At 38.2% G+C, this 57534-nt stretch overlaps 4 protein-coding genes and 1 long non-coding RNA gene across 6 annotated transcripts; 3 read left to right on the forward strand and 2 right to left on the reverse strand.

Moving 5' to 3' along the window:
* Positions 1-11185: 11185 nt before the first annotated feature.
* On the reverse strand, positions 11186-22919 carry LOC134752836 (metaxin-2). Of its 2 annotated transcripts, XM_063688594.1 has the most exons (9): positions 22770-22919; positions 21366-21472; positions 20415-20645; positions 19903-20079; positions 18730-18791; positions 17984-18134; positions 16360-16507; positions 15376-15697; positions 12884-13027 (listed from the first exon to the last, which is right to left on the reverse strand). In XM_063688594.1, the coding sequence occupies exons 1-9, from the start codon at positions 22813-22815 to the stop codon at positions 12994-12996; spliced, it is 1278 nt and encodes a 425-aa protein (XP_063544664.1). In that variant the 5' UTR covers positions 22816-22919; the 3' UTR covers positions 12884-12993. The 2 variants fall into 2 exon arrangements, with proteins under 2 accessions (XP_063544665.1, XP_063544664.1); XM_063688595.1 differs by lacking the exons at positions 12884-13027; positions 15376-15697; positions 16360-16507; positions 17984-18134 and adding an exon at positions 11186-11417.
* Positions 22920-25123: 2204 nt separating this feature from the next.
* Positions 25124-31185, forward strand: LOC134752880 (RNA-binding protein 8A). Its single transcript, XM_063688654.1, has 5 exons — positions 25124-25307; positions 25640-25742; positions 27383-27500; positions 28056-28169; positions 29069-31185. Exons 1-5 carry the CDS (start codon positions 25247-25249, stop codon positions 29171-29173), a joined length of 501 nt encoding a protein of 166 aa, XP_063544724.1. The 5' UTR covers positions 25124-25246; the 3' UTR covers positions 29174-31185.
* Positions 31186-32169: 984 nt separating this feature from the next.
* Positions 32170-35631, reverse strand: LOC134752865 (proteasome subunit beta type-4). Its single transcript, XM_063688633.1, has 5 exons — positions 35383-35631; positions 34835-35047; positions 34271-34406; positions 33091-33236; positions 32170-32354 (listed from the first exon to the last, which is right to left on the reverse strand). The coding sequence occupies exons 1-5, from the start codon at positions 35517-35519 to the stop codon at positions 32195-32197; spliced, it is 792 nt and encodes a 263-aa protein (XP_063544703.1). The 5' UTR covers positions 35520-35631; the 3' UTR covers positions 32170-32194.
* A 386-nt stretch (positions 35632-36017) lies between these two features.
* LOC134752888 (large ribosomal subunit protein uL14) lies at positions 36018-38739 on the forward strand. The gene is made up of 4 exons (XM_063688664.1): positions 36018-36142; positions 36334-36417; positions 36784-36911; positions 38518-38739. The coding sequence occupies exons 1-4, from the start codon at positions 36130-36132 to the stop codon at positions 38713-38715; spliced, it is 423 nt and encodes a 140-aa protein (XP_063544734.1). The 5' UTR covers positions 36018-36129; the 3' UTR covers positions 38716-38739.
* Positions 38740-42092: 3353 nt separating this feature from the next.
* On the forward strand, positions 42093-42504 carry LOC134752935 (uncharacterized). Its single transcript, XR_010128778.1, has 2 exons — positions 42093-42164; positions 42324-42504. It is a non-coding gene; the product is annotated as an uncharacterized LOC134752935 (long non-coding RNA).
* The last annotated feature ends 15030 nt before the right edge of the window (positions 42505-57534 follow it).

A 57534-nucleotide genomic window follows, 5' to 3' on the forward strand; every position in this document is an offset into this window, starting at 1 on the left:
AAAGCTTATCTTATCTTATCTTATAGTTTCGGGGGCCCTTACGGATACACTTCGACCCATAGGGATCTTTTGTGCAGTTACCCCCTAGGAAAGATCCGTCCGCTACTCAAGAGCCTTCCCCACCATCTCCATATGCCGGATGATGGACCTTATGGGTAGCTTTTTGAATTCCTTTGGTACCAGGTAGCCTGTTCCAAAGTCCTTCATTCTTTGTCTGGCGAGGGCGTGACATTCACACATAAGGTGTTCTATTGTCTCTTCCTCTTCGCCACACATACGACAATCGGTGTTATCAGCGTGCCCCATCTTGGCCAGGATTCCCTTGACCCCGTAATGGCCAGTAAACACCCCCGTTATTATTTGGAGTTGCCGTTTGCTAAGTTTCCAAAGCTTTTTGCTCCAACCAGAGTCTACCCCTTGTATAAAGAGCTTTGAGTGCTTTAGACCCGTCAGACTGTCCCATTCTTCCTGGTGTTTGGTCTTAGTAAGGTCTTTGATAGCCGTTGTGATGGTTCCCTGTGAGAGCCCCACGAATGGTTCGGGACCTATAAGGTTGTTTGCAGATCCGGCTCTGGCAAGTTCATCTGCATTTTCATTGCTCATGAATCCCTCGTGCCCTGGGGTCCACACCAGTTGCACTTTGTTTTGCCTTCCAAGCTTGTTCAGAGCTTGGATGCCATTGTATACCAGTCTAGAGTCCACTCTAGGCGCCTTAAGCGCTTTGAGTGCAGCTTGACTGTCGCTGAGAATATAGATATTCTTCCCTTGGGTTTGCCTAACTATATTCTCATGTGCTTATGCTACTACTAAAGTCATTTGCATAAATGCCTGCCCCAGTACCAGAATCTGTCTTGGACCCGTCTGTGTAACATTAAAATTCTTACGGAACACAAACTTGGGTTGCATCTTATCGCAGCCCATATTCGTAATCCTTTTCATGAAATTGTCACATTCCATGTTTGTGTGTTTAGTCTTTGGCTTGTTATCGCTCCAGAGGCCTGCAAAAGCGCGGGCAAAAGCTAGTATTTAATAACGTTCAATTAAATTTGTTTTGGTTTAATTTTGTTTGATGTTTTACAGTTGGTATTTCTCTCGCGTTGGTGTGGTGAAATTTTTTTTTAACCCTCGTGCCTTAAAACCACTTTTCGAACTACTCGCTACGCTCGTGGTTCAATTTTAGCACGAGCGGTAAAAAAACTACTTTTACCCCTTGTAAAGCAAATAATTATTTCCCGAAAAGCCGTCTTTTATCCTTTAAAACAAGCGGGTAAAAACACATTTTGTCAACTAGTGGGGAAAGTAATTTGACCTTGGATGGAGCGTGTTTAAGTAGCTTTTGACAGAAACCAAAACGTAAAACGCTCATAATAATGGTTCGTTCCATATTATTTATCATAAATAAATGGTTTGAGAATTTAATAAAAATACCAAATTTAGCTTTATTTAATGATTTTAAGTCATAAACCTTAATATTCCATAAGAAATACTTGTTTTTTATAATGATGTTGAATATAATTCTGAACGCACAGGTTGAGTCGATGCAATTTCAAAACGCATCGTCAGAAATGTCAATATTGTCAACAAACATTTTTTACTTTAAAACTTTTCTCACTGACTCCGTCCGACTGACGTAAAAATACACAACTAACTTCCAGAGTTTTCTGTTATAATATCGTAAAAAAATGAGTGATTCCAGTGATGAAGATGATCTAACGCCTGTGGATGTTGCATTTTCCTCGCTTAAGTGAGGGCAAACGTTTTGTGCTACACACGGGTGCAAAGCGGGTGGGGGAGGGGGGGCTTGTTATCTATGGGCCAATAGTTGGCTGAAAAAAAAAAAAAAAATCATTCCATTTCAAATGTATGTTACTTCTCGTATGTTAAAACACTCGCTCAGGATTCTATTTTAGAACCACTCGCTTCGCTCGTGGTTCAACTGATAGACTCCTTTCGCTTGCTCGCGTTTCAAATCGACGAATTTTGTAAAATTTAACACCAAAAAATTCGTTTTTACCACCAAAATAATGAATGATCACCAAAATAAGAACTATTTAATGAGAAATGATTCCCAAATTTGTACCATATATTTATCCTTTTAAAACAAATAACACCAAAATAATCATTTTTAACCAAAAAATTGTAAAGGATCACCAAACTTAGAACTCCATTTTAATGTGAAATTATAACCAATTTTTTTAAATCTTGTTATCCTATTAAAGCAAATGACTCCAAACTAATCATTGTAAACCCAAAAATAGTAAATGATTACCAAAATTGGACCTCCATTTTAATGTGAAATTATAACCAAATTTTTTAATTTTGCTATCCTATTAAAGCAAATTACTTGAAGTCGGTTAAAAATGTGCAAATATTTATAATCTTGTTATTAAATTAAATTAATTAATCAACTTCGTCACTTTTTTCTAGTAGCATTTCGTTTCTGTAAGGGTCGCAGTTCTAACCTAACCCACTTTTCTTGTAGCATTTCGTTTCTGTAAGGGTCGCAGTTCTAACCTAACCTAACCCACTTTTCTTGTAGCACTTCGTTTCTGTAAGGGTCGCTGTTCTAACCTAACCCACTTTTTTGTAGCATTTCGTTTCTGTAAGGGAAGCAGTTCTAACCTAACATAACCCAATTTTATAGTAGCATTTCGTTCCTGTAGGGGTCGCAGTTCTAACCTAACCTAACCCACTTTTCTTGTAGCACTTCGTTTCTGTAATGGTCGCAGTTCAAACCTAACCTAACCCACTTTTATAGTAGCATTTCGTTTCTGTAAGGGTCGCAGTTCTAACCTAACCTACTTATCTGGTAGCATTTCGTTTCTGTGACGATCGCAGTTCTAACCTAACCTTACCCACTTCTCTAGTAGCATTTCTTTTCTGTAAGCGGTGGAGCGTGACTGAATTGAGGATTGGGTCAGGCGAGCGCGGCGCGTGCGGTGTACGGGGGATTGAGCGGGAGGGGCTAGTAATTTTGGCATTATTTTACTTAATTTGGTAATATGTATACATTTTTTGGTAATCATAGTGGTTTATTTAAGTGAAAATATCGCATTAATTTGCTCTTCAAGATTTGGTGATCATTAATTATATTTAGTGATCATTCATGATTTTTGGTGTTTGAATACAATTTGAAGTGCAGTCGTGATTTAAACAGGTGGTAGTTATGTAATTTTAGACCTTATTTTTTTGGTGTTTAGTATTTTTTTTTGTGAAAGCGATTTCTTTAATTAGGGTACCCGAGTATTTTTTGGTGGTCATTATATTTGGTGCCAAATACAACTTTGCACCCTTGTATAACAAATAACTATTGCATGTATGTTTTCTTTTTCTTTATGTAAAATAGAATAGAATAGAATATTTTTTATTCGTAAACACACAGACAATAGACATACATTTAAAAAACATAGTGAAAATAAAGTGTCACGAAATGGTCCCATCTCAGCATGCTGCTGGCGACTTCCAGCGCTGATCTTCCGATGAGACCATCAGGTGAGAATCACGGAAGGTAACAGACAAAAAGAAAGCAACATAAAGAATGTACAAGGTTGTATTAAATAAATACCTATATTTTCTTTTGTTGATGAAAATACTAAGATATGTATGCTTATAAGATTTGAGAAGTTCCCTGGATTCCTCATGGATCCCATCATCAAAACTGAGTGACAAAAACGCGACCAACTAGGGACTATAAACAAAAAAAAAAAACCGTGAGGCACTGACGTATTAAATATATTAAACCGTCACTCACGTTTATAAAGTCGATGATTGCGAAGTTGATAATGTTGATTGAATCAGTGAGTGAGTGAGTGACCCAGTTTAATATATTAAAAAAAAAAACAAATAGGTTTGGAAATGACGGAGTTCTGAGGTAACATACATACAATAATTTTTAAGAAAGAAAAACCGACTTCAATGGGGGATGCCGCTGAAAGCATTCTTAGATTCCAGACAATGAAATGAAAAATACAGCATCTTTTGCCTAATTATGTAGAAAAGGAGGTAAACCGACCCACTTTTCTAGTAGCATTTCGGTTTTGTAAGGGTCGCAGTTCTAACCTAACCTAACCTACTTTTCTGGTAGCATTTCGTTTCTGTAAGGGTCACAGCTCTAACCTAACCTAACCTACTTTTCTGATAGCAGTTCTGTTCTGTGAGAATCGCAGTTCAAAAGCTACCCACCCACCTAACCCACTTTTCTCGTAGCATTTCCGGGTCCGGGTCTGGGCCCGGATCCGAGTCCAGGTCCGTGTCCGGCTGTCCGGGTCCAGGTTTGGGTCAGGTCGGTCCGGGTCCGGGTCCGAGTTGGGGTCCATGTTGAGACCCGGGTCCGGGTCCGAGTCCGGGTCCAAGATTGGGTTTGGGTCCATAAGGAGGAGAACAAATCGCCAAACGTGAACTATGTGTCATTGAAGAGTTCCATTCTGATCATCATCAGCAGTTCCACTTCGTCAAATGTCACTTTTTAAAATGTAAATGCTGGATTTGTTGATGAAAATACAAAAATCACTATATGTATGCCTTTCACATTTGAGGAGTTCCCTCGATTCCGCGTGGGTCTCATCATCAGAACTCGAGCTTGACAAAAATATGTCTTAAAAACCTAACTTGCTTAACAAACATAACGAAGAAGACAAATCGCCAAACGTGAACTATGCGTCATTGAAGAGTTCCGTTCTGATCATCATCAGCAGTTTCACTTCATCAAATGTCACTTTTTAAAATGGAAGTGCTGGATTTGTTTATAAAAATACAAAAATCACTATATGTATGCCTTTCACATTTGAGGAGTTCCCTCGATTCCTCATGGATCCCATCATCAGAACTCGAGCTTGACAAAAATGTTTCTTGAAAACCTAACTTGCTTAACAAACATAACGAAGAGGACAAATCGCCAAACGTGAACTATGCGTCATTGAAGAGTTCCGTTCTGATCATCATCAGCAGTTCCACTTCATCAAATGTCACTTTTTTAAATGTAAGTGCTTGATTTGTTGATGAAAATACTAAAATCACTATATTATGCCTTTAACATTTGAGGAGTTCCCTCGATTCCTCATGGATCCCATCATCAGAACTGCTTTTTGACAAAAACGGGACCAATCTGTATGTATATACATACAATCAAAAAAAGAATTTTCAAAATCGGTCCAGAAATGACGGAATTATAGAGTAACAAACATTTAAAAAAAAAAAACAACCGAATTGAGAACCTCCTCCTTTAAAATCTTGAAGTCGGTTAAAAACTAAAATACGGTTGAATTGATAACCTCCTCCTTTTTTGAAGTCGGTTAATAATGGATTTGTCGCATGAGTAGTTTATATGCTAGGTAGAATATAGAAAAAAAAGTGTGTAATACATTAAGGCAGTACCAACTTTTCTACCTTTTGATATAATCATAAGTTCATAGTCTTACAATACTGTATTGCACTATCCATAGTTTGTCTAGTTTTTTTTTATTTTAGCTATAAGATGTTATAAGATGAAGATATGTTGATTTTTAGTTATAATTTTTCTGTCTTTATTGAGTTATTTTATTTTATTGAGGTGTGCAATAAAGAGTTGGTATTGGCTGTGTGTGACTGCGGCTATGAGACAAATTATTTATGTGATATTTTACGTGTGTAGGTATTACCCACAAAAGTAAAAAAAAAAACCATGTCGTACTTACTACTTTTGTCATCGCATTTAGGCGATTTAGGCAGCTGTTCGACCTTCAGCGAGAAAGTGGCTAGACTATAACACTTTTTTGAAAACCGCATCAAAATCGGTTCAGCCAAACGCTAGATAATCGTGGACAAACTTACGGTCACACTGAGAACCTTTTTTTTTGAAGTCGGATAAAAAAGACACGTGTCCGCGAAGGAAATACTAGTTTTACAAATACAAATAACTTTATTTTGCATGAAATATGCTACAAAAGGTGGTCAGGCAATATTATACATAAGTAACACATATTTCACCGGCATCTGGCATGCAAAAAACTAAACTTACAACTAAAACTAAGTTGAAACAAATAAGTTAATAAGTTTTTTTGTAATAGTTGCCGGTTGCCGGTCCTTCGGCTGCCTAAATTCCCTCAGCACGGACTTAGCACATAGCCAATTGGTTAGGTAATGTATTGTTGTCATGTAGGTATGTACTTACTAAATATATGTTTAGTCAGTAAAACTTTTAGCTTAGGTCTTAGCCTTCAGCATACACAATTACCTATGTAGCTGTGTCTCTATTGAGGTGTGCCAATAATAGTGAATTGTGATACAAGTGTGCTACGTTGGTTATTACACACGAGGCGATATTCCCTATTAGATTTCCCTGGAGTGAGGAAAGTGCGACTTTCCTCTCCCAGGGAGTGAAACAATGTAGCTTTTTAATTTAGTGAAGGCCATGAACTGCCATTACACGAACTAGATTTTTTTTATATAAGTATGAGTAAACATATTTTTCATCACACTCGCTCAGTAAATGTGGAATTGCATGCAGGCTTAGCGGGAACTATAGGAAAAGCGTTTTCCCTAGGGAGTTATGAGGTTTCTAGTATTATAATTAACAGTTTTTTGTCTTTATGCTTCATTTTTGTATCGCAAGTGTGATAAAAAACATTGTGAACTCGGGGCGTAATAAATATTGCAAACTCGGGTCTATATATCGCTCCGGCAAGCCGTCGCAAATTAACTATACTCTCGTTTGCAATATTTAACTTACGCCCCATGTTGCACAATGTACTATTGATAGTATTAATGGCATGCCGCCTATTACTTATACGAATTTATGGTTACAAAATACCTACTGTAGAACCAGAGCGTTTAGGAGATTTAAGATTGAATTACTCATAAATAAAACTATTTTAACGGATCACAACACGTATTTAATTTTAACGAATGTTATCCTAAGTCCTAATGTATTTTTAAAACAGCATTGGCACGATGACAGATGTCATATATCGCCATACAATAAAAATTTATAACGTTCAAACGCAAAATCTCTTAAAATAGTATGTATTTACATGACATTTTTCACCGTACCCACTACCCATGCTGTTTGAAAAATACACAGCACATCCCAGCTACCAGAGATAAAATATAATACCTTCTATCTGTGACTTAGTCTGTGTGGAATGGCATGATGATGATTGATAAAAAAAAACCGGCTAAGTGCGAGCCGGACTCGCGCACCGAGGGTTCCGTAATTTTTAGTATTTGTTGTTATAGCGGCAACAGAAATACATCATCTGTGAAAATTTCAACTGTCTAGCTATCAGTTCATGAGATGCAGCCTGGTGACAGACGGACAGCGGAGTCTTAGTAATAGGGTCCCGTTTTTACCCTTTGGGTACGGAACCCTAAAAACTACCAATAGCATGTCCTTCCCCGGGCCTCAAACAATCTATACATGCCAAATTCCATCTAAATCGGTTCAATTATTTAAGCGTGAACGTGAAGAAGTAACTGACAATAGTTATTTATGCAACAAGAGAGGAAAGTTGGTTTTTCTTCACTCGTGATTCAATTATAGAATCTTTCGCTTTCTCGGGACTCAAAAACACGAGATGTAAAATAACTTTGCTCTCGTGTTGCACACATAATTTTTCACCTCAGTAGTGAGGTATGTATTTCGAATTACACAGAATAATATAGAGAAAAAAAAAATAATTGTAATAAAAGTATGAAGTGGCAGTTCATGGCCTTCACTAAATTAAAAAGCTACTTTGTTTCACTCCCTGGAGTGAGGAAAGTCGCACTTTCCTCACTCCAGGGAGTGACGAAAGAAGGCTTGTTCGAGCTGCTGACGTGAAAAATTACTTTCGCAGCTACGTATTTTATAATATTAGATATTAGTAGGGATCCTTCAATCCGGAGGTCGCAGGTTGTAGGCTCGTACCAATGAGTTCTTCGGAACTTATGTACGAAATATCATTTGATATTTACCAGTCGCTTTTCGGTGAAGGAAAACATCGTGAGGAAACCGGACTGATCCTAACAAGGCCTAGTTCCCCCTCTGGGTTGAAAGGTCAGATGGCAGTCGCTTTCGTAAAAACTAGTGCCTACGTCGATTCTTAGGATTAGTTGTCAAGCGGACCCCAGGCTCCCAGGAGCCGTGGTAAAATGCCGGGACAACGCGAGGAAGAAGAAGAAGAGATATTAGTAGGGATAGTTTGAAAAAGAAATGAGTAATGAAATAAAACGAAACTTCTAACTAACATATTTAATTTAATAATTATTATTCATAATTAGTAATCATATAGCGAACAAAGACTTAGATAAACACAAACACCCAACAAAAAACTTAATATTTATAATACTTAACACATTAAATGCTTTAAACTCGAAAGTAATATTTGCAAAAACATTTATACATGGAACGGGTCACTATGGAAATTCCCATAAGTAACCCATTTTATTGCTCCTAGGTGTACTCGTAGATCTTGTATGTCGTTAATTATATTGTTTCAATATTTTTGCCTAGATACCTAGTTAAAATCGCTTAAGCAACCAATAGTGGAACTATCAACAAGGTTTACAATTGATGACTCTGTAAGAGATATATTATATACACTATACAGTCGGCATAAAAAGTGTTTCTATACAGAACCTTATATATCTAAGTGTACTTATCAAACTTAGCATTTTAGGACTAGGTGTTAGTTTGTGCTTCTATTTAAATATATCGCACAACACAGAATCTACAAACTATTACAGATATTCTAAAATAGCTCTTAACATTTTTTTGTAAGATTTAAACTAGTTTAACATAGAAATTCAGTTTTAAAATCTCAGTCGAGGTCAAAAAATACAAAAACGAGACGAGACTGAATTATCCGAAAAAATATATCTGAAAACGATCCTAAACACAGACAAAAGATTACATTATAATGTTAGTTCTTGTCCTCAACTTTAGGTAAATAGTAATTCACATATTATTAGGTATTATTACCTCCTACAGTTACATTATTTAATAATGTTATTATGACATTTATTCCAAGTCCTATGCCCATACAAAAAATACCCTTAATATCTTAGAATCCACAATACTCCTTATTATCTAAATGGAATTAACCCAAAAATATCCATATTTTTTAACACCGTTTGAATTTGTATATTTCTGCCATTTGTTCCATATACGGAACAATGTGCTTTAACTAGGTGACAACAAAGTCACAAATTGCAAAATAAAAATTAAACAAAAATATAAGTTGTCTTTGTTACTAGTACTGTTTACCTTTTCTCAGTGGTAGTAATTAGTGAGTTTTGGTTGTCACCTGACAATATATAGAACTTGCCATATACGGAACAATGTACAGATCAATTCACAAGAGCTGGCACGAATGGAACGAATGGGTGAATGAAAATATCTGTGTAATGACATTAAAATGTGTCACTCATACAGTGAAAGTGTCGTTCATTCCATTCGTGTCAGTTTTCGTGAAACGACCTCTACTAGTAACCGGTCTAAGGGCTAGAAGACTAGTAAACTTAGTGGAGATGTCCTGGACCCTCGGGCGCTATGGGCGCTTGAAATACGTCAATTCTAGGTCAGTCGGCGTGGGAGGCAGGTCATTAGCACGGTGAACACGTGTATATAGAACAATGTGCCGTATATGGAACTGATAAAACTGGTCTAAGGGCTAGTAAACTTAGTGGAGATGTCCTGGACCCTCGGGCGCTATGGGCGCTTGAAATACGTCTCGTCTACCCGGCGCGCGAGCGCCAGCAGCGGCGCGTGCTTGCGAATGGTCTCTGTCAGTCGGCGTGGGAGGCAGGTCATTAGCACGGTGAACACGTGTATATAGAACAATGTGCCGTATATGGAACTGATAAAACTGGTCTAAGGGCTAGTAAACTTAGTGGAGATGTCCTGGACCCTCGGGCGCTATGGGCGCTTGAAATACGTCTCGTCTACCCGGCGCGCGAGCGCCAGCAGCGGCGCGTGCTTGCGAATGGTCTCTGTCAGTCGGCGTGGGAGGCAGGTCATTAGCACGGTGAACACGTGTATATAGAACAATGTGCCGTATATGGATCACTTGCGGAGTGTCTTTTCAAAAGGGTTTATTTCTCTATGAAAAAACCATACAAAAATAAGCCTTGTATGTATTTTCACAAGACTTATTTTTGTATGGTTTTCATAGAGAAATAAACCCTTTTGAAAAGACACTCCTCACTTTGCTAAACCGGTCTAAGGGCTAGTAAACTTAGTGGAGATGTCCTGGACCCTCGGGCGCTATGGGCGCTTGAAATACGTCTCGTCTACCCGGCGCGCGAGCGCCAGCAGCGGCGCGTGCTTGCGAATGGTCTCTGTCAGTCGGCGTGGGAGGCAGGTCATTAGCACGGTGAACACGTGTATATAGAACAATGTGCCGTATATGGATCACTTGCGGAGTGTCTTTTCAAAAGGGTTTATTTCTCTATGAAAAAACCATACAAAAATAAGCCTTGTATGTATTTTCACAAGACTTATTTTTGTATGGTTTTCATAGAGAAATAAACCCTTTTGAAAAGACACTCCTCACTTTGCTAAACCGGTCTAAGGGCTAGTAAACTTAGTGGAGATGTCCTGGACCCTCGGGCGCTATGGGCGCTTGAAATACGTCTCGTCTACCCGGCGCGCGAGCGCCAGCAGCGGCGCGTGCTTGCGAATGGTCTCTGTCAGTCGGCGTGGGAGGCAGGTCATTAGCACGGTGAACACGTGTATATAGAACAATGTGCCGTATATGGATCACTTGCGGAGTGTCTTTTCAAAAGGGTTTATTTCTCTATGAAAAAACCATACAAAAATAAGCCTTGTATGTATTTTCACAAGACTTATTTTTGTATGGTTTTCATAGAGAAATAAACCCTTTTGAAAAGACACTCCTCACTTTGCTAAACCGGTCTAAGGGCTAGTAAACTTAGTGGAGATGTCCTGGACCCTCGGGCGCTATGGGCGCTTGAAATACGTCTCGTCTACCCGGCGCGCGAGCGCCAGCAGCGGCGCGTGCTTGCGAATGGTCTCTGTCAGTCGGCGTGGGAGGCAGGTCATTAGCACGGTGAACACGTGTATATAGAACAATGTGCCGTATATGGATCACTTGCGGAGTGTCTTTTCAAAAGGGTTTATTTCTCTATGAAAAAACCATACAAAAATAAGCCTTGTATGTATTTTCACAAGACTTATTTTTGTATGGTTTTCATAGAGAAATAAACCCTTTTGAAAAGACACTCCTCACTTTGCTAAACCGGTCTAAGGGCTAGTAAACTTAGTGGAGATGTCCTGGACCCTCGGGCGCTATGGGCGCTTGAAATACGTCTCGTCTACCCGGCGCGCGAGCGCCAGCAGCGGCGCGTGCTTGCGGATGGTCTCGGCGAGCCGGCGCCGCGGGAGGCGGGTCGTCAGCACGGTGAACACGTGCCCGAAGACGAGGGCGTCCAGCTCTGTTGGGCTGGAAGGGAAAAATTGTTTATGATGGGAGTAAATATATACAATACCAAGGTATATTTCGTCAGGTGACAAGAAAACTCACTAATTACTGAAAAATAATTAAACAAAAATCCACCTTATTCGTATAATAATACGGTCCAGTATGGCTATGAACTTGTGGTGGTAGTGACTTTTGCTTGTCACCCGACGATTTATCTATACGTAAAGTACTATATGAATGAATAATAACCTAAAATAATCTGCTAATTATTATTTTGAAAATAATACCTATATATATTTATCTACCCCTGTACAGATGTAGTGCATAATTATTTTCCATCGTATTTTCACGGAAACGTACGAACGTCTCTTGCTATTTCAATCAGTCTCGGTACAAAGAGTACTGAGGTTGACCGAAGTAGCATGACAAATACCAAAGATAGATATAACTCCGTAATAGATGGATACAGTCTAAGGAAAAAACGTGCCTCGAATATCACGAAAATTTGATTCTCGATCAGAGGGCGCCACTAGTTTTAGCCTACACTCGTATAGAGGGTGTTGACGGTTTCGTTTGTTATTTATAATTTTAACGCATATCAGTGAAAGAACATGGGTCAAAATCATAAAAATAATTAATGCAAATAAAAAAAATCATTTATCCATATTTAAATACATTTTATCGTATTTTTATAAATATTTATTTTTAGTTTTAAAGTGTGTCGACAGATGGCAGTGAATTTACTGGGGTTACAAAATTTACTATGACAGTACCGCTCTAGTATAAGTTACTCTATGCAAATACGAACGTTTCCGTGAAAATACGATGGAAAACAATTATGCACTACATCTGTAAACGGATGACCCTATAATATAGGAATAAGTCCGCCTTTGTACATTGTATATATTTATGTTCTTTTATTGTGTTTGTAATCTGTCTTATGTACAATAAAGTGTTTACATACATACATACATACATACACTATGAAATATAGAAATGAAATGAAATACATAGGTACTTAGTACTACAGCGGCGCCAACCCCAAGTATCTAAATGAGAAGAATCATAGCGGATGAAGGTGATACCTACAGTCCTACATATATTCTTGTGATAAACAAATTATGAATAGAATGATTGCTTCTCAAATGTATACAATTTATTCAATACGACTTGATAGCTACTAAAACTTTATGTCGGCTGTACACACTCGTCAAGAGACCCCGATACAGGCCGAGAACGAGTGTGCTGCTTCCTTCTCGTCTCGCTCTTCATTGTCTCGTCTCGCGCTTCTCCGATTGTATCGGAGCAGTGCCGAGACTCTCGACGAGTGTGTACGGCCGACATTATAGAAACAGTAACGCTCGTTTCTACATTTACATTTTACAAATAACTTACATGAACATGACTGCCATTCTGATAAAACGTTTTACAAAAAATAAGTTCAACTGAACTTTTCACGTATATTTCGAAACACCAACAACACAAAACGAGAATTGCCAAAAACATAGTTCAATCGACATCGGCGACTTGCGGCCCGATGTTAAATTCCGCGTTTTTCTGCCGAATGTACTCCAATAGCTTCTTAACGCGGATATTCTCACTGCTCGAGCTCATCACGGTGGCTTCGGAGTCTAGAAATATTTAAGAACCATTTATTATTTATTTGGGCAGACCAAACGCACTATTGCCTGCAGAATTAAAGAACACATTGCTGCGGTCAAGAACAATGACGTTCGCAAGTCAGCTATTGCTCAGCATCTCCTTGAGTCGGGTACAAATCACTGGATCGAGTTGCATAGTCCCAAGGTCATTTCGACAGAACGCCACTATATACCAAGATTGGTAAGAGAAGCCGTTGAAATTCACAAATACAAAAATTTTAATCGTGAAGATGGGTTTAAACTGTCAAATGTGTGGAATCCTGTGATTTGTTTGTGTAAAAAACCAGTGATATCCGAATCAAACACGCGTAGTGACACCGTGAGTGTAGTGTGTTTGGACAGACCAACGAGTGTGAACGCGACCGGACCAACAAGTGTGAATGCGACCGTTGGTAACGTTGAAAGTGAACGCAGCCGACGCGCAAGAATGAGGGTAGACAGAGCGCTGTCTACACAACTTTGACACCCACCCGCTATCTTCAGTCACCCGTGAACATGATGCATGTAATTGCGTCGAAATATCGGGAGCTCACAAATAATACAAAAGGTAATCACGGTTTATATCCCGGTCAATATAAGTCTAGTGAAACTAACCGTGAATCATTCAAAACTCTAATATTTAAGAAGTTTGTATTTGTGTGATTAAAACGTTAATTATAGTCTGACCAACACCGCTGTGCCGGCTGCGCTGTGTCATTCCTTCGTCGTCGCTCACGTCACGCCCCCCTCCCCTCCCGGCTCGCCGCTCGCATACCTAAGGCACAGGGCGGACACGCTATACATCAAAAATCACTTGCGTTTCTATGTGTGAACGGCACGTCTGTACACTCGTCATGCGTCATAGTGTGTGTAAGTTGCTTGAAAATAGTACTGAGCGGCCGGCAAACGGCCGTAAATCTGGTGTCGCGGGGCGAGGTCATTCGAGTCGGGGCGGGGCGGTGCGTGGCCGTTCTGTATGATAATACTATTACTTATTCTGTGCCGATAGGTACTAGATTTTAGGAGCTACTAGAATTTACAAGAAAAAAAATGAAAATAAAACCTTCAGTTTCAGGAACGAAAGTAATGTCAGAGCCGATAGGAGTTTCTGTAACAGCCAGACGGCTGTCGATATCGGCATCAAAATCTTGAATACTACAAAAAAACGCATAAGAAGTATTAACCGCGTCATGGGATCTAAAATCATGTTCTTATTTACTAGTAAAATCATATCAACCTCGAAATCAGCAAACTGTACTGTAAACGATGTGGGTAGAAATAAATTTAAGAAACACCTTACAAAATTACCATATGACTTTCTACTAATAGTACACCTTAGTAGCAAATGAAACCAAAAAGAAAACGTTTCACAAAAGAAAAAAACCACAAACAAACACTAACTACGAAAGCCGAGAAATAAATAGGATTTGTGACGATGAATCGAAAGGGTAGTTCGAGTCCTGAATGTGTCTGACTTACATCAGTTACCATAATATCGGAACATTGGACTTATATTAAAATATGGTCGTCGTTACTCTCGTAATCAAAACGAGATGCAATTTTGTACCGCAAAACTGTCTACTTCTCTTAGGCTAGGATTACACTTGTAAGTTTTACTTACGTAAGTAGGAACAAAGCTATTTGCTAGAATGAGATAACGATATTCATATCTCATTCTGTAATATAGCTGTGTCCCTACTTACGTAAGTAAAACTTACAAGTGTAATCCTGGCCTTAACGCAGCGTCTTACGTAAGCGAACAACTCGCGAACGCGAAGCGAAGCGTCGCGGCGGGCCCACGGCGTTCGCGTTCGTAACGAGATCGCTCACGTAGGACACTTCTATAGGTATCAAAGGATTGATAGCCTCAGACTCATAGCGTCATAGTCTCAGACTATGGGTCGGTTGCACCAAACCGCCTATCACAGTTTTACCGTTCGCAAAATTTTATTGTATGGAAAGTTTCATAGTTCTCTGTTGATTGACGTTAATCAGTCTGTTAATTGTGGTTGGTGCAACTGGCCCTATGACTTTTAAATACCACTTGCACAGTCTAGGCCAGCGGTGCCCCCCCCCCCCCCCGTTGGGGGTAAAACTGGCATTTTACGGGGGTACCTATCTAAAAGAAAAAATATTAATGATTATAGAGGAGGGGTAAAATCGAGTTCCCTAGTTAGCCTAAGGGGTCACAGTACCAAAAAGGTTAGGAACCACTGGTCTAGGCTATCAAAATCGCTGCCAACTTAGCTTGGTCTAACTCTGATGGCTGATATGACAAACTTATATATTTTTATACTACAACCGCGTACTGTGAAAATTTAAACTACACTACAAATTACCTCGAATCCTGAACCGAACCGGATTCATTCTCTAAAACATCAGTGGCTTCAGAAGTATCATCAATCTCCGAATGAACCAAGAAATCTTCCTCAATCCTATCCAAATTTGTCTTCACATCCCCCATTTCAGAGCTGCTAAATTCAACGAAATCAAACTCCTTATCATCCTTCTCCAAGTCTAGATTATCAAGGACTTTATCTAGGATTTGTTTTACGCAAGCGTAGGATTCTTCGTAGCGAACTAGTCTCGTTGGAGCATGGCATGTTAGGCCGTCCTTGGTGACTGTAATATTTATTTGCTTGCTTGCAAACGGCTTGAAGCCTGCGTAATTAAATAATATTTTGTTAATACCACGTTGCTGTTGAAGTAGATTTGATTTGAGCGCTCTCCATGCCGATAACTGGCGGGAGATGGCACAGGATCGAGACGACTGGCGTATACTCGTGTCGGAGGCCAAGACTCATTTTGGGTCGCTGCGCCATTAAGTAAGTACGACGTTTAAGTTGTAAAGGGTCGTCAAGAAATCATGTGATCATATTTGACTTATTTTTGACGCCCTCCCCTTGGTGATATTTGGTGGTTTTAACTAACCCCCCCCCCCCCCCCCCTCCCTGCCCCAAGCAAGCCTAATGTAATTTCTACTGTATTGCGTATTTTGTCGGACGAAGATGAACTTAGTGAAACTTAGGTTCTTTACGGCCACAATGCGTAGGTGCGCGGGGCCCCGAAACGCGCGGGGCCCCATGGCATTTGCTACTTTTGCCACGTGGCTACTCCGCCACTGATTCGAAGAACAATCAGCCACGCGGATGGCAAAAACAACAGGACATTATTTTTGGAGATAACAAAACTTTTGTTAAGCTCAGAGCCGAAAACATCATTTCATAAAATTCATACTACTACGAGTATATTATGCATAAAAGTTACGGCACATGGGCTTTCATTGCCCGACTCGCCACTTGGTGCTGCAAGTATAGACTAACCGTAACCAAACGTATTGTCCCCGCGCTGTCCGTCCCAAGACCGGAGACTAGCAGACAAGCGTGAGCTGGTATTGCGAGGAACTATCCGAGGGCGCTCCGGTGTCTGACGCAGCAGGGACACTTGGGACACTAGGTTCTCTTCTTGAGCCTTTCAATGATAGGATAGAGATATTAGTATTCGCTAACTACCTACTTCAAGTTTAAATTATTGAAATTGAAAGTACCTATTAAAAATAACACATAATACAACAAAAAACCGGCCAAGTGCGAGTCGGACTCGCGCACCGAGGGTTCCATACTTTTTAGTATTTGTTGTTATAGCGGCAACAGAAATACATAATCTGTGAAAATTTCAACTGTCTAGCTATCACGGTTCATTACAGCCTGGTGACAGACGGACGGACAGACGGACAGCGGAGTCTTAGTAATAGGCAGAGAGCGAAACTTTGGTGCCGATGACAGACGTATGACGTCAAGCTAAATACAGTGTGTTGTTATCTAGATACTTAATCAAATAACAACTTATTACTTAGCCTCTTTAGTTTACTGATATTGAACCTTGAGTTGAGAGTTTTTATACTTACTGGCCACGTATAACTGTCTTTGTCATGTTAAAAACAAGATTGTTGGAAAAGACAACCAATTTCTGTTTAATTTTTGTATAAATTACCAAAAAATAAATAAACATCCTATATGCGACTTAACGTCATACGTCTGTCATCGGCACCAAAGTTTCGCTCTCTGGTAATAGGGTCCCGTTTTTACCCTTCGGGTACGGAACCCTAAACACTGTAATTATTGACTTTATAAGTTTCATTATCGCAATAATACCGGTACTAGAGTAGGCGCACAGATATAAATATACCATAAATGACGCAAATGCATTAACTTCGCGTGTCCGAAGTCCGAACCCCGAAAAATCCTCGGGGTTGACTGTCGCTCTTAACAGTCCACGCGCGTCAGTTGTTGCAGCCGGACGTCCGTGAAAACTTAAAAAATGCCTCGTTGCATGATAAATAAATAAAGAAATAAAGATTGAAATTAATTAACTGCAACAGCCCAAAAATTGCGAGCACCCAAAGGCAAAAACATATTTCCTATCACAGGTAAGTAATTTTAAATTTTGTACGAAAAAGTCGGCACGCTTGGTTTCAAATCGTGATATTTGCGTCATCTGGCGTATATATTAAATTTGTAAGTAGGCGCTTTGTGGTAATGGTAGCAAAGATTAAATAGATGTATAAAATTTAACATTTTGGCCCACCATACTACAGCTACCTGCTACAGTATTGCTCCCACGCCTAATAGAAATTTAAGTGAGCTTTTGGTCCCACCGGTGATGCTCACGGCTCACGGCCACACAGAGAAGATTACCAACCCAGCCAATGTGTTAAGAAAAAATCGTGTTAAAAAACAATACGTTTTTTGGTAACTATATTGTCATTGTCACGCGTAAACTTTTGACAACCACTATTTCGGTATAACGTACGGATTCGAAGCATGAATTTGTCTTGGACTTAACATATCTAATACTATCAATGGATTTTTTGTGATAGAGTACAGCGATTAAACCGACAGCTACATATTTAAACAAATACTCATTATAAATTCGTATTAAACGCACCGTCAAAGTCATCTGCGTCAGATTGGCCACCCGCAGCATATGAAACAGCAGCGCCGTGGTTATAGGCTTGACCATGAGCGCGGCGCGAGGCCCAGAGGCCCCGAGCAGCGCGCGGATATGGCCGTAGATCAGGGCGTCCAGGGGGGTGGGGCTAAGGGAAGGGAGGGGAAGGTGAGGTTAGGTTATAGGCTGACCATGAGCGCGGTGCGAGGCCCAGAGGGGCCAGAGGCCCCGAGCAGTGCGCGGATAGATGAGGCCGTCCAGGAGGTTGGGATTAGGGGAGGGAGGGAATCATTATGGTTATTTATAGGCTTGACCATGAGCGGGGTGCGAGGCCCAGAGGCCCCGAGCAGAGCGCGGATATGGCAATAGATCAGCGCGTCCAGGAGGGTGGGTCTAAGGGAGGTTAGGCTTGCAGGGGTAGGTTAGGTCAAGCTGGTTTTATATCCAAGATACTAAAATGATGGTTCGACTGGTAAATTCACTACTCAGTCATTGCTATTGTATAATAATGTTATAATAAAATAAAATAACAGCTCGGTTAGGGAAGTTATTTTACAACTGTTATTTTATCTGGGCTATAAAAACAAGTTTTTTTTTGGATATGAAAGAGATAGGGTATGTACATGTTCATGCTTAAAATGAATCACATAAATAAATTCATCTCATCAGAATGACAGTCACATACGATAATTATCACAATTTACACGATTATAAGGTAATGTAACTTAATATGTGAAGCTTACGTTCCGAAGAAATAGTCCTTGTCTCCCAGACGCTGGCTCAGCGAATGGCAACATTGGTCCACCTGCAAATAATATGAAATTCGTGAGGTATTTGTGCATGATCAATCTCTTTATCTCAATTTCCATGGTCGAAAACTTTAAAATGCATAAAGCAAGCAAATTAATATTTTCACCATGTAACTTTGAAGGTTGGTGATTGAACTGTAATTGTCAATTTCTTTCCCGCCATAGAAAAAAAACTACAACTAATTATGTGCCAATTCTATATGAACTAGGCTTTAGCAGAATTACCAGTGCTTCGGTCGAAAGAGCGGAGCGTAAAACTGAGCCAGAACCCTTTTGTTTTGCTGCAACGCACACAAGGGTAAAAACGGGACCCTATTACTAAGACTCCGCTGTCCGTCTGTCACCAGGCTGTATCTCATGAACCGTGATAGCTAGACAGTTGAAATGTTCACAGATGATGTATTTCTGTTGCCGCTATAACAACAAATACTAAAAAGTACAGAACCCTCGGTGCGCGAGTCCGACTCGCACTTGGCCAGTTTTTTTGTATCTCTACCGTTTCTTTTTTATATGTGTGTATTGTGCCAAACGAATAAATGGTTTATCTATCTATCTATCAAATTTTTAATATCGACACAAACACCAAGAAGCCAACTACGTAAAATAGTAGGATTAATAACAGGACATAACACACTAAACAAACACCTACATAATATGGGTAAAACTGACAGCCCCATGTACAGAGCGTGCATGGAAGAAGAAGAAACAACAAAACATGTTCTCCTAGACTGTAAACAGGTAGAAGTATATAGGAGCAAATACCTAGGGAATCCATGCACACTAAAGGCAACTAGCAACCTGAAGACTTTGCTAGGCTTCGTGGAGGAGCTGGGGTGGTTAGAGTAGCGCTACCTCGTTTCACGCAAAATAGGCACATTGGATGTCGAATTGCGGAAAATGCCCAGCAAAACTAACTAACTAACTAACCAGGGAAGGTCATGAATTCAAACTACTTTCTATTGCCGCTAGTGGCCGTTTTCGGGTTTCGATACACGTTTTTTGTAGTCAGCAGCAGTAGCTAAGCAGACTAAGTGTTCAAAGTTACCTAAGCACGCTCTTATTTTTGGCTTCACTCATTTACCAACTATACGTCAAAACTATACTTACATCAGCCAAAACTTGGTCTAGAGTCTTATCATGCCAATGCAGTGCCTTAAGTCTCTTGGCCACCATATTGCGCTTGGTTCGAGTCTGGATCCAGCCCAGTGGCCACGGGTAGACTGAAGAGTTGCGCACTTTGGTCACTGCGTTGTAAGTTTCATCGTCTATCCAGGATATCCAAAGCTGAAACAATTTTAAAGTTATTTAGGTATTACTGGGTGAAGTTTAGCGGCGTGGGATTCAGTGTACCGTAACCCTCCTATTCAGAAGTTATTGGTTTCAAAAAAAGTGCGAGTCGCACTCGCCCACCGAGGGTTCCGTACTTTTTAGTATTTGTTGTTATAGCGGCAACAGAACTAAATCATCTGTGAAAATTTCAACTGTCTGACAGACAGACGGACAGCGGAGTCTTAGTAATAGGGTCCCGTTTTTACCCTTTGGGTACGGAACCCTAAAAAGTAAAAATACGCTTGAACTATCAAAATGTCCCAATCTTGCATTAATTCTGGCCGGCTTACCTCAGCGTTGACCAGCACATTAGTGATCAGGCTCATGTAAGCGCGCATCTCCGCCTTCTCCTCAGAACTGAGCTGGCTGCAGAGTGAGACCCCTTTGTTGGCGGCGAACTGAGCCACCGGCTCCAACTCCGAGACCACGAAGGCCCCACACTTGATGAACGGGACGCGGCCGGAAGGTGACATGAACTCAGCGTTCCAGCGCATCTCTACTTCGAAGGGGAGGCTGCACATCTGGGGAGAAAAATGTGGAATTTTTGTGACTGTTGCGAAATAGTAGATAGTTAACCAAGGGATGAAAGGCGCTCATTTCTGCCGAGGTATTTTGGCGCTCGAACGCAGTGAGAAATTTATTTCTTATTGGAAATTACATAATATTTAACAATGTCACAATGTTTCTAAATAACATGAACTCACAAAAAGATCGTCAAATTGTAAAAGATAATAATTTCTAATTTGAACTGTACTATATTAATTTTTAACAAGCAGAAACGTCTGCGATCGATGCTATTAAGCTTAGAATAAATTGAAAAGTGGAAAAATTACTGCCTTGGGTGAGACTTGAACTCACGGCCTCTGGATCGATACTCCAGCGCTCTGCCAACTGAGCCACCAAGACCTCATCCATAGTCAGCAAATCTTCCCACTATATGGGTCTTGGGGACCCTAGCGACATCTACCGTAAGAGTGTTATACACTTCTTAAACGGCCACCGGAGTTCCAAGTCATATTGGAAATTCACCAGTTATGATGTGCTACCCATTCTAAATTAATTTTTAACAAGCAGAAACGTCTGCGATCGATGCTATTAAGCTTAGAATAAATTGAAAAGTGGAAAAATTACTGCCTTGGGTGAGACTTGAACTCACGGCCTCTGGATCAAGTCTCACCCAAGGCAGTAATTTTTCCACTTTTCAATTTATTCTGAACTGTACTATGCCATAGTGAACTCACTTTCAAGAAGGCCTGTACGGCCAGGCAGCTAGCATTATCCGGAAGCAGTATTTGCTCCACCTCGTACGGCTGGAACAGTTTCACATTTTCCGGCCATGGTTCTTGTGCTGAAATATATACCACATGTTCATGAATACACATTATTACCCTCCGGGATATCCCTTCGGGATATGATAGAGGACTCTCTCTAAACTCGTATATAAACACCAAAAAAGTACATTATTATTATAAGTCATGTAAAACGTGGACACATTTTGTTTCTGTACTTTGGTGAGTGAAAAAATGTGCAGTTTAAAAATATTTGTTGAGATCTCATATTTCATGATAATTATATCATAAAATATGATGTACACTTTGTATACCATAAAATAATTTAATGAAGTGTAAATGTAACAAAGTATGACATGCATTTTCCTATCTTGGTTTAAAAATTCCTGACTAGTCACACTTGTAGTAGTATAGATATAGTGTACACACAATTGTGTATATTTAAATACACTTGTATGATGAATCACAACTTTATCTACCTATTTACTATCTATCTATGAGAAAAATAAAACGAGAATTTTATTATATTCAAAAAACCACACAATACAATTATTTATGAGAACAGTTTATAATTATTTATTTAGTTATGAGAGCTTTGCTAGGTTTCATGGAGGAGCTGGGGTATTTAGAATATTGCTATCCCGTACTTCACGCAAAATAAGCACAATGCAAATAGCTGTGAATTTGCAGAAAATGCCCAGTAAAACTAACTAAGTGTACAATCGCCATCAGATATATCGGAGCGGCCGAGGTGCTCACAAATATCTGAACACGCACTTTAGCGCCTCGACAATACCGGCGTGTTCAGATATTTGTTAGCACCTTGGCCGCTCCGATATATCTGATGATGATTGCAAACAGAGGAATTTATCTAAATATTAACAAGGAATATTAAGTGATATACGTAAAACTAAACCCTTATAGGTATAGGATATATCCAGTCTGTGGAATTTAAGTTAAAAAGAAAATATTACAAAAGCAAATCCTTGTGTTATGGTTAGACAATGAAACTTTGAGGTTATGTTTTATAAAATAAATGTTACTAGTTAACACATTGTGTTAAAGAATACATTAATTATACTGTGAACACCTATAATTCAAGTTAATGAAATGAAATTCCACACACACACAAAATCTTAGGTCTTGTACCAAAAATAATAGGATCCCCGTTATTCATTTTTAAGTTATAGAAGACAAAACCGGATCAAACTCGTAACAGCACAGAATTACATCAAAATAGGGCGCTCAGCATCTATAAATAAACAATTGTGTCATACAAACACACAATATTCCAAGAAACAAAAATTATGTAATACGAAAACGTGAAACTAAAAATTGCAACAGAAAATTACTCACAATTGAATGATGTTATGATGGAATCTTTAAGGTCAAATTCGGGCATTTTTTACTACTGTATCTAAACACAAAAAATAGTAAAAATCTTGGATTTTTATACAAATGCAATCAATATAACTGCACAAATCCGCATCAACTCTTCCGCAAATTGAAACTATGTATTTGTCAATGTCATTGTCAGATGGATTATGAAATACACCTTAATGACAGCTGAGGAGTATTACCAACTTAACAGCTATCAAAATCGCTGCAGACTTTTCGTGGTATTATTTCTCACCGGTATTATTAACAATCATCTTACCGCATACCCCGCATACCTTGCCCTTACAGGATACATTTTCGAATTTAACACTAAAAAAAATGACCTCAAGCCCGCTCCCACGCTCCAGACTACGCGGCGCGAAGCCGCGAACGCCAGTGGTGCTAGTGTGGACGCGCCGCGATTCATTTAGTTAGTTAGTTAGTTTTTATTGTATATAAGAATCAGGTTACATTGCAGGTCGAATATACAATTACACGTTCATATACAATTACACGTTCAATATACAATTACACGTTCAAGTCTATAACCAGTTCAGGTCTATAACCGCGAAAATCGAAGTTGGCAAATACCGAGATTTTTTCTGTCACTCTAATTACGCCTTCATTGGAGTAAAAGAGCAAGATCCCCTCAATTTGCGAATTTCGGTTTTCGCGGTAGACCCCCAGGCGTCAGGTGGGTCTCGAAGTTATGACCGGGATACCAGCTAAACCGCTTATACCAAATGAGGTCGAGTTGAGGCCCCTTGTACTTACTTCCGTTGTTTTCACCGGATAACGGACCATGTTACGCGACTACTTCCAGTTATTATATATCGTCGGCTAACACGAACAATTGTCCAGTGAAAGCAAAAGGCCTTTGGCTCAATAGCTTAGCTAAATCCAACGAACATTTCAATCACTTCTTCTATTATTTGACAAGCAGACGCCCTACTTGGCAAACACAGATCACCAATCCCCTTTTTATACGGTTGCCAACCAAGCAGTACCAATAGCAGCCAGTCTCAGAGGGACATAGGGCCAAAACTCTAAATGATCTTTTCAGATAATTTCATGTTAGATTTCAAGAAACTGAGAAATTTTCTCAGACAAGTTCCAAGCGGAAGATAATCTTATACTAATCTAGTATGTAGACTTACCCATAAGAATAAGCTTCTTCATGTTATCGCTGGTGCATGCAATTTTGTTACTGTTTAAATTGGCTCCAAAACCCAATTCTTCATCATCAAAGTTTGTAAATGGTCTTTCAACATTTTCAGACTGCCTTGTAACGGTGGAAATATCTGATTTTGAATCTATTACATCAACATATCTTTGAAAAATTTGTTCTCTGGTTCTGCTGTGTGGTGAATTAGACCGTGAAGTCTTTGTAGAATTTAACACCCAAACCGAAGTGCGAGATTTTTTTAATTTTGTTTCCTTTAAAGTTAAACTCATTATGATTTCGCCTGTTTCTTTAAATAGATGGCAGATAATTATACATTAGAATAATACATTTTAGAATATTTAGAAGAATTTTAGATATGTTTCTGACATATTTTTATCATACCGTTGTCATTTATAGTTTTTACCTCGTTTTTACTAATCAATCGAGATTTATGGCTCTTGCACATCACATAACGCAAGTTGTGGCGCTCTGCACTTGCGCAGGTTATATCAGTTATGGCTCCTGTACACCATGTCCCAGCGTAGGCCAGTCTAAGGGACGCAGCTATGCGGTGGAATGAGATAGCAATATCACTTGCTTCATTGAACTGGCCTACACTGGGCCATGGTGTACAGGAGCCATTATATTGAATAGCAGAAAAAGAAGTGCCAGTGCGAGTCACCAGCGTAAGTAAGTAACAATAACAAATAACATGGACAGGTAGAAAAACATGGCAGTTTAAATTCGCTTAAATTCGATGGACAGGTAGGTTTAGTATTAGTAGTTTTATTTTATAGGTGGTCATCAATTACAGACGTGGCGTCTCCGTTTGCTTATATAATAATATAGTCTTTTCAATTAATGGTACATCATTACAATCAATGGTACCAAATAACACACCATCGTACCGCACCAAGGTAATTGTGCGACGCACCCATAAGTAAGAGCGAGAAAGAGACATTGCTTTCTCGCTCTTACTTATGGATGCGTCACACAATGACCTTGGTGCGGTGCGATGGTGTGTTACAACCAAAGGTTACAACCTTAAGATTTGTAGAATACAAGCGCCAAGTGCAGGAATAGTACTTTCTTTTTATAACTTGAACGCATCCTTAGTAAATAATAATGGCGGCTGGCGGCGAGCTTTGTTGAACTGTCAAATGTAAACTTGTCACGCATTTGTCACGCAAAACCCAAACCGAAGCGAAGCTACTCGGTATTTTATTTAGCAATAATATTCATAAGAATCTTCATTTTAGCAATATTTAAGAAACTTAAACAAGTCTAAACCATGGCGGATGTTCTCGATATCGAAAATTCCGAGGAATTCGAAGTCGACGAAGACGGTGAACGTAAGTCATTTTATTTGATTCATTTGAATATTGTTTTTTTCTGTATTACAGTAATTTCTGTTTGAATTAAAGCGTAGTCGGTGCCGACAATCGAAATTGATAATCTGCAGTATTCCTTAATAAACTATTAGTAATCATTATTGGATATTTGGAAACTTGTTTATATTATAGGTTATGTGTGATACTTTACCCGAAGTTTCGTGTCACAAACAGATAGGACCGAATATAACTATGTTTGGACACCAATTCAAACCAAAACCAGCAACAACAGTTACTAAAACCTTTTGAACTGTGTCTATGTCCTTAATAGTAAAACGTTGTTTTGTTTTCAGAGGGAATTGCCAGATTGAAAGAGAAAGCGAGGAAACGCAAGGGACGTGGATTTGGCCACGAAGGGGCCTCCGGTGGCGCTGCTGAGCGTGGCAACCGAGGAAGGTTCGTGACCAATCTATATTTGTAATATCAAATGCGCTGCACTTGGGGTACATTTTACCAGTTAAGTACCGTTACCAAAAATATGCAATCAAATATGCACATTATTAATTTTAATCTCTTCGTTGTCTTGCTCAGGGTTTTAAAGGGTCGGCAACACATAATTGGCTCCGATATTGCATAAGTCTATGGGCAATGGTGATGCTTCCCATCACAGCTCATCTGCTTATTTGCTATTACATTAAAAAAAGAAAATCATCTTTTTAGCATCACTCATTGCCATGGTTATGTTGTAAGCCTTTCCATAATGGGATTCGGACAAACAAATGTATCCATAGTGTTAGTGCCATAAGCATGTTAGTCAAATGTAACTACATTTCTTGTAACAATAGATACTGTTTTTTCCATTAAAATATGCAATAAATAGTATTGTTATATTATACATTGTTATATTATACACATAGCATTCAATTTTTATGGTTCAGTACCCAAAGGGTAAAAACGGGACCCTATTACTAAGTTTCCACTGACTGTCTGTCTGTCACCAGGCTGTATTTCATGAACCGTGATAGCTAGACAGTTGAAATTTTCACAGATGATGTATTTCTGTTCCCGCTATAACAACAAATACTAAAAACAGAATAAAATAAATATTTAAGTGGGGCTCCCATACAACAAACGGGATTTTTTTGCCGTTTTTTGCGTAATGGTACGGAACCCTTTGTGTGTGAGTCCAACTCGCACTTGGCCGGTTTTTTTTAACTAATATCAAAATATAAACTGTAATATATAATTTATATATAGTAGTGTGACTACTTATAAAACACAAATCAAAAATATTTAATAAAATAATTTGATTTGTTCCCAAAGTTGAGTAATATCAAAATATTTTTGAACAATTTTGATTTTCTTCCAGACATTCGTGAGTATGAACTTTTCATAATAAAAAAATGGATTTCCTTTATAACTGCTATGATAATGTTTGACCCACAGTTCGCAAAATATTACAAATGAGCACATGCATTTTTTCCTATCTGGCTGCTATGCCTATGTACTCATGAGTATATCAACCAAATTGATTCCTTACCCACTATCAATGAGGATATAATAAGATAGAGCGGTACTGTCATAGTAAATTTTGTAACCACTGTAAATTCACTGCCATCTATCGACATACTTTAAAACTAAAAATTAAGATTTATAAAAATACGTTAATATGTATTTAAATATGGATAAATGATTTTTTTATTTGCATTAATTATTTTTATATGATTTTGACCCATGTTCTTTCACTGGTATGCGTTAAAATTATAAATCACAAACGAAACAGTCAACGCCCTCTATACGAGAGTAAGCCAAAACTAGTGGCGCCATCTGATCGAGAATCAAATTTTCGAGATTTTCGAGGCACGTTTTTTCCTTAGACTGTATCCATCTATTACGGAGTTATATCTATCTTTGCCACTATGAAATCTTTCAAATTTACTACGTCATTGGCATTAAATTGATTTAAAAAGTAAAATATCACCATATATATATATACATATATACCATATATATATTAGTAGTATATATATATCTGTCTATGGTGGGTCACAGTTTGTTAGATTGTACAAGTTATACAAACAAATAATTCATTGCAGGTATGACAGCCTCGCACCAGAGGGAGACGGAAACACACCGGGCCCCCAGCGCTCCGTTGAGGGCTGGATCCTGTTTGTCAGCAATGTCCATGAGGAGGCACAGGAAGAGGATATTCAGGTATAGATTGTTAAAGACTGAAAATTATAAACATGTGGTTACTATCCTCTAGCCGCCCAGAGACCTATAAAAAGGTCTCCAGTTCCGTTCTAAATCGAATCTTTGTTTTGACAAATCAAAATTGCATTTGTCTTGGCAAGTTTTGACATCTGGGCGGCTAGAGACTATAGTATTGCTGAATGACTAAGGGCTTGTGCACAAATCACGCGAGGTTTTTTCGGCTACTTTTTGACTTTGCACATACAATGATATGAGGTATATCTAGGTCTGAAATTAGTTTATATTATATAGCTCTAGTATATAAAAAATAAAGCAAAAACTAGTTTTGTATGAAACACTTACTGTATTTTTTTTTACTATGGTATCTGAAGCTACATAAACTAATTAGACCTAGATATACCTTATCCTATTGTAAGTACAAAGTTTCAGAGCAATCTAGCTAGTCGTTTTAAAATGAGAGCGTAACTACGTTTGTACGGAGAACCGAGCTTGCCCCGGACTCGAGATTTGAGCGTTGGGCTCTGTATAATGTTTAATTCTACTGTTTTGTTTCAGAATCAGTTCTCAGAGTTTGGGGAGATAAAGAACATCCACTTGAACTTGGACCGGCGCACAGGGTTTCTGAAGGGCTATGCCCTCGTCGAGTATGAGACATATAAGCAGGCAGCAGTGAGTATTAAAAGTGATACCATTGGTTGGCTTCACGGTGTACAGCCTTAAAGGTTGCCTCACTCTTAACAAGGGTGTGGAGTGTTAGGGTCAGCAACGCGCACTTGACACCTCTGGAGTTGCAGGCGTCCATAGGCTACGGTGACTGCTTACCACCACCGCGTCAGGCACGCATCAGGGTAAACTTGTTTGACACCAACTGAGTATAAAAAAATCTGACTGCGTCAAAAATATATTAATCTCCCCCTACCTAAAAGTTACGTAACACCAAAGTTATTATTTTTACCTAACAGTCACAATTATGTTAAGGAAATAATAATCATACAGTTGAAGAAATGAGCGAGCGTGTATGAGGAATGTTATAGCATGAAAGTGAATTAAGCGAAAAAGGGCATGTCAGGATCGTAGCAAGTGGAAATCCGTGGTCTCATCAAACATTTATTCAGCAAATAGGCCACAGGGGCACTTTTACATGTCAATTTTTACAAGCAATAAAATTAACCAAAAATTACAAAAAACAATTACAAATATGGAATCAATAAATCTCAGCCTACCCCTCCGGGAAATAGGCGTGAGGGTAAACTTGTTTGCCACCGACTAAATATAGAAAAATCAGACTGCGTCAAAAAAATATTAATTATTCAGAGTTTTGTCTGTGAAACAATTTTGTCAGTAGAGAAAGCGAAATTCAAATTTTCTATGGGACTATAACACTTCGCGCCTACGTTTTTTAAATTTGCCGCTTTTTTCTACTGACGGAAATGGCTTGACAGACTATAATTGATATATACAAGTTTGGATTAGTCCCCACAACCTATGCTTTGGAACCTATTCAGAGTTTTAAACTACCAGTGTTTTTCGTGATTATTTTCTAACCTAACATTATGTTTTGCCTGCAGAGCGCCCGCGAAGCCCTGGACGGCGCCGACATCCTCGGGCAGGCCATCTCCGTGGACTGGTGCTTCGTCAAGGGCCCCACCAAAGTGCACAAGAAGAGGCGATAGTGTTCCAACCAAGTGAAATACACACTAAGGCAATATGTGGTATCTCAATAAAAACTAGACTTAATAGGGAATGCAAACCGGTTTTTATTTGTATGAAATGTCAGTTAATAACCGGTTTTCCCATACAACTAAAAACCGGTTTGCATTCCCAATAAACAACTGAATGATGAAAAATATGAAAATGTTTTTGTAAAGGCAAGATTGCTGTGTTAATAGTACATTATTACCAAGGCCGGGATATAGGGAATTGCTGGCTGTGGAATATAAAAGGCGAGCGAAGCGAGGGGGGTCAACTGATTTACTTTTAGTATTTTGTCTGATTGAATATTAAACTCCCTCCTACAACTACCTAACTGTTTATTCTCCGAATGAATTTTTTGGGAATTATGTCCATTACGCCACCCCATTTAGTTTTGTTTGATTGTAAAATACACAGAGCACGTTTAAAAACACAGTGTCAGTAATTTCTATCCCTGAGGTATGTATAGTGCTTTTCTCATAAAATGCACGGAATTTACTTGCCTAGGCCGGCAATATTGTACCAGTTTACATTGCTATTCCACCTATCCAATTCAATGTGTTATTGCGTCTCACATTTTGCTTAGTGAGACGCAATGCGCATATTGCACATTGGACCAAGAAATTGGACAGGTAATATCAACCTTAACCTTTTGGACGCCAATGACCGATATATACATATATATATACGTTCAACGCCAAAGACCGATTAATCGGTCATAGACCACAGAGCAACATAGTCCTACGTGCATATGCATAAATTTTAATTTTAGTTTTAACACTTCGGTGACGTGGCGTCTGGATGACTGCTTTTGTGTTTGACACGGCGTCGAAAAGGTTAAGCGCGCGCTACACGATATTTTGTAGCCTATTATAACAAACGTAAAGACAGCATTTCCACGCGTGTTTGAGTAAAATAAATTGGAAGATAAGAGAGGGTAGTTTATCTTATAGATCATGTTAATATGAGATATCACTTATTCTTTAGAGGGCATTGGCCACTCCTTCCTAACTAGCAAAATGTTATATAAATGATCATAGTGATGATTTTGTGACCATTCAACTGTTGTAAGTACTCAAATAACTTGAGCTTCTTAGCTTGATTCGTCTATGACTAGAATATGATCAAATTGGATCAAAATGTACTTAGTTGTGAATACTACATGTTAAAACCTCAGTGTTAAATAAAAAATATGGTTCTCTTCTCTTGAAATTGTATCGTATTTATGAAGAAAAAGAAATGCTATTACAGTTTTCAAAAGTGCATTGAGGTTATCGAATTTGGGAAAATAAAGTGATGATGAATAATTGTGCAATTTTCAACCAAAACGGTATTTATTGTCGCTTGTCAGTAAGGCGCTATTTCCATATAGCTTGAATTAGAAATCAACCTTATCGACAAGCGACAATGTGGTACCTTTTGGTTGAAAACGTCACAATTAATTATACTTATGTTTATACTGTTACAGTTGTTACACTAATGGTAATTATTGATCTCTAGTTCGTGATTGGCTTTTTGATTATCTACCATCTAATGTATTTCAAGAATCATGTCATTGGATGGCGCGGTTTAAATATCGACTTTATTTCGTTAACCTTTTGGACGCCAATGACCGATATATACGCACCGTAGGTTCAACGCCAAAGACCGATTAGTCGGTCATAGACCACAGAGCAACATAGACCTACATGCATATGCATAAAGTTCAATTTCAGTTTTGACACTTCGGTGACGTGGCGTCTGGATGACAGCTTTTTGTGTGAGACGGCGTCGAAAAGGTTAAAGTTAAGGTAGATAGTCAAACGTACCATACAAACTAGACGCAAATATTCCTGTATATGACATTGCTGCTAGTTAGTGCGCTATGCGATGCACTTTGCTATATATGTATTGTATGTTATATTATTATCTGTAAGCTTGGTTTGGTGTGTCCAAAGTGCTTTGCGTAACGATTCCCTTAGACTTTTAACATAAATATAAGAGATATTTCTAATATTTGTTTCATTTCAATCCTTTCTTAGTCCTATAAAACGTAGCGTGAAAACTAGATAGATAGATAAATCGTTTATTTGACAGCTGCAATGACACTAAAACATAACTAAAACCATTAAAACCAACTAAAACTAAGGTCTTATTTTGCAAAATTTTTGATCACCTTATAGAGGTTATAAAATCCGCAAGAGTTCCAGTTTTTAGGGTTGTGTATTATTTATTTAAAAATGTATGTTTTAAAATCACATGCGTTCGTTTCTACTAAAGGAAACGTACGCCAATGTCATTGGTTTTTAGGGTTCCGTACCCAAAGGGTAAAAACGGGACCCTATTACTAGCGCTATTACTAAGACTTCGCTGTCCGTCTGTCACCAGGCTGTATCTCATGAACCGTAATAGCTAGACAGTTGAAATTTTCACAGATGATGTATTTCTGTTGCCGCTATAACAACAAATACTAAAAACAGAATAATATAAATATTTAAATGGGGCTCCCATACAACAAACGTGATTTTTTTTGCTGTTTTTTTCCGTAATAGTACGGAACCCTTCGTGCGCGAGTCCGACTCGCACTTGGCCGTTTTTTTATTTCTTATACTACATGGGAATGGGAAGCCCGTAGCCTATGGATGCTGGCAATTCTAGGGATGTCACGTCACCACCACGCCACACGGGAAAATCACTACATCTTATAAAACAGTCCCTCTACGCGTCTGTCTGTAAGTTAGCGATAAACTCAAAAACTACTGAACGGATTTTCATGTGGTTTTCACCTATCAATAGAGTGATTCTTGAGGAAGGTTTAGGTGTATAATTCGCGTCTCTCTGTATGTTCGCGATAAACTCAAAAACTACTGAACGGATTTTCATGTGATTTTTACTTTTTACCTATCAATAGAGTGATTCTTCAGGAAGGTTTAGGTGTATAATTTGTTAACCCGTGCGACGCCGGGACAGGTCGCTAGTTACAAATAAGACAACCACATAATTAGATGAAATTTATTAAAATATTAAACCATCTCAATCATATGCGCCAATGTCCAGTCAGCCTTCAGTTCCTCTGGCTCCTCGATGGTGACCCCTGCAGCGGTGACCACGCCCAGCTGGTAGCGCCAGAATGAACGCGCATCGCGGTAGAACAGCACCTCCATACATTTACGGACTAGGGCCCTAGAATGGAAGGAATGCAACTTAAATGTAGTCGACTAGTTACTAGGATTCCATAGCCTAAAGGGATAAATAACAGAGTTCACAAAACAGTCACATAATTAGACTCGTGTATGAAGTTTATATTTGAACGAAATATTTTTTATTCGGATGTTTGTTACAGTTATATCATGTTACAAATGCATTTCCGTTATTAAATTATCATTTAATTGCTTAAAATAATAAATAAAAAGTACAAAAAATTTGTCCGCGAAAAGCTAGTGAGCGAAACGTCACGTGAAGTCACGCGTTTGACAGATTAGTTCACATAATTGTCATTAGTAGCAAACGTCAGTTGGACCGTCCAACGTGTGACGTCATCACGCTCTGTCGAATTCGCGCCAAAAATGATGAGCGTTTCAACCGCTCAAAAATTTGTCAACATTTTAAATATATTTTAATAAAATAATGTAAAGGTTTACAGAAGTATTTTTACTTTTTCCGGTGTTCTAACGATATAAATTATGATTACAAAAAAAAAAACATGCATGGAGCTAATTATTTTACAAACAAGGGTTCATTAAGTCTCCTTAACCTTTTGGACGCCAATGACGGATATATCGGCACCGCAGGTCCCACGCCAAAGACGGATTAATCCGTCACAGACCAACATAGACCTATGTGACGTGGCGTCCGAGTGACAGCTTTTGTGTTTGACACGGCGTCGAAAAGGTTAAAGCACTCGGTATCAACTACTCACTTAGCGGCCTCCTGGTCTAGTGACCCCTTGTCGGCGGCCTCGCGCAACAGCGGGGAGGCCATGTAAGCGCCGAGGCCGGTGGCCACCACGGCATCTTCGTAGGCCGTGCCCAGCTTGTCGACAGTGCCGAGGAATGGCTCTCCGTCCTGAAAAACAAGTAACATTTGTTCTAATTAACCCATTAGGACATAGCGTCTCCCGAGGGTCAGCGTCTAGTCAACTCTATGGCTCGACGCAACGTTGGCGCAAAGATAGATATAACTCCGTAATAGATGGATACAGTCTAACACTATGTCTGAAATAAACAATTTTAATTTTTTTAATTTTAATTTTTAAGGAAAAAACGTGCCTCGAAAATCACGAAAATTTTATTCTCGATCAGATGGCACCACTACCTTTGGCCGACTCTCGTATAGAGGGCGTTAACGGTTTCGTTTGTTATTTAACAATTTTCACGCATATCAGTGAAAGAACATGGGTCAAAATAATATAAAAATAATTAATGCAAATATTACAAAAAAAAAAAACATTTATCCATTTTTTTTTTATATAAATACATTTTTTGATATATTTTTTTTAATTTTAATCGTGTCGATAGATGGCAGTGAATTTATTGTGGTTACAAAATTTACTATGACAGTACCGCTCTATCCTATTATATTATATCCTCTTTGGTTGGCGCAACTGCGCAGCGACGCCATTTTCCATAGCGCTGACTAGCGCCGACGCTCAAAAAACGCTAGTGTGGGATGGGCCTTAACCGCCACGCCTATCGTGCGCGGCGCGTCATCGTGATTCTTGTCGAAGTGCACGACAATTGGGCTAGAGAATTGGGAACGATGATTGGGCTAGGGAATGCAATAACCGGTCTACCTTCATAACCGATTTCGGTTACGGTTATTTTCGACAAAAAATGATAAATTTACAAAGTAATTAGAAATTACGAAAATAAAGGTTCAGTATTAGGGAATGTGAGAATAAGTCTTAGTTTTTTAATAAAATATAAAAAATATAGTAAAAGTGAAAATATGACCTTGGATGTGATACAATATTCAATCAAAATATTTCATAAATAGGGGAAGCCAAAAAGGCAGGATTTTGTAATCATTAGAAGATCAATTCATAGAATATAAGTGATTAATAAATAACTGAAAGTAACCGTGACCGGAAAAATTCTTACCTGCATACCAGCTACGATGTAGTTGCTCCAGAGAGGGTCCATCTTGCTCCTCTTGTTGTATAGCACGCGGGTCAACCAGCAGTGGAGAGACTTGGGCTTCAGCTGCAGACCATCTCCGATGCATTGCTCGTCAATACTGCAACAGTCACCAATGTTAGTATTAATCTCCCTCAATACCCTTGATAAACTCTTTTAAAAACAAACTCGATGAACACTTTCAAAGACTACAAGACACAAGTGGACATTGATGTGCACGTATCAGCTTTAAGCTGCCTGTGCATTCACACATAATAATAATCTTCTTAGATGGCAGTCCTCAACTGTGTGTTACTCCAGAAACTTCCTGTCACCTGATATGACCTTCAAACCTTCAAGAAAAGAGCGTACTTCCAGCTTAAAGGCTGGCAACACACTTACAACCGAGGGGTTGCAGGTACAGGCAGGTAGGTGCATATCATAAGATAAGGATTTCAAGAGTGGTTGTCCAAGGGACAAAAAAACCGTAACCATGGCAATGATTGACTTAAACCAATCCTACCAATTACCAATCTTGGGTATACATACATTTTCTGCTCAATAATGTCCTTCAAGTACTGATAGTCAGCATAGTCTCCACCATTCCCCAGCAGGATTAGGTCATTGACCTTAGTGACACGGGGGCAGTCACGGAAGCGTGCCAGCGAGCCGTACGACCCGAGCATGTCTCCGGCCACCACACAGCCTCCATTAAACTTGACACCAATGACTGTGGTTGTTGTTGTGATTGGCTGGGCCGAGCTGGAAAATATTAGGAATTGTATTAGAAACTTTTATAAAAAATTTAAGAAGTAAAAGTGTAGTGTTTTAGTGGCCTTATCTATGGTTAAGTGTCAAAATAGAAAACTAAACTGTTCACTTTGCTATATCAATTTTTAACCAAAATTTAAGAGCAGGGGTTTTAGCAACTTTACTAGCCCCTGAAGAGCTATATAGTATAACACATCCTAAAATTAATGCATACACCACAAAGATCTCCTATAAACAACACAGTAAGAAACGTTATAAAAGAAGGAAAAATTGAAGGAACATGATTTTTAACTAAGAATTGACATAATACGGTAAAAGTAACTTACTGTGCTTTGAAATCTTGTATAGTGTGGTTAACTGGGCCGTATGAAGATGGGTTTCCTGGGAAGTTGTAGAAAGCGCCTGGAGAGGGACCATTTTGCCAAAACGCAGCAGGATTCATGATGTCACCAGTAAAAGCCATCGTGAAATTACACTAAATTATTTGCTATAATTAAGTCGAACAAGCGGAACAAGAAAAGTTGCAAAAATTGCTTGGGAATGACAAGCGGCTTCGAAATGACAAACAAATTTTGAAAACGTTCCGTTTCTAAATACTTTATTGTTGTAAATTATTTGATTTGATCTAAAACCATATTTTTGATAAAATGTTTATGAATATTTTTAACATATCCGTTTATATTCAATAATTTTCTCTCATTTATATTAGTTTCAAAAATCTTAAAAAAATTCAGTAATGTAAGTAAATAACCTGAACTGTTCGAAACGGAACGTTTCGATTCGTTCGGAACTTAAAGCAGTCTAAATCACATCTAAATGCTCACTATTGTTTTAATAGTTTTACTGTATTTTACACTATTATATAAAATAAATGATATACTTTTATTTTAAAAGTACTGATTTGTTACTTTATATTAATCTAAAACTAAAATTATGACAAATTTAATTAAATATTAGCTTAAATGATTTAAAGCAAACTTCACGTCACTACATTTCCTGAACGGAACCTAAATCGGAACGTCTAGCTAACTTCACGTTCTTTCAGATTCCTCTTCTAGACTTGAAACAACAAAATGTCAAAGAGAGGTTCGTGAAATTATAAATTATCCATTTAAATCCCATTCTAAAGTGTTTAAATAAATTAGCAAGAATGTGAGGATCGTGTCTAGTGCCGTAGCCTTTGTGAAACAATGTATATTTTTGCAATCCCGCCATTGCGCTAGTGTTTTGGTGAAACTTGGAAATACGTACTAAGTTATGATTTATCTTGTTTTAAGGACGTGGTGGTTCCGCGGGAGCGAAGTTCCGCATCTCGCTGGGTCTCCCAGTAGGTGCCGTCATCAACTGCGCCGACAACACAGGTAAAATTGTTGTAAATACGCATAAAACAATTATAACCTCAAAACTTAGCACGTTCGGGGTTGATAACTGATGATGATTCTATACTAGAACACTCAGTGTATTGATTTATGATGATATTTTCCTTGGCTGTGTCTGAAGTTATTCAGTCCCCGAATTAACAATTATAACTGATGATACTTGCACCAATTCATTTGAAACATGTACCCAGGTACCTTCAACTTTGTTTAGTTGTTTAGAGTAATTAGAATCTCACAACTTCTCCAAATGTACCAAAAAATATGTAAATTAAGTCCTATACTTATTTTAATTTACGAAAACAATGTCAAATAAAGGCTAGATATGAAATATTAATTTGAAACTTCTAGGTGCCAAGAACCTGTATGTGATCGCCGTGCAGGGCATCAAGGGTCGCCTGAACAGGCTGCCGGCCGCCGGCTCCGGAGACATGATCGTGGCCACTGTCAAAAAGGGCAAACCTGAACTCAGGAAAAAGGTATGCCACTTTGAATTACTGTTTTGTGTCTTAAAGAGTGAGGAATTTACGTTTCTTACTATTATGGAAGGCTTGCTTTAGCCTTGAGTCTACCCGTAACTCACATCAGTACATTATTGCAAACACAGTTTAAATTTTGCACTCTATTGAAACACATGTATGGACTTTAGAAGAAAATCTACATTTGTCATTGCAACCATTAAAATTATACTTTACTTAAGATACAAAACAATTCAGAATTAGTGATAAAGTTTTAGGAATTGATGGTAGTGCGCAATTCAGAGGTCCTTTTTTTGTCCCACTTCATTTCTGCAGGCCAAGAGGGCTTGCGAGCTATATTGGGGAGACTCCTATTCTTATATTACATGATCTGAAATGCATTTCTTGCTAGGAATGTGATTAAAACTTTTGATTGTTTACTTTTCGGTGTTGTAATATTTTCATGCAAAATTAAGCTTGTATTGTGATTGCTATGATGATACGCCAATGGTTTCGCTAATTCACTGTCTGAACTGTTTTCAACAGTTTGATGATATGCCTTGGCTGACTGAGCAACATAACATAGATTTATTTTGATTATTAGTAGAAACTGGACAGTCTGTGATAGTTGTTGTTATTATCATGCTTTTTATCATACTTTTATGATGTAACTTCTCGCCGCCGTGTTTATATTTTGTAAATAGTTTCCTCGTACGCGGATCCACGTTCCGGCATACGAGCACTTAAGACATTCAGTGCCAGTGACTCGCTAATGGAGTTCTCTGTTTGTAGGCGCTTTTCGCTACATATGGCGTGTTTTTGTCTCGAACGTTATTCTGTCCGCCCAACGCGTGGCCATACGTCCATCCCTACGCTTCCTTGCCATGCGACCAGTAATTATGTACCACATACCACATCTATACTGTACCTAAAACCACCACCTATTGTGTTGTTGGTTTATTACAACAATTGTTTTGATTATCATAAAAGGTTTCAGACTTGGTATTCAGACTGTTCCATGTTACATTTTTAGGGTTCCGTATCCAAAGGGTAAAAACGGGACCCTATTACTAAAGACTTCGCTGTCTGTCTGTCACCAGGCTGTATCTCATAAACCGTGATAGCTACACAGTTGAAATTTTCACAGATAATGTATTTCTGTTGCCGCTATGATAACAAATACTTAAAACAGAATAAAATAAATATTTAACAGGGGCTCCCATACAACATACGTGATTTTTTTGCCGATTTATAGATAATGGTACGGAACCCTTCGTGAGCGAGTCCGACTCGCATTTGGCCTGTTTTTTATAATCTATTCAGAATCTGCTGACTGCTATACTTACTTAGTTAATGGCGCAGTGACCCAAAATGAGTCTTGGCCTCCGACACGAGTGTACGCCAGTCGTCTCGATCCTGTGCCATCTCCCGCCAGTTATCGGCATGGAGATCGCTCAAGTCTACTCCAACAGCATCGCCCCAGCAATACCTGGGACATTCGATCGGCCTCCGCCCCACCGGGCGTCCCAAGTATACCCTTTTACCGCCGCGATTCTCAACCTAAACCATAACCATCCATAAACCAACCATCTGCATGCATAAACTAAACTACAACCTTTTTGTCCAGGTAATGCCGGCAGTGGTCATCCGGCAGCGGAAACCGTTCAGAAGGCGTGACGGCGTGTTCATATACTTCGAGGACAACGCGGGTGTCATAGTGAACAACAAGGGCGAGATGAAGGGCTCCGCCATCACGGGCCCCGTGGCCAAGGAGTGCGCTGATCTGTGGCCCCGTATCGCGTCCAACGCGAGCTCTATAGCTTGAGGTGGAATATATAGTTAAGAAAAATACGTCTTTTATTTAAGATTCTGTCCAGGGTAAAGAAGCAAACTCATCCTCACTTCTTAGATACATGGCACACCAAGAATAAGCGGGCATCTCGCTCGTTTCTTTCCAGAACGTGCAGAATGTGGAATGAGTTGCCTCCTGAGGTATTTCCTTTGCGCTACGACATGGGAATTTCAAGAAGCGGGTATTTAGGGTTCTCAAGGGTCGGCAATGCTTAAGTGGCTCCTGTGATGTTGCTTGCGACGATGACTGCTTCCCATCAGGCGGCTCGTCTGCTCGTTTGCTATCATATTTAAAAAAAACCTTGTCCAAAACCAGGATAATGCGGGTTCTTTCAAATTAGAATTTTTATAACCTTAAAAGTAGTGGCAACTTTTTCCCTCCAAAATTAAATCTGAGTAACTATGTACTGAATTATAGTGTTGTTTACACATTATTGTACCATACCGCAATATTAGATATCATAGGAACCCTAGCTTTTTGGAAGAAAAAAATAATTACCACTAATTTTGAGGTTAGAAAAATTCTAATCTTTAAAAACCGGACAAGTGCGAGTTGCACTCGCTCACCGAGGGTTCCGTAATTTTTAGTATTTGTTGTATAGCGGCATCAGAAATACACTAAAATTTTCAACTGTCTAGCTATCAGGTTCATGAGCTACAGCCTGGTGACAGACGGACAGTCGTCTTAGTAATAGGGTCCCGTTTTTACCCTTTGGGTACGGAATCATAAAAAATGCAAACACAATCTCTAAAATACATGTAATGATAAGTTTGAATTGCTTGTCGTTGTCAGTGAGAACAAAAATTTGACAGTTCCGAACAACTGACAGGCCGATATCGTCCGGCGGACTGATAGTCAGTGGGCCTCTTAACAGAACTGACCGGCTGATATCGTCCGGCGAACTGTCAATTTATAGGGCCCTGTCAAACTTATTAAGACGTCAACTGACGCGCTCGGTTGTAGTGTAATATCAACCTTCGTACATTCCAATATGGTTTACAATGACGCCTTGTATAAAATAGGCGTTAAAAAGGATAAGTAATTTTTGGTTTTCCATACTTCACAACAGGGATTTGTTATAACTTAGTCTCAACTTGAACATTGGTATAAGGTATTACGGAAAATAAGACAAAAAATTGATGTCTATGTTTATTTGGTATTCATCACAATAAAGAAGTACCTTCCATAATCTTTCGCACTAACATATTTGACTACATCAATCAACAACTACTCTTAACCTTTGGTATGCTTAGGAGCAGATCTGCTCCATATATATTCAACTTAAACATGAAGTTGTCTAGATTGCTATTTAAATAGCAATTTTCTGACATGCGCATACGAAAGGTTAAACTAAGATTGGAATTGTATTCAACGTCGCGGCCGCGCGGTCCTTATAGACCTCCGCACTAGCGTCTCCCGAGCGTCGACGTCTAGTCAGCGTGCTCACTAACGCCACTGCAAAATAATTGTGACAATTTAAATTTAACGATATATATTTGAAAAAGGGGGCCGCTACGTACTATATTATGTCCTTTTGAATACATCAAACTAGTTTTTATGTTGCTGGATTCGTCGATCTATAAACTCGAAACAAAAACAGAACACATACATTATAATGTATTTAAAAGGTACTTAAATACAAAGTACATAGCGGCCCCCTTTTTTAAATATCTATAGTTAAATTTAAATAATCACAATTATTTAGGAGTGGCGCTAGTGAGCTCTTAATTCTTTGGCTGCTGATCGAAGCACCGTTGCCGCAACTGCGCAGCGACGCCATTTCCCATACCGCTGATTAGACGCCGACGCTCAAGATACGCTGGCGACAATGTCTCTGTGCTAAAACGCATTTTAAACTACACTATATCTCGGGCCCCATTTCTCGGATAGAGTGGTGTAAACATAGGGTAGACTTAAAAGTAGTGGGTAGGGACAAAGTACTCCGATTCATAGGGTCCGAGAAATAATGTAGTCTTAAGTGTTTAAAGCAGAAAAATAAACCGTGCCTTAAAAAGACAGTAGATGGCGCTGTCAGAGCGACGGTTCTATAATCTATGCAAAATTTGCACCTAAGGTCTGTTTTTTTATTTCGTAGACTAAAATGACGTTTCATGTGTAAGACATGACATTTCTTAGTACCACATGAAATGTCATTTGAGTCTACGGAATAAAAAAAACAGAATATAGTGAACTTCTTACGGCACGTTTATTTATTTATTTTAGTACCAATTCTGCTTTAGGTCACATGTGTCGTAGATATCGTTGAATGGAAACTGAAAAATCTGTCATTTCCTTTAAAAATCGGGTCTCGGCACTAAATTGATGCTGAGCTACGATATTTCTGATATTTATGCTACAGAACTGGCTACATGCAATGTACGGTGGGGCAACTAAAACCGACAACGCACCGTGGAAAAAAAGTGAACTAATTTTTTGTTTAAAAGATAGGTATCAAATTTCAAAGATATATAAATAATGCACCACAATCATGCTCACAGCCAGTTGCAAGTCATTGGAGGTTGTCATTGAACGATAAATTTAAACTTTAGTGTGACGTCGCTTATCGCCGAAATAAAGCATTCATTCCTGTCTCACACACACTAGAAAGAGACGACTGCTTAATGCCGGCGATAAACGTAACGCTCTTGATTACTTACCGTACGATATCATTTATAAGGGAACGATATGGAATATGTAGAATGGTATCGTATGATATGTGTTCATTGTTAAACCGCTGCGATGTGTATAGTTTCTATTAACCTAGCGAAACCCACTAACCTTCTGGGTAGCTTGTAAATTCAATTTTAAATAATAACGTCTTTTTTAAATAAATAAGCTCCCAAGGAAGACAGTGAGTTCCGAAAGGTGATATTTTTACAAAATTAAACGCGGTTGATTGAAATCAAAGCAGATTTGGGTTTCTAATGTGAAAACGTCAAAATGTCCCCATTGTAAGTAACAACTGGCAACACACGTAGAAAAATATATGTTTGTGTTGACAATATTTTACTTGTGAAACTGCAAATTATGTCTAAATCTTGAATTAATTGGGGCAAAAATGAAACGCATAGTTAAACGTTTGAGACAACGATACCTGAACGGCCACATCCAAGAAAACGGCTTAAATATCGATGTTTCGATATTTTCTTAGTAGACCTAGAATAATTAATATAGTCTACTTTTCCTTAAGCTACTTTATGTTCCGGTGCCCTAATAACTATCTATTAGCAAATCGGTGGGAACTCCACTACACCACATAAAGATAACCTCAAGGTCCAACAACCAATGTTACCATACGTTAATTTCAGACATCATTTCTCAAAATTACCACTGGAAATTAAATAGTGCTTATTTTGAGAATTGGTTATTCTAGGATGTGGTCATTAAGGTTTAAAAACTATCTCAAATAATTTCTGCGTCAAGTATATATATCCCTACTCTGTCAAGTGTCAAGCAATATCGGTCAGTAGAAAAGAGCGGCAAATTAAAAAAAATGTAGGCGCGACGGGTTATCGTCCCATCGAAAATAAGAATTACGCGCCTTTTTCTACTGACAAACTTGTTTGACCGGCTATAGTTAGTAAATCATACAAATTTAAAAAAAAAAATTAGACCACGCGGCCGCGCCATCGTAAACAATTCCATCCTACATTTAATTTAAAATTATCTAACGGCTGAGCAGACATTCCATTGCACAAAAAACAATTAAAAAAATAAATTGCGTTTTTTATCCATAATCATTCCATTTGCATTTTTTTTAAACTAACATTCGACTTAAATAAAAAGGTTAACTCGAACGCATCCTCACGCAGCCATTTTCTAAAAAGATAAGCGAGAATTAATACTATTCGAGCGCGCCTGAACGCTCCCGTTTCAATGTTGCCATCGTAAATCTTGTTAACCTTTTGGCGTTTTGTTTCTGCGTGTTAGCATTAAGTTTAGAATCGCCGGGTCTGGTTGAGGACCATCTGACGAACGCTGAAGGTGGACAGACCGAGACCGAAGGCGGCCAGGGCGAGCGCGGATCTAGACATCATCTTCTCACGGTTCGCTGGCTGGAAAAAAGAGAAAATTGAGTTTAGTAATGTGGGATAGAAAATATACAAATACTTTAAAAACTGGTACTATCTTCTCTTGGTTTAGGGCCTGAAATAATAGCATTCGCGGAAAAGTTCTCGCTGCACTTATTAAAGTAGGCAAGCCGGCAAATATATGCCAGAGGCCCTACGGCTAAGACGAAAATCTAAATTTCTTTATCTACATCTCTCTCGAATGTGCAAGAGTGATAGCGAGGCAGATAACGAAATTTCAATTTAGATTTTTCGCGGTATGCTCTCAGATCCGGCACAATATCCTCCTCGTTACTGAGGTAAGTTGTATGTGCCACACTTTTGAATCTCTCGGAAAGCTCATAATAGTCATAATTCTAAAAACGTAAATACATACGAGACTAAACTAAAAATCGCAGCAAAACCAACTTGGCTACCTATCTTGTTGTATAAAATAACTTAAATAACTATTGTATGCAGTGATGCCTGGGTCAAAAACGTTCGGAAGAACTGCTGTCTTTCCTGTAGACATTACGAAAGTGGACCTAGGTACATTTTCCAGACTTTCATCATACACATTTTAAGAAGTAGACATGTTTTAACATGACGATAAGGAGTAGTAAGAAAATGAAGCTTTAAAGTCCGTTTATGTTATGATGTCCACAGGAAAGTAGCATAACCTTAAGAGCCAACAGGAGCTTAGCGAATTGTCAATTTTGAGATTTCAAAGTGACTATCGCGGTCGCGCTGACGGGGGCGGCGCCGCCATATCCCCGTGTGCGTGGTGCACGCACACAGACGCGCACGTCATTTGCGCTCGGGGACCTTATGCTTGCAAGTTGCAAGTCGCGTCGCGGCCCGCTATATAGGCATATCATAGGCTATTCTTCAGTTAATAACTCGTCAGCTTAGCTCGCTACCACCACTGAGCGTTTACTTATTTCCTGTTATTGTGATTTAACTTCTTGATTTTAGGTAGCTGAATTCAATATCCTTCTACAACCTGCAATCCAATTAACATTTTGACTTTTACAGGAGAGTAAAAAACCGGCCAAGTGCGAGTCGGACTCGCGTTCCAAGGGTTCCGTACATTACACAATTTAAACAATGTATTTTTTATGTGAAATGTCTTTAAAAAACCCGTAGGGGTCGGATTAAAAACTAAGTAATTAAGTCCGACTCACGCTTGACTGCACATTTCTAATAGGTTTTCCGGTGATCTATAGGTAAAGATCTATTTTGTGTATTTTTTTCAACATTTTTGACCCAGTAGTTTCGGAGATAAAGGGGGGAATGGTCATTTTTTGCATATTTTCTTGAATAACTTCTAAACTATCTATCTTAAAATAAAAATAAATATATATTTGTGATTCTCACAATGAGCCCTTTCATTTAATATGTAAAACGATATAGTTTGACAAACTTTATTTTTTTATTTTCTTATTTACCCCCCAAAAGTGGCCCCCGTGTTTAAAATTAATTTGTTTACGTTACATGTCCATCTTTGGGTCACAAACTTACATATGTGTACCAAATTTCAACTTAATGGTCCAGTAGTTTCGGAGAAAATAGGCTGTGGCAGACGGACAGACAGACAGACAGACAGGCAGACAGACAGACAGACGCACGAGTGATCCTATAAGGGTTCCGTTTCTTCCTTTTAAGGTACGGAACCCTAAAAAACAATCATTTCTTTTCTGATTTCCGTGCGGAAAGTATGAACTTTCGGCACGCTGTGCTATTAGTACCTACATTGTGCAACGAGGGGGGTAAGTGAGATTTTGTAAAGGAGGAGTTTACAATATTCTTACCCCCGGAGTTACACACAATGGTTTTCGTTACACTTGAGATGAAAAACTAAATTTTCGGGGAAATAATTATAAAATACGGTGACATTTCAAATATTCGTCCGCCATATTGTCATTTCTTGACCGGTTAACCATCTAAGGCCTTACACACACACAGACCTTCGGCATTCAGCCACGATTGAAAATTTTGTGTAAAAATATTTTAAACGGCTATTAAATTAATCCAATTAAATATTATAAACAAAAATACTAAATTATAATTTCAGTATTTTAGAAGTCAAACTCCCTTACACTATATTTTAAACAAAGTATTTTACTTATAACTTAGTTGGTTCGTACTTCGTACCTCGTATGAATTAGTGACATATCTAATTAAAAAAACCGGCCAAGTGCGAGTCGGACTCGCGCACGAAGGGTTCCGTGCCATTACGGAAAAAACAGCAAAAAAAATCACGTTTGTTGTATGGGAGCCCCATTTAAATATTTATATTATTATGTTTTTAGTATTTGTTGTTATAGCGGCAACAGAAATACATCATCTGTGAAAATTTAAACTGTCTAGCTATCACGGTTCATGAGATACAGCCTGGTGACAGACAGACGGACAGCGGAGTCTTAGTAATAGGGTACCGTTTTTACCCGTTGGGTACGGAACCCTAACAAGAAAGCTATAACTCCCGCGGGAACAATATAGGCATTTTCCCTTCAGTACACCTGCATGAAATAAGATCTTCTCGAGCAAGTGTGATGAAAAACAAATTTGCCGCTCTCCGGCTTCGTTGAATAGAAAAAAAGAAAGCCTCAGGTTAGATAAAATTATCATAATAAAGAAACATGTGACATGTGATATTTCTTACGTTGATGTAATTATACAGTTTTATTAATGGTCCATTTTTTATTTATGAGTCAGATTTTGATAAAAATAGGTATGTTTGAAGAGCTCCTAATCCTGGTCGGAATAAATATGAAACCCTAATTTGGGACAATAGTCTAGTCTACAAAACGTTCAAGGTGGTGAAAAATATAGTGTAAACTGTTCGCATATAAAAACCGCAAATCGATGTACAGGTTAGCCGTTTGGTACACGTATACTAGAGGTCAAAACAATTTTTTTGACCCGCAGTTCCTAAAAAAAATCCCTTGGGAGGGGTGCTAAATTTTTTTTTGTATAAAGAAAACTTTTTATTGTATAAAAAAACTTTTTTTTTGTATAAAAAACTTTTTTTTAATCTATCGTATTCTTCTCTTGTCTATCATACGAAAGGGCTTTTTGAAGCGATTCTGAAAATATACCACATCATTACATTTTAGCCATTTTTCTTAAATTGAAACAAAAAGAATTTTCAAAACATACTAAGTTTGGGCTCCTCCAGATACGATATGGCTGAGTTTTTTTGTACTATATATCACAAATGATACGTGATATCCTCATATCTAACCCAAAAAAAGCAATTTTAAAAATAATTTTATTTAGTTTTTTTTTTTCAATACAAAGTGACACAGTTAGGTTTAAAGATCTTTATTTTCTCATAAGAATACATAATTTACACAATTACATGAGTAACACGAGAATTATTTATTTTTTCATGCAAAATACATTTTATCGGTGAGCGCACACTTAACTTATAACAAATAACTTAATACTGTAGGTATTAGCATATATGACTTAAACTAAAAGTATACAAATTAAACTTTATTAAACAAAAAACACTTTTTTTGTTTTTTTTTTGTCGGGTATATCAATAACTTATAAACAGAACAATTAGCAATGGAATGCGAGCGTAGTTGCTACGGCCCGGACCGGCCGTTCTACTTCAATACCTATTTTACGAGACTTATGGAACTGTACTGCAGATACGGTACATATCAATCATACAATGATACGTAATATCCATATATCCAACGGGAAATACCTCTTTAACCCTTTAACTTGACCGTTAAACTTGGTATGTTTTGAAAATTCTATTTGTTTTAATTTACAAAAAAATGGCTAAAATGTAATGATGTGGTATACTTTTAGTGTTAGTTTAGTGTGGTAAACTACTGGACCAATTAAGTTGAAATTTGGTATACATATGTAAGTTTGTGACCCAAAGACGGACATGTAACGTAAACAAATGAATTTTAAACATGGGGGCCACATTTTGGGGGGCTAAATGAGAAAATTAAAAATAAAGTATTTTAAACTATATCGTGTTATATATCAAATGAAAGAGCTCGTTGTGAGAATCTCAAATATATTTTTTTTATAATTTTAGGATAAAGAATTTAGAAGTTATTCAAGAAAATAGGCAAAAAATTACCATTCCCCCTTTATCTCCGAAACTACTGGGTCTAAAATTTTGAAAAAAATACAATAGATCTTTACCTAAAGATTACAGGAAAACCTATTAGAAATTGCAGTCAAGCGTGAGTCGAACTTAAGTACTTAGTTTTTTATCCGACCCCTACGGGTTTTTTAAAGACAAGTTTCACGTTTCACATAAAAAATACATTGTTTAAATTTTGTAATGTACGGAACCCTTGGAACGCGAGTCCGATTCGCACTTGGCCGGTTTTTCTTAAATTGAAACAAAAAGAATTTTCAAATTATACCAAGTTTGGGCTCCTCCAGATACGATATGACTGATTTTTTTTGTACAATATACCACAAATGATACGTGATATCCTCATATCTAACCCCAAAAAAGCAATTTTAAAAATATTTTTTTTTTGTTTTTTTTTTCAATACAAAGTGACACAGTTCTACTTCAATACCTATTTTACGAGACTTATGGAACTGTATTGCAGATACAATGATACGTAATATCCATATATCCAACGGGAAATACCTCTTTAACCCTTAAACTTGACCCCAAAGTTGGTATGTTTTGAAAATTCTATTTATTTTAATTTACAAAAAAAAAATGCTAAAATGTAATGATGTGGTATACTTTTAGAATCGCCTCAAAAAGCCCTTTCGTATGATTTTCGGTTTTTGAAAAAAAAAAAGTTTTTTTCCATACAAAATCAATCAATCAATTACTTATTATGAATTTTAATATTGGAATTTTAATCTATTAATTATACTATTAGATAACATTTTTTTTAATTTGCATGTCGTTATGCGACTGAATACAGCGGTGTCAGCATGGTTGCATTTTTATCACCTGTCACTATGCCTGTCACTTTCGCACTTACATACTTGTTAGAACGTGACAGGCATGGTGACAGGCGATAAAAATACTTCCGTGCTAAGCTCGCTGTACACCATATTTTAACAAAACAACACCTGTATTTTAGAATTAAGTATTCTTGCAAATAAAGAATCTTTATCTTTATCTTAAAAAAAAAAATGTTTCAGCACACCCCTCCTATGGGGTTTTTTTTAAGGAACTCCGGTTGAAAAAAAAAATGTTTTGACCTCTTAGTATGCGTGTGCCAAACGGCTAACCTGTACATCGATTTGCGGTTTTTCTTTGAAATTGGGCTTATACGGCTGCCACTAATAGAGATACTAACTCCTAAAAATATGTATGATACCTCATTGGATTTGGAATGATGTCTAGAAAAATGTTTATTCCCACATAAAAAAAGTTCAAAAGCTATTAACAAAAAACGGCCAAGTGCGAGTCGGACTCGCGCACGAACGGTTTCGTACCATTACGCAAAAAACGGCAAAAAAATCACGTTTTTTGTTTGGGAGCGCCATTTAAATATTTATTTTATTTTAATGTTTCGTTCATATATTAAGATTTGTGTATGAAAATGTGAAACTATTATTTCTAAAATAAATTATTCGTCCCTAATTTACACAAAATTTATACCAAATTTGATCTCATATCAAGAGATAGGTAGAAATAGAGGCAAACTGGACCGCAGAAGCCGACTTTTCCCCTCCCTTTTTGGGGGGTAGCCAGGACTTAATCTCGTAGCTAGTGCGTCAGCTCAGCTTTGTATGAACCAAGGAATAATAAATAGTGTTAAACGATATCCCCTGAGGCCAAAGTGCATACTCACTTTACTTACTTCGCCTACTAAGAGGCAAATCGCGACTTTGTTATGGTTTATCGATAACTTATCACATCACTAGATTATCGACTTTCAATGTCGACTATTGCCCATCACTTTTCTGTCCGTGTACGTATTTAGAAACTTGACCCCGCCCCTAAAATTAGTGCGATAAGGACAACTGCAGCTTAGGCGAAAAATCCGGCGTAAAAATCTCAAAAATCGAGGTTTCGTACTCGACTGTTTCCTCCTCCAAAACTTAAGCAATCGTAACCAAATTTGGAAATCTAAATGATTATGAAATTGTCTGTGTCGGACTGTTTTGATTTTTTGGCTAATTGATACCAGTTTTGAATACCACGCCTCTCATTGCGGCATAGTCAGTGAGGCCACTTTTGGCCATGTTTGAAGGGCTCTAGCGCCTTAAAAAACAATAATATCAAAAAAAGCAAAACACACCGACACAGATATTGACAATATTAATCTGTGTTGAAAAAATCATTCCTCTAGCTTCAAAAACCAGGGAGGAAACAGTCGAGTACGTTTGTATGGAGAAATGACCACTCCTGTTGGCTCTTAATACTGAAGTTTTTGATACACCCACTTATTTTAAAAATGACATTTACTTCTTTTGTGATATTTTATTTTGTTTGACATTTAATGATGATTCTAAATTGCTAAAATTGACATCTATTATTGACATGTTTTTGTTTATACATACTTATATGACGATTATTAGGAGAGAAAATTATTTTAATTTATTTTGTATTTTTTAGTATGTAATGTTTGACGATCATGATAAGAAGATAAGCATAATTTTGACATTGATGCAAATTTATAGTGTAATTTTTATCCTGAAATAAATAAATCTAAAATCTAATCTATTTACTTCTAGTTGTTTTGTCATAAAACATGTCGATAGTATGTCTACAGTGCGACATAAAATAATAGAAATTAAATAAAATGGAACTAAAAAAATCCATAGGTACTAAATTGTTGCCATGTTTAAGCATTTTACGTCAAAAATGTGACAGTTACGTAGGAAGTGGCGCCCTCCTTTATGTTCTACTATTTTATGTCGCACTGTGAATGAGCTAGTACTAATACTTCTTCTCACTGACCAGACATATTCGCTAACGTCGGCGTAACTTACTTTCTATACAACTCGCACTAATATGTCGTACGACCGAGATTCATAGAAAGTAAGATACGCACATGCTAGCGAATATGTCAAGCTCGTGGTGGGTATTACAACGTAATTATAACAAGGCCGCCGCGGCCTATTCATCGTTTCATTTCATTTCATGTCTGTCACTACGCGCGAAATATGTTTAGGCGTCTGCCAGGTGTTATATAACCGATTTGGCAAATACAGACATTCCATTTCTACGGTACGAGTAGCGATGTGTGAAGTATGGTATTAATCGGTATTATGGACAGAGGTTTAGGTAAAGTCATTATCATTAACTACACGCAGGTACAAATAAGCGCGCGGTTATTTTACGCGATAAAAGCAGCGTTGAACGCGTTGAAAAATAAATTACAGCAAACATGTAATAATTATATAGCAAGGATGTATATTTACATTATTTTGGTTTCATAAGTAATATATAAAAAAAAGCGTTTTTCAATAAAAAGACGTCAAGATTGTTTACCATTTTTCTAATGCTAAAAAAACCGGCCAAGTGCGAGTCGGACACGTACCATTAATACGCAAAAAACGGCGAAAAATTCACGTTTGTTGTATATTTTATTTTGTTTTTAGTATTTGTTTTTATAGCGGCAACAGAAATACATCATCTGTGAAAACTTCAACTATCTAGCTATCACACGGTTCATGAGATACAGCCTGGTGACAGACGGACGGACAGCGGAGTCTTACTAATAGGGTCCCGTTTTTACCATTTAGGTACGGAACCCTAAAAACGACAAATTACTACGCCTGTTTTTCTACCAATTTTGTACTAAAATGACAGAGGGGTCCGACAACGGTGATGGCGTAGCGTAGGTTGGTACCCACGGCGGTTCTCTATTGAACACTCACCCCCCCAAAAAATTCAGCGTTTACATCAGCGGTCGCCAAACTTAAGCCCATGATGCACACTGCGTCAGATAAATGTGCACGCAATCATAATTAAATGTATGAAACCGATATGCGTCACGACACAACACAACACAACACGACACGTCAGTCAAATGTGAACCGGGCTTTAGGCACGCGAAGAAATTTGCTCCACGAAAGATCATGTGCTCTGATTATTTCCAGTCACCTCTAAAGTACTCCAAACCCTCTCGTCGTAAGTTCAGCGAATGTTGGCAGGGATGTCCGGCGCCTGTATTTATAACCCGAGCATATGATCAGCCACATGACAGAGAAGATCGACAAACATTTTAATGTTCATACATTGATGGAACAATGCATCGTACAGTCAAGTGTAAAAATACGGGTGCACCTGCACACACATCATACTCAAAAATATGTCCCATAGCTCTTATGTCAGCGAATTAAGAACTATGGGACATTTTTTGAGTGTTATATCAAAGAGGATATAGATAAGATAAGAATAAGATAGACTAATACTTAAGATGGACTAATTACCTACCTAACCCTTATACTATAACTATGAAAATCTGTAAAAAGTAATGAAATAAACTTATTTGTATTTGAAGATAGAACGGTACTGTCATAGTAAATTTTGTAAACCATAGTAAATTCACTGCCATCTATCGACACACTTTAAAAGTAAAAATAAAGATTTATGAAAATACGATAAAATGTATTTAAATATGGATAAATGATTTTTTTATTTTGATTAATTATTTTTATATGATTTGACCCATGTCCTTTCACTGATATGCGTTAAAATTGTTAAATAACAAACGAAACCGTCAACGCCCTCTATACGAGAGTAGGCCAAAGATAGTGGCGCCATCTGATTGAGAATCAAATTTTCTTGATTTTCGAGGCACGTTTTTTCCTTAGACTGTATCCATCTATTACGGAGTTATATCTATCTTTGATTCAACGTACCATCGTTCAAACTAAACTGAGAATTTGTAAACCTTATTCTAAAATTTTAAAGATATAAGAGGTAAAAATGTTGCTATGCTATCCGGTTATTTCGTATGTCAGATAGTTCCGTAAATCAGATGAAATACACCCAAAATTCCCTAAGCTAATACCTACTTACTATATTATTTGTCGGTAGAGTTTGCAATACAAATATAAAGGAAAGCCTACCTACCTACCTACGCTACGCTACGCTGTAGCTCTCCACTCCATTATGTAAATAAAACGCAATAAAATGTAATTAACACTCAAATTCCCAAGTTATCAGATAAAGAAAACTGTGATATTTAAAGCACTTTATCGCGTCTGCAAAGTTACTTATAATAATAATAAATTTTTCAACACACTTGCTCAAAACGACGTTTTTATTCCACCGATTTTTGGCTCATAATCCTAGATATTAAACACGCATGCTTTTTCAGTATATTATAACACTCGTGCTTTTTCATTATATTATTCGACTGAGTTAAGAAGGTAACTGATTGCTAATAATATGCATGGAAACGGAGCCTTCTTTAATTGGTCGGACTGGCGGGCACCGGCGCGCCCGACCGCCAAACGCGTGTGCACTGGTCATTACACACATCGGCTTTCTTATTGCGCGCTCGCTTACAGCTCGCGCGCACGATATCGCCTCATGTGTAATGTGTAACTAAGCACACTTGTATCACAATGTACTATTACATAATCTAGCAACTGCGCTCTGCTTTGAGTTCAAGTATGTACCAGTTTCAGTCGATAACCGGCGCGGCGTACCGTCTATCTGCCTGTCTGCTAATCTGCTTGCGATAAGCTAGGAAATTACTAAATCGATTTTAGTAGGAAAGGTTTAGGGTAACGTGAAGCTTAATTTTTTTAAAGCTTTTTGATAAAAAAAAGTATAAAATTCACCAATGGCAATGGCAAATAATCATGAATTTAATGATTCACACTATTATGGTTGCCAATATTTTGCCTAAACTAAAATAATTTCATTTCAGATTTAAAAATGCTTTCTTTTTCTGTCCTCAGAAAGGGCGTGGGTATGTTATTGTTATTGTTACTTGGCATCAAGCCATTTGAAACGTCCTTGTGGCTACAATAGTATTTAACAGCTCAAACTATTTCCGAAATTTCACGGCTAATTTTGGCCGATTTTTGGCAATGACAGCATTTACATATCATTTGATTTTGGGGATATCCAGTTTCGACGATTCATTTGAAGACAAGTCTCATTTCCCGAAATTAGCGATTCCCGAAGTAAAGATAGGGCCCGAATACCGAAAGTTGTAGCAGGGGTGCGAAACTGACTCCTTTCAGGTATTCTCGGCTCCGAGCAATTATTATGGTTAACACAACTTGACGTCTCTTTGCGTGCACGACCAAAGATAAGATAATCACTTGAATTTTGACAACCCTAAATAGCCGAAAGGGAATAAGGTGCCATACGAGGGTTGATCCGTATGCACCACCCCTGACCTCTTTGCTGTCACTTGGTTATTAAAACCTTTTTGCTGTGGGTTTATAGACATTTAGAGGTTATTAAAAAAAATAAAACCTTTTTAAATGTCGAACTATTATTGAGCTACAGCTTACTGTAATTGTTGAGTCGTGGTTTTTTTTGTATGAAAATGGATTTTGTTGAGCAGAGGGCGGTAATCTGTTCTGAGCTATCTTCTTGCCCTGGGCTCCACGGAAGACCAGCGCTGTAGCATATACCTATATGTTAGAGCATATGCTGAGTGGTGTCCATTTGTAGCCTCTATAGCAGCATCAATATTGTAATTATTGCATGTTAGTATAAGCTACTTGTAATTTTACGTGTTAGTGTATAAGATCTTCTTCTTTTTAAATTTGTATGGTGCTGTATGTAGATTTTTACAATAAATGTTTTCTATTCTATTCTATAATAAAATATCTACAAAAAAATTTTTTTACACCAACTCAAATCCATCAAGATATTGTGGCAACTGTAGGGGAGTGTGCAGTATCCTATTACATAGTGAAACGTTGGTGTCAAGAGTTTAAGTGCGGAAGATCAAGTTGTGAAAACCAATATGGCGGTGGACCACCTGTAACGGTCACTCCAGACGAAAACATTAATAAAGTTCACGATATGGTGTTACAAAACCGCCGAATACGTATCAGGCAAATTGTTGAAGAGACTGGCTTGTCATATCATGTAGTGCAACAGATACTTACTAAAGAATTGGGTATGAACAAGATCAGTGCAAGATGGGTGCCACGAATGTTGACCATTGATCAGAAAAGACATAGAGTATTGATTTGCCAGCGTCTGTTGGATATGTACCAAGCTAATAAAGATAATTTTCTCCATAGATACGTAATCATGGACGAGTCTTGGGTACATCACTATGATCCCCGAAACTAAAATTCAAAGTAAGCAGTGGAAACACAGTGGTTCTCCGCCACCACGTAAATTTAAAGTGGCATCGTCTGCAGGAAAGGTTATGCTGTCTGTATTCTGGGATGCTCAAGGAATAATCCTGGCTGACTATTTGAAAAAGGGAGAGACTATTACAGGGGCCTATTATGCAAACTTAATTCTAAAAGTGCGAGAGGCTATTAAAGAGAAACGCCGGGGCAAGTTGACAAGTGGCGTACTCTTCCACCAAGACAATGCTACCATTGCTACCGTCCATACGTCCTGTGTCGCTAAGGCTGCCATACACCAAGCAGGCTTCGAATTGGTGGAGCACCCACCGTATTCGCCTGATTTGGCCCCCAGCGACTACAGGCTATTCCCAAAATTAAAGGAATTTTTACGTGGAAAATTTTTTTTGGACAATCAAGAGGTGATATCTGTTGTGGAGGAGTGGTTTTCAGAGGTCGGACATATTTTTTTTCAGGAGGCTATTGAAATGCTGGAGCACCGATGGAATAAGTGTATTAGTGTTGAGAGAGACTATGTAGAAAAATAAATCTTGAATGTAGTTTCATTGTAAGAGGGTTAGGGGGGGTGCATATATATTAAAAAGGGTCAGCATGATTCGTCCCAGAACCGCTGTCAAACTTCGGTTTTGTAGGAAGTTTCCTTTCTACTATTATTTATTCGGTGGTCGTAGTTCTGAGTTGACCTTGACTTTGAAAACTAATTTAAGACATGTGGCTGATGAGGCGCCAATATAGCGACGGTATATATTCAGGAGTGTGTCAGTAAATACGTCTAAATCCATCTCCTATTATAGAACAAAGGATATTCGATGACTTATATAAAGAGCGGGTTTCTAAATCTAAATATATAAAACAGTCGCGTCATGTAAATTGTAAATAGGCCGCGCTTGCGCATGCGCATGCAGGAGAGAATTGTGATCTCCGCGCTGGATCGAACTGGGTCCAGCAGGTCTCCATAGCAGTTCTGCGTGGAAATGCTGCAGGGATTATATTAAGGGAACCTTTGAGCCGGGTGCGATGCAAGGGGGACTACTTTTAGTTTAGATTAGTTTAGTTTTTATTATAAGCTTTTATTTACTTTCACATCCCATTGTCTGTCTATAATTAAATCTTGCAAGTTAAATTTGATCCACTTCCCGGTTTTCACAATGAAGCTAAAAACTTGCATACATATGTACCTAAGTTGGGTGACAATGCAATAATATGGTACTATCGAGCTGATCTGATAATGGAGATAAGAGGTGCCCATTGGAACTGTGATAAAACAACGCAACCTAATAGTGTTTTTTTATTATTGTTTCTGGTCGGTCGACGGTCGCATTTTTATCACCTGTCACATTCTAACAAGTATATGTAAGTGCGAAAGTGACAGGCGATAAAAAGGGAACCATGCTGCCACCGCTGAGGAGTATCTGATCACGGGTCATTCTGATCTCATTTTGTGATTTATGCGTATTCCCTTGACTTTGAGGCCTAATAAAAAACACGTGGCGCCAAAGTACCGGCGGTATTCAGTCAATAAACATGTCTAAATCTGTCCACTGACGTGGGCACTGCGCAGTTAATGAGCCGGATTATCTGATGTCTACACGAGCTTATCTGATGTCTACACTGAGGTGTTGTAAGACGTGTATTCTGTACATTTGTGATCGATAAACGGTCATAGACCTGTAAAATTGCGTTGTTTCCTATAATATAAACCTATAAATTTACTATAGGTATCGGCAGGACACTCAGGATAGTTGAGGTGAATGATTCCACACACAGCTGGCTACACATAGTTCTAATCGCAAAAACAATATTGAATGAATTAATGTGCACGATATTAAGCTAAAAAAAAAACGTTGAGATACCTTTTGGTCCATCTTGCAGTTGGTGGTTAAACAGTATCGGTACGAAAAAAGAATACTAATTTCAAAATCTCGCTGTCATGACATGATTTTGTTGTGTGTGCGACTAACGCTGCGTCTTACGACGTAATACGTAAGCAAATGTAAGCAAACAACTCGCGAATGCTAAGCGAAGCGGCGCGGCGGGCCCACGGCGTTCGATATTGAGCACCTTGGCCGCTTCAACAACTAATGACGACTGTCAAAATCAAATAATTAGGATTAGTTTATCAAATAGAATTGAACATAAAACTATTAGCAGGAAACCGGAAGTAATGTATTCGCATGCAGTTTGTAGAAGGTCCTTCCCGTTCTGTAATGAACGAGTCACAAGACGGCCTTCGACAAGGTGGGCCGAAGATCCGGTGAAGATCGCAGGGGACCGGATGAGGGCAACGCGCATACGGTTGTTGTGGAGATGGAGATCCTTAAGGGAGGCTTATGTACAGCAGTGACGTCTTTCGGCTGGTATGATGATGATGCTGATATGGGGGGCGATCTCGTAGGACACTTCACCCCGCGCCGCACCGCTTCGCGTTCGCGAGTTGTTCGCTTACGTAAGACGCAGCGTAAGCAGTGGCGGTTCGTCAAATATTCGCGGGCAAGCTGGTGCTAAATCAAGTAGGTAATATGGTTTTGCTTTTTCTTTAAGAGCCGTAGGAAGTGGTCAACTTGTCTGAATATTAGGCAAGCTGATGGAAATAGTTTTATGTACAGTCGCCATCATATATATCGGAGCGCCCGAGGTGCTCACAAATATCTGAACACGCCTCTATTGTCAAGGCGTTAGAGTGCGTGTTCAGATATTTTGAGCACCTCGGGCGCTCTGATATATCTGATGGCGACTGTACAAGCAGTCACTGACGTTGACGTGTTTAGTTACAGGATATAATATATTCTCCGGTTTAGTAGTGTTACTAGTGCTAGGAAAGTTCCAGTTACTTGCAAAATTTTTACTTTACTTTCTATCTTTACTCTGGTACGCTTGAGGTAATTTTAGCTACAAAATAGTTTATATTTATAGGTAGTAAGATTGACAGTCGTGAAGGTTAGTAGCCTAAAAATAAAGTGCATACCTACGTGGAACTATAAACGTTATTTTTCGTCGATACGGTACAACTTGTTGCGGTTACCTACTGTAACTGTAAAATGGTTTATGATAGAATGATGTTCCGAATTAGTGTTTTTAATACGATACAATCATCAGCATCATAAACTGCATACACAGTTACGCATTACAAAGTGCAAAGTCTATTAATATACGCAAATTATGAGACAAAACAAGCAGTCAAATAGATTTGACCGTGAACTTGTAAATTCATTATCATCCGTCACATCGAGAGCGTTATCATTATCAATTGCCGTGTCCACAGTCCATTTAACGTTATACATAATACAATTATATGTATAGTGCGACATAAAATAGTAAGAAATTAAATAAAATGGAACTAAAACAATTCCATGATAAATTGTTGCCATGTTTAAGCATTTTACGTCAAAAATGTCTCATTTATTTTCTACAATTTCTTGTCGGACTAACATATGGTTGTGAAACCTGGGCCTTAATCACAGATTTAATATATACGCTAGAT

This window comes from Cydia strobilella, chromosome 25 (assembly GCF_947568885.1).
Source record: "Cydia strobilella chromosome 25, ilCydStro3.1, whole genome shotgun sequence".
Classification (NCBI taxonomy): domain Eukaryota; kingdom Metazoa; phylum Arthropoda; class Insecta; order Lepidoptera; family Tortricidae; genus Cydia; species Cydia strobilella.

Excerpts from the sequence above, each read along its gene's own strand:
- LOC134752836 (XM_063688594.1), bottom strand. The coding sequence starts at position 22,815 with ATGCCCGAATTTGACCTTAAAGATTCCATCATAACATCATTCAATT. Across the intron at positions 16,508-17,983 it reads TGACGCAGATGACTTTGACG|GCTCAAGAAGAGAACCTAGT; the intron begins GTGCGTTTAATA and ends TATCATTGAAAG. Across the intron at positions 15,698-16,359 it reads GGACAATACGTTTGGTTACG|GCTTCAAGCCGTTTGCAAGC; the intron begins GTTAGTCTATAC and ends TTAATTACGCAG.
- LOC134752880 (XM_063688654.1), top strand. The coding sequence starts at position 25,247 with ATGGCGGATGTTCTCGATATCGAAAATTCCGAGGAATTCGAAGTCGAC. Across the intron at positions 27,501-28,055 it reads CACAGGAAGAGGATATTCAG|AATCAGTTCTCAGAGTTTGG; the intron begins GTATAGATTGTT and ends GTTTTGTTTCAG. Across the intron at positions 28,170-29,068 it reads AGACATATAAGCAGGCAGCA|AGCGCCCGCGAAGCCCTGGA; the intron begins GTGAGTATTAAA and ends TTTTGCCTGCAG.
- LOC134752865 (XM_063688633.1), bottom strand. The coding sequence starts at position 35,519 with ATGGCTTTTACTGGTGACATCATGAATCCTGCTGCGTTTTGGCAAAAT. Across the intron at positions 33,237-34,270 it reads ACATCGTAGCTGGTATGCAG|GACGGAGAGCCATTCCTCGG; the intron begins GTAAGAATTTTT and ends CTTGTTTTTCAG. Across the intron at positions 32,355-33,090 it reads CTAGACCAGGAGGCCGCTAA|GGCCCTAGTCCGTAAATGTA; the intron begins GTGAGTAGTTGA and ends CTTCCATTCTAG.
- LOC134752888 (XM_063688664.1), top strand. Across the intron at positions 36,418-36,783 it reads CAACTGCGCCGACAACACAG|GTGCCAAGAACCTGTATGTG; the intron begins GTAAAATTGTTG and ends TGAAACTTCTAG. Across the intron at positions 36,912-38,517 it reads AACCTGAACTCAGGAAAAAG|GTAATGCCGGCAGTGGTCAT; the intron begins GTATGCCACTTT and ends CTTTTTGTCCAG.